Source organism: Sarcophilus harrisii, chromosome 6 (assembly GCF_902635505.1).
Source record: "Sarcophilus harrisii chromosome 6, mSarHar1.11, whole genome shotgun sequence".
NCBI classification, from domain to species: domain Eukaryota; kingdom Metazoa; phylum Chordata; class Mammalia; order Dasyuromorphia; family Dasyuridae; genus Sarcophilus; species Sarcophilus harrisii.
This window is the reverse complement of record NC_045431.1, coordinates 108854215-108926303: the sequence shown is the minus strand read 5'-3', so window position 1 is coordinate 108926303 and position 72089 is coordinate 108854215.

Here is a 72089-nt window from a genome sequence, read left to right as displayed (position 1 = left end):
AGTTTGGAGATATAATACTTTCCTGCCCTTCCTGTAAGAGTCAGCTAAGTATAAGAAGGCTTTTTGAATCCCCTTCATGCTAACTGAAAAGTGGTCAGTGTCTCCCTCCGTGTATCTGCCTGGGATGCCTCTGTTTGATATCAGCTAGACATTTACCACATTCTTTTTCATATTATGATTCAGGGGCATATGATTTCTTGTCATTCCATTCAAGAAATAGTTGTTACATTTATCCGAGGCAATTGGATGGCTAGAGTTACAGAACTAAGCCTAAAATCAGGAAAACCTGAGTTTAAATATAATTTCAGACACAGACAAGTTGTGTGACTCTGGGAAAATCATTTAATCTTGTGGCAGCTAAGAGACAGCTAGGTGACTCAGTGGATGGAGGGAAAACCTGAGCTGAAATGTGGCCTCCAATACTCATTAACAGTATGACCCTGGTCAAGTCACTTAACCTGTTTACAAACCACTCCAGTATCTTTGCCAAGAAAACTCCATAGACATTATGGTCTATGGGGTCACAGAAAATCAGACATAATTAAACAACAATAAATGGGCAAGGCATTATATTAAAAATGAAGGCTATTCAAAAATTAAAACTCTGCCTTCTAGGAACATACTAGTATGAAATAAATATCCTAACCAGATAAAGTTTGCTAAAGAAACTTGAGGAAAAAGGTTATTTTGGGTTGGGACAATTAGGGAAAGTTTTATGGATGAAGTGGAGCCTGCCCTAAGCCTTCAAGAAAGAAAAGATTCTTAACAGGTACACAGGGGAAAGAAAAGGGAACAAATTACAGGCATAGAAGAAGCCTGCATGGAAACAAATAAGAGCACCAGAGAAAATAGGAAAATGGTTCAATTGAAACAAAGACAACAAGGCACAGCATAAAGAATGCCAGAATCATAGGACCTGAGTTCAAATGACAGGATATTTACTGCTCAAGGTAACCAGGATTAAATCACTTAAGGTCTCTGGACCTCAGTTTCCCCATCTGTAAATCCACAAGTGATTAGATGGCTTTTAAGGTACCTGCCAGCTATAAAACTTCTATATAGGTTGAAGCCAGATTGTTAAGGGTCTTCAATGATGAGTCACAAAGTCTGTGTCTTATTCTAGGGGTACTAGGAAGATGCTAAAGGTGACTTCCTGAAGGCAGGTCTGTATAGTTTCAATTTTTGTTTGCCCCACTCTCAGCATAATGTCTTTTTCACAGTAAATGCTTAATCAGTTTTTACAGAGTTAATTTGAGTTGGATTAAAATGATGTCAATGGGACCAAAAGTCTAGGGGCACCTGGGGAAAGGTGTATAATAGGGAAATGTGGCAAGAGCCACATTATTTTCTTGGTCCAGGCCATTTCTGGCAGTTTAGGCTCAGGACTGGAATGAAATGAGTTATGTGTAGACCACCTAATATTTAACAAAGGTAAGTTTACTTAACAATAACATGGAAAAGCTATTAAGCAGAGAAATAGCTTTGATTCAGTTTTATGCACTTGCCCTCCTTAATTCACACATTGGCACACCTAACACTAAGAAGACCTGATCCCTCAGACACCAGAGTTTTGGACTTAAGCAAAGAAAGATTTATGATAATGGTTCAGGATTTAGTCTCTTGGACCAATTAAGTCTCAAGGATGATTTCATTGCATTTTAGATGAAAACTGGCCTAATTTACACTCCTAGAACCTAAGTAGATATCCCATCATGTGGGGGAAAAAAATTTAACATATTTATTCAGCACCTACAATGTCCAATAGATTATGCTACAGACTGTAGATGGGAAGGGTAAAAAACTAATAAGACCCAATCTTTACTATCCAAAGTATTTTATCTTAATAAGGGGAATTTTTATAATAAATATAAAATGGTGACAGTTAATGAAAAGGACAAAACACTATGAGAGTTCTTGGGAATGAAAAAGATTTTGGGATTTCTGAATGGATTGAACCAGGGGGAAGTGGCATTTTTCATTGAGTTTTGAAGAAAGAATAAAATTTCAAACATCAACCAGCATTTATTAAGTATTCTGTAAGTATTAGGCAGTGTGTTAAGCACTGGAAATTCAAATACAAGCAAATAAGGTAGGTCCTGTCTTCAAGTGGTTTATTTTTAACAGAAAGAAAACACATAAAAAGAAAGCTGAAAAGTGAGGGAGAAATGAAGAGAGGAAAAGAAAGGCAAGGTACCCATATTATAATGGCAAAGTCCAAGAAGTCAGGAGTAGGGTTGAAAAAAGTTAGTTGAACTGGGCACTTCCTCAAAATAGAGGTTCTGGGGAAAACTCATACATAGGAGCAAGAGGTCAAGAGGCAAAGGGATCTTCCAGAATGAAAGTGCAGTTGAACCACAGAGACAAAGTTATGAGTAGAGCAAAGAGAGGAAATATAAGGTAGAAATTTAATAGAAAAAGATGTAAAAAATATATTCTACTTATTGGGCTATATAGGGCATGAAAGGGACAAAGCATAAAGACAGAATACATTCATAGAATATTAAGTAGGCTAGGCTGGCTAGTAAGTAGGGCATGTAAGGGGAGGTATATAAAAATATCTTAGAAAGGTAAGTTAAAGCCAGGTTGTAGAGGGTTTTGAACAGTAATCTAAGAATTTTTTAAAAAAACATTTTTCATGGGGTAGTGAAGAAATATTAAGAGGCTTGTTTTAAGGGAGTAACATAACCTAGAATGTGCATGAGAAGAAGGCAGAATGGAGGAAGAAACAGAGAGAGAAAAGTTAATTAGGAAGTTTTCACAGTATAGTGCAGACAATGAATTAGGAGAGCCTGAACAAAAGTTGACTGTAAGACTACAGGACAGATGTGAGGGCTGTGACAGAGATGGGAAATACAGGATGTGAGAGAGGAGGGAGAAAGAGTAGCGACAGATGATTCTGAGGTTTCAATTGTGAGTGACTATCTCTATTAACAGAAATGGAGAAAACAGTAAAAAAAACAAAAAGAGCAAGTTTAGGGGGAAAGATAATGAGATCAATTTAGGAGATGTTGAGTGAGTGAGGTATTAGAGACATCCAGATGGAGATATCCAATTCAGTCAGAAATTTGAGATTGGAGCTCTGAGAGATTAAAGCAAAACTCATAGAAACACTATATGGATTAATAGAGTCCAGCTCTGAGTTATGAAGACCTGAGTTCAAGTTCTATTTCTGACACACAATGAAAATTGGACCATTTAACCCCTTGGTGTCCCAGACAAATCTCCTAAAGTAATGTACATTGGCAAATGAAGTTTCCCAATTGGGAATTCCCCATGACAGTGATATCACAGGTTCTGTCCCAACCCATAGTGTTAAAAACTATTTATGCAAAGGTAGAAACAAAGACCGAAATGAACAGACCTGAAAACTATGACTATATATTTAATGTGTGAGAGGAGAAAAAAGAACCAGAGATAAAGAAGAGGATAAATGGGTAAAAAAGGAGAATATAACAGAACAGTAGGAACAGTCAATCCATAAACAAGCATTTATGAAGTGATTATTAATTTGCCAAGAATTACTCTGATTTCTAGAAAAATGAAGACACAAACAAAATGGTGAACCTCAGAGAGCTTACATTCTAATGAAGTTTCAACATATGTGTACGTATGCACATTATTGTATGCACATGTGCACACATGTGTATTGTATGCATACATATGTGTATGTAGGTACATATAGCATATCTACCTCTTGAAATCCCTAGTTTCCTTAAGTCTCAGTTTAAGTAGTAACTTCTGAATTAAGTTCATCCTGGTTTTCCCACTTTGTTGGTACTTTCTCTTCCCAGATTACTTACACCTCTCTCTCTCTCTCTCTCTCTCTCTCTCTCTCTCTCTCCACACACACACATACACACACACACACACACACACACACACACACACACACACCTTCATATACACAGATTGGGAATTTGAAAATACTGAAGCAGATTTGGAATAGTCACTGCAGAGCATTCTATAGGGAGACAATAAGAGTTAAAATTATATAAAAGGAGAGATGAGGTGATTTAAAACAACTGCACAGTGAAATTAGGATTCTCAGAAGCATGAGACACTGGAGAATTCAAACCTTTTTGAAGTGTCCTACTGCTAATCTAGTTATGGAGTACCTCGGGCAAATTACTGATCACAGAGGGCTTTGAATAAAAGATGATATTTTTATTTAAAAAAAAAAACCTTAAAAGCCTCAATTTTCCAAAAGAGAATTCTAACCACCATTACTCTAATATATGAAATGAAAGGTTTGGGAAGGTTAGAAAAGATCTTTGGGAGTTTTTGCACTTCTTGTTTCCATAAGCAATATTAACAATATTTTCTCATAACTCTGGCTTCAAAACATTAGGAAACAAGGCCAGTATATTAAAAAGCAATGTACATTTCTGTTTACTTTTAAGCTCTACTTAGCACACTGGCAGAATTCTCTAGTCACTGAAAAATAGTTAAGATTCGAGTCTACAAATTGCATAAACGAAATGTGCCCTGTTGGTTTGATTTGTAAAATTAACTGATGATTTGTTGGTTGTCAGATTTATTACAAATCCAGATTGCCTCCACCACCCACATAAAAACAATTGCCCATTCTTTAGGCATTAAGCAATTTTGTTTAGGCAACCTGTGCTGTTTGATTATGGATATTTAAAACTAATACTTTCATCTTCATGATGGATGGAAACAAGGATATTGGAAATACCTCATCAACCCTAACCTTAAAAAAAAAGGAATCATGGTTATATTGCTTACATTCATAAGGCTTGTGAGCACCACTGATGGGAGTATAAAAATAATGAACTATACATCATAAGCATAATGGTCAGGAAGAACAATGAGAAAATGTAGTCTTTCTCATCCAAGGGATAGGTTTGCACATTTGTGTATGTATGTTTACATAAACCGGTGTGAGATTCACTCAACAAGACGAGATTCATCATGAGATTGTATTCTATCCATTGTTCTTTGATTTATTACAGCAATTTGGTTTTCAAGCTCATAGAATACTGACAGTTTACATGTATTTATGTCTGTCAGAGGCCACCAGTTCAATACTATGGTACTTGTGATACTGCAGTTCCTTACATTGGCTGCAGTCAGGGAGGATGTTGATATTCTACAAGGCACAGGGAATGATTTAAGACCTGAATTGAGCCATTACGCCATTTCTGGTACTCCAGCTGTCTCTCACAGCTTTATGGTTGGGACTATGCCTACAGTTTTTCTACCTTGGATTTAGCAGTGTTTTCAGAGTATAAATTAGAACATGACTCACCAGCATAACCATTCAAATAGATATGGTCGTTATTGCTACAAATTTTAATCTCAAAGATTTATATTTACTAAGAAAATTTAAATATAATAAAAATGGAAATGTTTACACCACCACCACCACCACCACCTCTCCATAGCATTAACTCTTTAGACGATATTTGCAAAGTTCATGACATTTAATAGATATTAGTAGAGGGAAATAGCTATTCCTCTCCACCCCCCAATCCTAATATTTCTCATTATTATTAATATGGCTCCAAAACCCATGGTTGCTTACTACTCATACCACGATTAAATCAACCTAAAAGTAGTAAGCAGGAAAGAATTAATATGAACTGCTCACAGGTGTGCCACATTGTACTAGACATGTGAGGCAGTATAAATGGGAAATTTAAGGCAGAGGAAGAATGAAGTCTACTTTTAGTAATAATAAACTGTCCGCTACTTTTTAGGTCTCATAGAAGATTCAGTTGCTTTTAGATAATTACTGTGATACAAGTGATCTAGGATTCAGGAAGAGAATCATCAAAATGTTAGGATTCCCTATGATGTTTCTTTATATAACTTCTCTGACGTACTGACCCTTGGAATAAGAGACAAAAGATCCACTTTCTTGGGTTCCTGATTTCTTTATTTTCCCCCAGTTATCTTTGGGTTGGCCTTGCTATAATTAGTACCATCCTATTGACTGGTAGAGACAGGAAACTTTTGGGATTCAGTTTTCTGATAGTCCATAAGAATAACACTTCTCTGGAACAGTATTAATTGAATTAAACATTTATTATGCTAGGCACTGGGAGATACCAAGAAAAAATGGAAACAGTGCCCTTAGGGAGTTTAATTTCTATTTGGTGAATGTGATATGTACAAAGATAGTAGAAGGGATTAATCATTTATATAGAACCTACTAAGTGCCAGACATTGTACCAAGTATTTTTTTTTAACATGTATTACATCATTTGACCCTTACAATAGTCCTCAGGATGAACATGGAAATGGGATTCACATTGTGATGTTTTAAATATCTGGCTAAGAATTTTTTTAATGCTAGTGACAATTGTTAGTCACTGAAGACTTTTGAGAAGGGAAACAATATGGTCAGACTAGGAATATGCTGGTAAATGTTTTACAGATAGGTCTGAGGAAAAGAAAAAGTATATGTATGACACACCCTTAAATTTATCTGTGTTAGTAACATTTTCTCCATCACAAGATAATCATTATAATAATAAATCAGTTCTTGATTTACAGCATTTCCTGATTTCTGAAATACAAATGCTCATACTAAAAATTTAACACTCAGTTTTTGCAAGACATTATGAGTGGAAGTGAAATTAGCAGAACCAAGAGATCATTATACACAGAAACAGAAAGATTATAGGATGATCAGTTCTGATCAGTGTGGCTCTCTTTCAACAATGAGATGGTTCAGGCCAGTTCCAATGATCTTATGATGAAAAGAGCCATCTGCAACTAGAGAGAGGACTGTGGGAACTGAGTGTGGATCACAGTATCGTATTTTCACTCTTTTTGAGGTTGTTTGCTTGCATTTTGTTTTCTTTCTCATTTTGTTCCTTTTGATCTTATTTTTCTTGTACAGCATGATATTTGTGGAAATATATATAGAAGAATTGTACATGTTTAACATATATTGGATTACTTGCCATATGGGAGAGAGGGAGAGAAAAATTTGGAATGCAAGGTTTTGCAAGGTTGAATATTGAAAATAATCCATCCATATGTTTTGAAATTTAAAAAAAAAGTGATTGATTGATTGATTGATTAATATTTCTTGAAGGAGGGAAAAAGACATTATAAGTTGGCTCCAGACCACTCTATTTTAGAATTGTCAATTGGGAATCTATATGGAGAATGATTTCAAAATGGAAAAAAAACAGATGCTAAGATTCAAATTAGGAGTCAGCTCCACTGTCCCCTCTACTGGCACTGGGGCCAGCTTCTCTGGACAAATCCTAATGTAATGTCTGTGTTCATATATTCATGTTTTAAGCAAGTTTTGTTTATATAAAATATAAACATATTTTATATTTGTATATATTTAGATAGCCAAACCTTCCTGGAAATGCAAGGGAATGAAGTGAAGCAGAATTTTTCTAATATTACTCACACAATTGTTGGCAAGACCAGATGTAACAAAATGTATGTATAAATCACTCTACTCTTCCACATCATTTCTTTTCCAGAAGCTAAAAAATTGAAAATAAATCATTTTGGGGTATTATTTGAATGTTAATAAACTAGCTCTCCCTCTCTCCCTCTCTTTCTTACTTCCTCTCCCCTTACCCCCCTAATCCCATCCTAGGCCTACTCAGGAAAATTTCTTCTCCTTTTGGATTATTTTCATTTCTCTCAATCTTAAAGAATATACTCAGGGTATGCTGAATCAAGAATCAAGGTAAATGCCCACATCATTTAATAGCAGTTTCACTAAGATACAAATGAGTATTCAGAGGAATTAGCCTTTCAAATGAATGCTGCAATGGTTAGAGTTTGCATGTTGTTTGTGTTGGGAATTTTTCTTTTGTTTTTTTGAGGGGTAAATATTTCACACATATACATGTATACTAGATGGATAGATGGATGTAGCAGATCAGACAGGAAAATGGAAACTCAAGTTCTGACTCTCCTGGACTGCTCCAGAGAAATGGGGAAAAAACAAAAAAGAGCTTGGGAAGTAGGATAGCATGTCTTACTAAGTATGTGTCTGATGTCTTGCCCTGATCTGTTCTTAGTTTTCCTAGTTTGTCCTAGTCCATTGGCATCTTGCTCTAGTTGGATCAACAGTCTAGAACTAGCCCCAGTTTCCTCTTCTCTATTGTCCTCTTGACCATAACTGCTAGACATTTTTCTACTCCCTTCTCAGTTGGCCAATATGGGATCCATTTCACCATCTGTCCACCTCTTTCAAGGTGAATGGAAATAAAAAAAAATTTAGAATTTCCAGTGCAGTGTCCTCTTATGTCTCACTTATATTGTCTTTAGAGATGGGATCACATATACATGTATGTGTATGTATATACACGTATTTATGTATAAATATACATATATATCTATAAATATAGGCTTTATCACAGAGGAGGGAGTTACTAAGAACAATAAGAAAATTAGTGACATTGAAAAAGTAATTTAACCTCTCAGTGTCCTAGGCAACTGATGGAAGATTATAAATTGCAGGAAAGATTCCAGTGCTTTGGTAGAAACCATTTCCTCATGGGAAGTTCACTATACTGATGAAATCATAGTACTAGTTGAAATATATAAAAGGAGCATGGCAAAAAGGAAGGTTTTCCCCAACACTACTGTAAATGGTCTCCCCAATAAATAACCCAAGCAATACCGTGTACCGTGTTGGTAGTAAAAGGATTTGAACTAGTGGGATTAGTCTTTTGACTATTATTATGGTAATGGCCTTTAAACTGTTTATACCAGTCTTAGAAGTAAAGACCTGAGAGATTTGGAAGAGGAGCAGGTGCAGAAGAAAATGGTCTCAGCTGTTAGCAAATAAATAGTAACTAAGATGCATAAATGGGAAAGGTAGCTGGAGCTACTTGAAACATCTCATAACTATTATGAAGTATTTAAAAATGCACAGCTTTAAGGTCTGTTTTGGGGTGGGTTTTTTTTTTTTTTAGAATTTGTCACTTTAAACATTGTCATAATTAATGACAACAATTGTCTCATGCTGATATTACATGCATGTGTACATATATTAACATATATCCTCCACATATATCTACCTAAGATTATACATATATGTTTACATAAAGATATATATTTGTGTAAAAATCTATGTGTGCATGGATATGTGTATAAGTGTAAATCTGTATACATGTGAATATAGATATTATGTGTGTATAATTGTATTTGCTTATGATGCTGCTCAGTCTTTTCAGTCATATCTGACTCTTCATATTCCCATTTGAATTTCTTGGAAATCTGAGGTGGTTTGCCATTTTCTTCTTCAACTCATTTTATAGACAAAGAAGGTTAAGTGACTTACCTAAGGTCGTACACCTAATAAGTTTCTGAGGCCAGATTTGAACTCAGTCTTACTAACTTTGGTCTGGTACTCCATTCACTATTTATACTTATATGTTATATATATACATGATGCATGCATACATACATACATATACCTAGAGAGCTAACTTGATATAATAGATAGAGAATGGGTCTTGGAATCCAGAAAGCTTGGTTCAAGCCCTGAATCTGAAAAACAGTTGAGAAATTACTCATCCTCTCAAATCCCATAAATTATGATGAATCAACAAGCATTCATTAAGCTCTTTCCCTGTGCCAGACACTTTGTTATGCATTGGGGATGCAAATTAGACTGGTTTAGATTAGAAGAATAAACAGAAAGGCAAAATCCTAAAAAGCAGCACAGTATTGCAATGTAATTTGTGTAAGCTGACAAGATTTTTCCACTTTTCTTACACCACAAAGTAGATAACAGTGTACTGTCAAAAAAAATTTCTTTCTCTCAATACGTCCTATATAAAATTTATCTTTTTGTCTGTGTGTGTGTGAACACACTTTAACTCTTACAAATGTACAATAAACCTTGAAGAATATATCTTGCAATCCTATAGGATTTGAAATTAGGCTTGATCTAGAGAAAAAAATTTTTTTTCCATATTATAGTGATTGATGAGTGATTACCAAGCTTCTCATCCTATTGGGATATATTTCCCATCCCTCAAGATGATGATAAATCTTTAGCCCCTTTCACTTTGGGGAAAGAAAATGTTATTAGTAAAGGTTTGAGATTATGTGGGCACCTTTCACAGCACATCTGAACAATTACTGAGTCACTTTTATCACCTTGACATTTCATACCTAGGTTTCTTTCATCTAGAATAGTCAATAATCTAATAGGTAATATGCTTATAAAGAGCTGAAATATATATGTACATCATTAGTGTAAAAGAAATGGGAAACGCATTGTTCAAAATATCTATTATAAAAATTCTCAAACAACAAAATTGGGAGATAATTTAATTGGGAGATTGATTTAGAATAGTCTTGGATGATTTGTTATTATATCACAAGTACTCTAAGAAAACTATGTGTCTCTAAGGAACTCCTGCCATCCTTCCTTCCTAAGAGATGAATAGACGGAAAGGAAAGCTGAAATTAACCATCACCTTAACCAAAAACATATTTGACCAAAAAAGTTTCAGTTGTGGTTTTTTGAGGTTTTTTTTTTACATCTGATAGAGACAGTGACTGAGGAGATTTTTATTAACTTCAAAAGGTGTCACTTTTCCCTAACAAAGACACCAGAACTCCCAATTAGTTCTTCCAAATATAGCTGATGGACTACCAAGGAGTTCTGTGTGTATGTAAGCAATGATGATGATAACCAGTGGGGGAGGTAGTTAGGAAGCCTACCTGGGAATACTTATCAAGGAGCTTCTTGACATTTGGGAGTTTAGAGCCAGATAACAAGGCTGATAGGACAGCAGATCATGGACTATAGATTATTTACTCAGCATGTGATCACATGCTTAAGCAAAGGAGGAAAATAAAGCAAAGGAGTTTGAATTTTAGCTAAAGTTTAGAAGGAAAAGTAGGCCAAAGGACTACTTATACCTACTGACCTATGCTTATACCTACTGACCAAAAAACAAAAAGACAAACCACAGAACCTGGTGCTGTCTCTAAACAAGAGTCTGTGCATAAAGAGAGCTTAAAGTTATGAAGGCTTTTGAAAAACATTAGTTCCAAAATCTGTTCCACACATGGAGTCAGTCAGGCAAGCACTGACATTAGGCTTTCTTCCAGGAAGGTGGAATTTCCACAACTTTTGGAGCCATTTAACAAGCAAAGAAATTTTGGCCAGGAATTGAGAGGAGTAAAATACAATACTTAAAGTTTAATAATAAGATTTATCACTTACAAAGTGTTTTGTGTTTTACAAATCTTTTTATGTTATCTCACTTGATCCTCACAACAATTCTGTAAGATAGATTCTATTATTAAATCCATTTTACAAATAAGGAAACTGAGGCTGGGAAAAGTTAAGATATTTAATAGTATTTCAGCCATTCATTCATGTCCAATTTTTTATGAGTTCTATATACCATAGCATGCCAGGCTTTTCTATCCACTCAAACTATGTCCAAGTTCATGTTCATTGTCACCAAAATGCTACCCATCCATCTCACTGATTATTTGACAAGAATCATAAAGCTAATTAATGTCTGAGGCAGGATTTGAAAAAAGCTTTTCTTTCTTCCAATCCATTACTATCCATAAGATCACCTAGAAGCTTCTGTACAAATATGGTTGTCAAATGTGAAGATGAAGAAAAAGAAAAAAATTTCTCTTTATTTAAAAACAACTATATGGGGATTTAATATATACTTGATTACTTGCCATTTAGGGGAGATGGTAGGAGAAGGAGGGAAATTGAAACACAAGGTTTTGCAAGGGTTAATGTTGAAAATTTATCCATGCATATGTTTTGAAAATTAAAAAAAGCTTTAGTAAAAAAAATTAAAAACCTATATGGATTGGGGAGAGTTTGTGTCACCAAAGATCTTTGTCCAAGCAAATAAAACTCTGGAGAAACATTAAGTTACTGAAAGGAGCATATTTGTGCTATCTCTGAAACACTGTTCAAAATTTTGCAACTGTGTTGGATAAGGCTTTCAATCTTTTTACAAGAAAGAATGGTGATATGTATATATTAGAACTTGCCTATAATGGAGTGAGAAGCTACATATCACAGCAAATAGAGCACTTGGCCAAGACCCGACTTCAAATCTGGCTTCAGAAACTTATTAGTTGAAGGACCCTGGGCAGATCACTTAACCCTATTTGCCTCAGTTTCCTCATTTATAAAATGAAATGGAGAAGAAAATGGCAAACCACTCCAGTATCTTTGCCAAGAAAAGTTAGGACTGAAAATGACCAAAAATAATGGAGTGAATGCAGATATGGGAAATAACACATTCACAGCAATAGTTATATCTGTGAACTTTCCAATTGTAGTCCCAATGCTATCTTTTTATAATACACAGGTACAGAGATGTCCACTAAGTCACTGTAGTGATATTATTAAATGTACATATTAAATGTACATTAAATGTATTTCCCTAGATTCCTCCCGTATTGTAGATCTAAAGGTCATGATAGTCCCTTGGATGCATAGTGATGGAATGCAACTGCTTTCTATGCAAAAGCAAAACTTGAGGGGAAAGAAAACTGAGGGGAGGCACCCCACAAAATTTTAAAGGAGAACAAGAAAAAAATTACTTTTTAAAAATTCGACTTTTATATTTGCTATCAAGATATTATATATATATATATATATATATATATGTTAATAGCCACTAATATTTTTCTCCACACCACAAATAGAAACTACTGTACTTTTTCTTCTTCCAATAAGAATTTAAGCATGATCCTATCAGTCACAGTACAAAGAAAAGCCTTTATTATATTCAACTAGGAATTTAAAAAAATCTAAGCCTTTTATGAAAGTATTAGGATTTTCTTTAGACACTCTAAAAAATATGGCAACTTAGTATTCTAAGTACCACAAAAATGAATGATATTGACATTATCCTACATTCTTAACTAAAATGGTATAGGCAAGACATTCTAGGAACATAAAATGCTGATTATGATCTCTCATATCATGCTATTTTAATTTCCAAACTAAATTTTACTGGCTTTTATACTGAGTTAGATGCATATCATCTCTGTCCTCTAATTTCATAGCTTAGCACACAACACAAAATGAAATTCTCCAGGATTGCAGAGTACATAATATAGGTTTTAGTCTAAATTAGAAACCTTTTCCTCTCCTCTCTGATTCACAAGTCCACTAATCTATTTGGAAAATATTTGAGCAGCTAAACTGAACTATTTGTGAATTATGGGCTCCTATCTATTCAGGCAATTTGATTAGAATACTAGAGGCATTGAATTATTTAAAACAAATACAAAGGAACTTGGGGAAGACAACACAAGCAAAGTTGGGACAATTTTGGGTCAATCTGTACTTTAACAGACTTATAAGGAAGAATCATTTTTTTTATCATTTAGTAAACTCCAGAAAATATATTTTCCTTATATTGTTGTAACTGCTCAAATAATATAATTCCATTTAACAACAACAACAACAAAACCTTTATTGGTACCTTTTTCATGTTCTGTACCAAACTCACCTACTTTCTCTGGATTCCAAGACTTTCTATGAGATCCTATAGATCCTTTTCAATTATTGCCTTGATTTTGAAGCACTTTTTCTTCTTGTCCATTCCAAGCAAATCTGATCAGCATTGTTTTGGTAAAAATCCATATTCCAAACTCTTTCTTATTTCATTCAAACGTCATGTGGGAATAATGTCATCAAAAACAAAAACTGTTCTCCAGCACAAAACCCCCAAACTTTGTATGCCAGTTTGTGTCTATGAATTCCTAGCTCCCTTAAAAGTTTAACTCAAGATTTGCCTGCCATATGGGGCCTTTCCTGATCCTCTTAGGCACAAGTGGCACTTTTTCCAAACTAGTTTGCTTTTATTTTATAATTTCAATTTATTAAAAATGTATGCATGTGCTTTCTGCCCCCCTCCCCAAAATGTAAACTCTTTGAAGGCAGAGATGATTTATTTTTCTATTCCTATTCAAATATTGTGCCTTGTACACAGTAGACACCTAATAAATGTTCATGGTAGTTATAAAGTACATATTTGTTGAAGTGATCTCAATTGAACTCAAAAGAGTTTAGCTTTTTTTTTCTACATATCATCAATTATTTTTCTCATTCTACTATCATTTTATATTATATTTCAAAATATAAATATCTTTTTAAAAAATAAAAAGAGAAAGATATATATATATACATTATATCATAAGTTGGTTCAGGTATATTTTCCACATTGCTTTTATAAACTGAGCTAGACATGTATAGGCTAAGAACAAAAAAATTGCTACAATCATGATCTGTAAAAGTTAACCAATGACTATAGTTCTTTTTATTTTTGTTTTTAATAACTTCCTGCTGAATTAGAGAGAAGGGGATAAAAAGAGGGGGAAAAGAACTTTACATGATAACTTTATTATATATTTAAAAGGAATAGCAAGTTACATATAATAGATTTGAAGTTTCATGTAAAATCATCTTTTATTATTATATGCTATGAAAATGCTTGTTTTATTTCATGAATTGAAAATAAAATAAAAATTGAGGAGGAAGAGAAAGGAAGAGTGTCAGAGTTGACATCAGAAGACCTCACTCCTAGTCACATTTCTGCCAGCCTAATCTTGGCTATTTGACCTTGGATAAATCTCTAAGCCTCCCAGAACCTCCTGTCTTTCATAAAATAGTAGGTACACCTAAGAAAAGGTGCACCTACTCTTTGCCCCTCATAGGATTGTTGGAAGGATCATTAGGATTATATATGGGTTTTGTAAGTAAGCAGCTTTATGTAAACGTGAGACTAATATTAAGTAACATCACTATTTAACTTGAGCTATTTACTGACTCTAGACCTTTGGAAAACATTTCAATCTAAAGTTGATTACAAACACGTTACAACAGAATAATAATATATAAACTGAAAGCATGTTTAAAAGGATTTAGGATTCCATTCCAATATTTAAGCCCTCTTCTATAAAGGCAGTAAATCTACTCCTCTAGGGAAATTAAAGTTCTTGAAAGCCTTTCAGAATGTATAGTTATAGGGATAACATTAATTCTACATCTCCATGTGTGGGGACAAAACAGATCCAGGGTAACTTTTGGTCAGTGGCATTCTCAAGAACAGAGGGATGGAGGCTAGATCTAAAGTGGGTGTTGGAGGCCAAATAATCTAACCTCCTTATTTTAAATAAAAAAGTGATATTTCTATATATCACATAGATTGTCAACAAAAATGTTACCCAAAAAACCCACATTTATTCAAATATATCTTGCTACTAAAAGATAGCATAGGAGATAGCATGTTTGATCTGGACTCAGGAAGATTGAAATCCTTTTTCCACATTTACTGTCCGACTCTTGACAAATAACTAACCCCTATTTACTTTAGGTAACAGGGAGAATACTCAGAGATCCACATATTGGTGAAATTTCAAATCCTTTGTGTGTTTATGTTCATATAATACTTCAGCCTTAGTAAACCCATCCATCTCTCTTTTTCACCAAGATTCACTGTTAGGGTTTATGAAAATAAACCAAATAACCTTGGCTCATAGGATGCAAGGAAAGTTTGGTGAAGGAGTCTCCATATTGACCAAATCAAGATCTTTCACTTATTTTTATATCTACAAATAATTACATTTGTGATATTTATATGTATAGACTATAGTATGAGTAAGATTTCATATTTTTTGTTTGTTCTCATTCAATTCATCTAGAATGATTATTGTTTCTCTGTTGGTTCAGTGCTATCCACTGCTCCGTGATCCCATTTGGAGTTTTCTACACAAAGATATTATAATGATTTGTCATTGCCTTCTCCAGCTCATTCTACAGATGAGGAAACTGAAGCAAACAGATTTAAGAAATTTGCTCAGGATTAAGTATCAGATTTGAACTCATGTATTCTTGACTTTAGGCCCAGAATTATATTCACTGTGCTACTTTGCTATCCCCAGTGATAAGTACCATAGAGCAATAGTACAGGCAACAAAATATTGGTGTTGGTGGATGGAATGGATAGGGCACTGAACTTGGAGTCTTCTTGACTCCAAGGTCAAGAAGGCCTGAATTTTAATCCCACCTGAGACACTAAGTATGTGACACTAAAGAAATCATTTCACATCACTATGTTTCAGTTCCTCATCTGCAGAATAAACAATGATTGCTAGGGTACCTTCCACCCCTACATCTGTCATCTGTGATAACAAGAGGCTTGAGAAGATGTAGATTTATAGCTTTTCTTTAACACTTAATAACTTATAACAATGTTGGTTGAGTCACTGCCCTTCCCCAATCAAAGATTTCTTCTTCTGCAAAATGAGAATAATAGCAGTAATTATGGGACCCAACTCACATATTCCATAAGAACCATAACTAGTTTGTGTGCCTGGGGAAATTCTTCCAAATAACATCCAGGAGAAATGATATGAGATGCTGTTTCATGTGAAGAGGAATGATAACATCCCACATTGTATGTGGGTCAAGAGGTGTATGCATGGGTGGTACTGCCACGGAACAGGGAAAGCAATCAAATCCCTCGGGCAAAGCTTTAGTAGCTCTGCTCTAGTTCTAACTCTAGAGTTTATATGACATCATAAATAGGTAAATCTTGAATTACTATAGAATTTGTTATTTAATATTAGTAATGCACTAGTTCTATTATTATTATCTTTAGGGGGGAAAGTGAGTAGTGGCTACATTAAATTGGGGGATGGGGATAGGGAAAAAAATCCCTATTTCCTTTGGGTCTTGATTTTGTGTCATTTTTATGTTTCCATGTTCTATTTCTATCAAATAATAGTGTTTTATATAAATGTTATTACAAGACTTACTTTACTTGATGTTTTCATTGATTTTCTATTTCCTCTTTGAAGCACCTGACTTACTTTACTTGTTGATGTTTTCATTGATTTTTCTATTTCTTTTTATAAGAAGGATATGGAGCTCAAACAGAAAGACTATTTCTATATAGATAAAATATCCTAAATCGTATAATTTTCTAGTAAATTTAATTGATTTTGGTTGGGAGAGGAGATGGTCTTAATTCCACTAATCCTTTTACTTCAGGAAATGTGACATAAAGGATAGAGTGAAGGACTTGGAACTTTAGCTCAGTGACCTAGGTCAAAATCTTTTTTTCCACTTAAATTTCATGATTTTTTTTTAAAAAGGATGATTATAATACTAACTTTTTTTGGTTTTATGAGAATCAAAAAAAAATAATATATCTAAACCATTTTCAAAGTTTTAAAATGTAGACTATATACAAACAAGAGCATCAATTAGGAGTAATTCCAAAGGAAAGTCACTAAAATTAAGAAAGACTTAGAAAGGTTTCCTTCAGTAAGAGAAGATTTTAGCTAAGACTTGAAGGAAGCCAGGAGGCAGAGGTAACAAGGAAGAATGTTCCAAGCATGGCAGAAAGTCAACAAAAATACTCAAACTAGAGAGCTGGAGTGTCATGTATAAGGAAGAGCAAGGGAACTGGTGTCATTGGATTACAAAGTACTTGGAGCAGGGCAGCTAGGTGGCACAGTGGATAGAGCATCAGCCATGAAGTCAGGAGGACTTGAGTTCAAATTTGGCCTCAGACACTAAGCATTTCCTAGCTGTGTGACCCTGGGCAAGTCACTTAACCCCAATTGCCTCAGCCAAAAAAAGATTTTAAAATTACTTGGAGGGGAGTAAAGTATAAAAAGCCTGGAAATATAATAAGGAAGATGGTTATAAAGGGCTTTAATGTAGTTGATCCTGAAGGTGATAGGGAGGTCTGTACCATAGTAATAAAAGTGTTAGAGGAGAGATGGAGATTTGTAGTAGATATATCATAAAGGTAAAAATGAGCACTTCTCAAGTGATTAACTATAAGGTATGAGAGAGTGAACAGCTGAAGATGGCACAGATTGTGAGCGTGAGTGTCTAGGAGGATGTTCATATGCTCAACTGTAACTGGGACATTAGGAAGAGGAGAGAGTTGGGATGGGGAAGGAAGAGAATGATTTGAGTTTGGAATATTTGAGTTTTAAATGTCTATGGGACAGGTTGAGATGTCGAACAGATAGTAGGAAATTTGCTGCTATAGATCAAGAGAAAGAGGTTAAGTCCTTATATATGCTTCTGATAAAGAGATAAAAGCTTTAATTAAAACATGGTCAAGGGAAGGTGAGATCAAGAAAAATAAAACTTCAATTTCAATAAGAAGATATTAATACTAAAAATTCCTGGGAACTTAGTGCTCTTTCCAGACCCACATATGTGCAAAGCTGGCCTTTTCACTTAGAGAAGGAAGCATTTTATCTAAGAGTTGTGGTTTGATCTAGGGCCAACTTGAAAACAATAATCCCACTATTTGTAATTCTATTATAAGTACATTCCTTTGTTTCTTGACATTCCATTCAGGAAAACATCCTATGTTTTTTTTCCAGTCTTCTTGTCCCCATGTTAAATGAAAACATTTTTGCAAATCTATCTATGAATATGGAAATATGCTTAGAAGAGTTGCACATGTTTAATTTATATCAGATTATTTACTGTTTTAGGGAGAAGGAAGGGAGAGAAAGAGGGAGAAACATTTGGAACACAAAGATGAATGTTAAAAACTATTTTTGCATGCGGAAAAATAAAATGCTATTACAGAGAGACAGAGAGAGAGAGAGAGAGAGAGAGAGAGAGAGAGAGAGAGAGAGAGAGAGAAGAGCCATACCTTAAGCTTTTACTATCTAACACCTTAACAAAAAATTCAGAAATAAGACATAGAATAAGTACCTGGGAAATGATGGGACCAGGAAGGAGGGCAGAAAAAAGAAAGAAAATGTCAGTAGAAAGAAAAAAAGACAAGTTTCTTAGGGCTGGTATTACTCATTTATAACTTATAATTTCTAGGATCACAGATATCTTCTGTCTCTTCCAACTCTGCATTTGTGATTCTAGAAATTATAAGTTATAAGTTAGTACTATTTAAACTGGAATTGTGAGAATGAAATATATTAAGCCTACTCTTTCTTCTCCAGGATAAGGAATTATAAGTCATATACCCACAAGACAATTCCTTTGTTATCTTTCCATAGGTTTAAGGGAAGTGAAAAATAATACTATTACTCACCTAATCAAAAAGACTGCATAGTGTCCCTTCATACTTGTGTGGTAGCAGAGACCCAGTCCTAAATACCATATTTTAATAATATAATAAAAGCTACATGCCAAATCTGAGCAATATCTTTTCTTCTCCCATAATGATCATGGGTATGCTTCCCAAAAGGATCATAACTTTAGAAATGCAACTCATTTTAAGATGAGAAAACTGAGGCTCCAAGAGTTTAAAAATCTTTCCCAGGGTCATATAATTAATAAGTACATGGAGCAGAATTTGAATTCACATCATCATGACTACAAGTTAAATGCTTTAAAAATAAACAGGTTAAGTAAAAAAGTTTAAAAAAATATCTCTAAGAACATTATCATATTTCCAATCTAATGACATTCAATTCTTACCACAAGAATGATATTTTCTTTGAGATGATTATGGCTTCTCAAGGGCTACATCAGCAAAATGCTATCTCTAGAAGGTTTCACCATTCTAGAAAGAATTTAAATAGCAGGTTTGTGACCAGATAATGAATAAGAGTAGTCAAAGAAATTCATGTATTATAACTGCTTTATATCTGATGGAAGCAGGTCTTTTGATATATGTGAGCTCATCTTCTGAACATTAGATTAACTGTACAAATTCATAAAGAACTTCCCCTTAGTTTCATTGTATTGAAATTTTCCAATGTTTTCTTACAATCAAACCATTAAATCTGAAATGGCCTTAAAGGTCCTTTAGACCAAAGTCTTAATTTAGGAGATTAAAAAAACTGAGGCTCAGAGATAAGTGACTTCAATACAGTTGCATGGATATTCACTGCTGGAGGTGGAACTTCTAGTCTAGTATCCTAACTCCAAAGTCAGTGCTTTTTCCACTATACCAAGTTAATCCCCCAGAATGACTTACTTCAGGTCTTCAGACAAGCTTCAGATCTAATTTTTTTCGGACAATGGGAGATGCTGATAAAGTTCCTCTGAGATAGATAGGCTAAGCCAACTGAAAGTGGGCTTCTTTTATTTACTACTTAAAGCCCTGCTTTTACACACGCTGAGGTTAGAACCTCAGAAGAATCCTTTTAAGAATCCACAGGAAACAAATTAGACAGATGGGATGGGGTGATACAATACAGGAGTGATATGATTGTGTGTTAATGTATTTTTCAGGTTAAATAATTTTGACAAGTCAAGTTTTTTCTTTCCCTCTGATGGTCTCTTTCCTTGCCAAGTTCCTTGAAAATGGAATGATGGAGAAGTGAAAGAAATGACTGAATTCCTTGATTATGCTACCTCCTAGTGGTCATATGAAAGAAAGAGCCATTGAAATCTGTCACAGATTTATATGTAATATATGTGTATGTGTGTGTATACATATATATAAATATATGTGTATATATGTATGTATTTTCCTCTCTTTGATAGAGTCACATTGAACTATGAGAACCATCCTGGTTCCATATATGAATCTGTGGTCATCTAATTCAATTAACATAGAAAATGTGACAATGTTCTTAGAGACATTGTTATTTTAACTCTTAACCTGTTTACTTTTAAGCAAATTTTATGGCATAGTGAATAGGTTATTTAACTTCGAGTCATGATAATGTGGATCCAAATTTGGCCTCCTGTACTTATTCGTAAAGTAAAATCTGAAATATCTGAAAAATTTATGTCAAGTACCAAGAGATAAGGTGATAGCAAGAAATTGAGCATTCACCTTATTTAGAAGTTATTTTGTTCTTAAATAGCAACAATAAAAAGGAGATCCATAATGTCTTTTCTTCATTTTGTCTACAATTGTTATTTAAAAATATACAAGATATTATAAAGAACCTTCTTGTTTCTATGACAACTAGTAAGCTCATTGAAAAAGTACAGTGGAATGGGAACCAATAGGCAAGAGTGTAAAACAGCTCTATCCCTGATTAACTCTGCAATCTCTGTCACTTCTCTACATATCTCAGTTTCCTCATCTGTAAAATGAGAGAGTAAAACTAAATGATCTCTAAAGTTTCTTCTAATTTGAAAGTTTTATGGTTCAAAACGAAAAGATGATTACAAAATAACATATACTTAGAAAATCCATCCATTTTTTAGGGAAGCACAAAAAATCATACTCAAATGAAAATACTGACTATTGTCTTTATTTCTGGCTTTCATTCTTCAAGTCAAATAAGAAAAGAATCCCTTGCCTGTACAGAAATAGCTATCTGTAGTAATAGCTCCTATGGTCTTTATTAATTTTCCACTACTGGGGATAAATGAAGCTCCAAATTCTTTTGACATTTACAATAAAGTCTGAGATTATAAACACAATACTGAACCATATTAAAACTCATTAGCATATTATAACTTATTAGGTGTTCCCCATGCACAAAGGCTGTTCATTCTGTGACCTTCTTTGGGAAGCAACATCTCAGAGCCAGCAGTGCAATAATCTCAAATCACAGAAATGTCTTTAAAAAGCATGTCCTGGGCATTGTAGAGATAATTTAGGGGGGAAATATGGATAATAAAAAAGGTAAATATTCCACTGAAGTCAGTCTATTCATCAGTCTTAAGCTACAGAGTAAGCCTGGCTAAATTAGCTCCATAGGAAGGTTCAAGACCCACTGGAGTATCTGTACAGAGGGGATGGCAGAGCACCAGTAATTTTTATGATATATGTTCATGTATGTTTTTCTCTGGCAAATATAGTACTAATGGGCTATTTGTTCTTCTCTTAATAAAGAGATAGATAACCGCAATGGACAGATAAATAATTTAGCCTTTTGGTGTAAATGGAATTTAGAGTACATGTGGATATTCTACTAGTGCATATATATATATTTCAATATTTTAAGGATTTATAATTTCGTGACATATTCTTTTTTTTTTTTTTTTTTTTTTTTTTTATTTAATAGCCTTTAATTTACAGGATATATATACATGGGTAACTTTACAGCATTAACAATTGCCAAACCTCTTGTTCCAATTTTTCACCTCTTACCCCACCCCCCCACCCCCTCCCCTAAATGGCAGGATGACCAGTAGATGTTAAATATATTAAAATATAACTTAGATACACAATAAGTATACATGACCACAACATTATTTTGCTGTACAAAAAGAATCAGACTCTGAATTATTGTACAATTAGCTTGTGAAGGAAATCAAAGATGCAGGTGTGCATAAATATAGGGACTGGGAATTCAATGTAGTGGTTTTTAGTCATCTCCCAGAGTTCTTTTTCTGGGTATAGCTAGTTCAGTTCATTACTGCTCCATTAGAAATGATTTGGTTGATCTCCTTGCTGAGGATGGCCTGATCCATCAGGACTGGTCATCATCTAGTATTGTTGTTGAAGTATATAATGATCTCCTGGTCCTGCTCATTTCACTTAGCATCAGTTCGTGTAAGTCTCTCCAGGCCTTTCTGAAATCATCCTGTTGGTCATTTCTTACAGAACAGTAATATTCCATAATTTTCATATACCACAATTTATTCAGCCATTCTCCAACTGATGGACATCCATTCAGTTTCCAGTTTCTAGCCACTACAAAAAGGGCTGCCACAAACATTCGTGCACATACAGGTCCCTTTCCCTTCTTTATAAAAGGATTTATAATTTCACCAGTCTGGATATATCTTCCACCAATACAGAGAATACTTTCTTGTTAATTTAAAAGATGATTTTTAAAAATTATTTCATATGTTGTTAAACAATATTGTCCAATTACTGTAAAAAAAATTTTAGCAATCGTTTAAGAAGATTTTTGATTTTCAAATCCTCTCTCTCCCATTCTCCCTTTCCCACATTTGAGAAGGTGAGCACTTTGATTTCAGTTATAATACATGTTGTCATGGAATACATTTCCATTAATCATGTTGCAAGAGAAAACACATACACAAATAAAACAAGAAAAATAAGAAAAAATTTAAAATATCCTTTATTATTCTGCAGAGTTCATCAGTTCTCTCTTTAGAGGTGGATAACATTTTTCATCACATATCCTTTGGAAATGACTTGGATCATTGTCTTGATCAGAGTATGCTAATATCATTGCTATTACTAAGTACAGTCTTCTCCTGGTTCTGCTCACTTGGCTTTGCATGAGATTATATAAGTCTGCCCAAGTTTTTCTGACATACCATTTTCATTGTTCCTTATAAAACAGCAGATTTGCATTGCATCAAATACCACAGTTTGTTCAACTATTTCCCAACTGATAGACATCCCTTGGATATCCAATTCTATGCCATTAGAAAAAGAAGTGCTGTTATTATTATTTTACAAATTGATTCTTGTCCCTTTTTTTAAATCCCTTTGGGAAACAGACCTATGGTAGTGGTATTAATAGGTAAAGGGGAATGCAGTTTTAAAGCCTTTCAGGCATAGTTTCAAATTGTTCTCCAGAATGATGGGCCTAGTTTACAACTCCACCAACAATACAATAGTGTTCCAATTTTTCTATAACCCTTCTAACATTTATCATTTTCCTTTTCAGTTTTGTTAGTCAATCTGATAGTTGTGAGGTAGTATCTGCATTTCTCCAATCAGTTCTGAATGAAAAGTGATTTACAGCATTTGTTCATGTGACTATAGTTTTTTTTTTTTCCTTATGAAAATCTTTTGAACATTTATCAACTGGGGAAGAGCTCTTATTTTTATGAATTTGGCTCAATTCTCTACATATTTGAGAAATGATGCCTTTATCAGAGAAACTTTCTGCAAAAAAAAAATTCCCCCAGTTTTCTGTTTTTCTTTTAATTTTGACTGCATGGATTTTATTTGTACAAAAACTTCTTAATTTCACATAATTATCATTATCTATTTTACTTCCCATAATTCCCACTATCTCTTGCTTGGTAATAGTGTTCCATTATCCATAGCTATGAGAGGTAAAATATACCATGATCTCCTAATTTATTTAAATAATTTTTTAGATCTAAGTCATGTACAATTTTGGTTTATGCATAGTTTTTGCCAAACTTCTTTTCAATTTTACAAGCAGATTTGTCAAATATTGAGTCCTCACTTACAAATGTTGATAATCATTTACTACTTTATATTATTGTATACCTAATCTATTCAACTGATAAGAGTGTTTTCATGATCATCACTTTGTAATTTAGTTTGAAATTTGGGAACTACAAAGCCATTTTCTTTCACAATTATAAAACTTGATTCCTTTGATATTCTTGACCTTTTGTTGTTCCTGATTAATTTTGTTATTATTTTTATAGTGCTATAAAATAATTCTTAAGTCATTTTATTGGTGGGTCATTGAATAAGTAAATTAATTTAGGTAATATTGTCATTTTTATTATATTGGCTTGGTCTTCCTATAAGCAATTGATATTTCTACAATTCTTTAGATCTGTCCTTATTTGTATGTAAAGGTTTTTGTAACTCTATTCACATAATCCCTGGGTTTCTCTTCCAAGTAGATTCTGCAATTATTTTAAATGGAATTTTTGTTTCTATCTCTTCGTGCTAGATCTTATTGATAGTACATAGAAATGTTAATAATTTATGTGAGTTTATTTTACAACCTGCAACTTTGCTGAAGGTATTCATTTTTTCAACTATTTTTAGTTGCTTTTCTAGGATTCTATAAGTATTTTATCATCAACAAAGAAAGAGTGATAGTTTTGTTTCCTTATTGCCTATTTTTATTCTTTCAATTTCTTTTTCTTGTCTTACTACTCTAGCTAGCATATCTAGTACCATATAAATAATAGTACAATATAAATAGTAGTGAATGGACAACTTTGGTTCACACCTGATCTTCCTGGGATACTTCCAGTTTATTTCCATTATCAAAATGTTTTCTGTTGGTTTTAGATATATGCTACTTATCATTGTAAGAGAGAGCAGCAGCTATGTGGTGCAGTGAATAGGTCCAGGCCTAAAGTCAGAAAGACATCTTCCTAAGTTCACATCTGGCCTGTTTGATTCTCAGCAAGTCAATTAACCCTGTTTCCTCATCTGTAAAATGAATTAAAGAAGGAAATGGCAAACAATCCAGTATTTTGGCAAGAAAATGCCAAAAGGCATCACAAAGACTTATATCACTGAAACGACTGAACAACAACAACAAATTACCTTAAGTTTATATGGGAAATTTATATTTTTTTGTAAATATTCATCCATGTCACTTGGGTTGTAAAAACTGTTTTAATTTAATCTTCATTGGTAGTGCATTTACCCTTTTCATTTTTGACACAAATACTTTGGTTTTCTTTCTTTCTTTTTTTTAATCAATTTAACCCATGGTTCATCTATTTTATTGTGTGTTTTTTTCCCTAAAGCCAGCTCCTAGTTTAATTTAACACTTCAATTATTTATTTTTAGTTTCAATTTTATTTATCTCCTTTGATTTTTCAAGATTTCCATTTTAGTTTTAATTGGGTTATTTTTAATTTGTATTTTTCTAGGGTATTGCTTTGTTTTGTTTTTAATTTTATGTCCAGTTTCTATAATTTGTTCTTTGATTTACTCATTCTTTAACATTATTTAGTTTTCAATTGGCTAATATTTTAAGAATCTTATTATATATCATTTTGCTGTACTGTGGTCTAAAATATATATTTAATAATTCTGCTTTTCTGCATTTGTGAAATTTTTATATCTTAATATGTTTTGGGGAAGGTGAAAAATACAATTGAGAAAAAAAAAGTATACTCCTTTCTATTCATATGCATTTTTCTCCAGAAGTATAGTACAGATAACTTTTTCAAAATTCTATTAACACCCTTGACTTATTTTTTAATTATTTTAGAATTACATTTATCTGGCTCTAGAGAGACAGAAAATTTAAGGTTCCCCACCAATTTAGTGTCTATTTCCTTCTGCAATTCATTTGACTTTTCCTTTAATAATCTGAATGTTATACTATTTGGTGTATATATGTTTAGTACTGATATTACTTCATTTTCTATGGTTCCTTTTATCAAGATGTCATTTCCCTGCTTATCTCTTTTAATCAGTTATATTTTTACTTTTATTTTGCCTGAGCTTATGAACATTACCACTTTTTTTTTCCCACTGTAGCTGGAGTATAATAGACTGCTCCAGTTCCTCATTTTAACTCTGTGTGTTTCTCTCTATTTCAAGTAGTTTCTTGTAAACAACATATTATTGCTTGAGTTTCAAATCTATTCTACAGTCTGCTTCCATTTTATGAATGAGTTCATTCTATTTATAGTTATGATTACTAACTGTCCATTTCCCTCAATTCTATTTTCTTCTTTTTATCCTTCTCTTTCTCTCTTTTGCTGTCTTTCTTGTAAAGTCTTTTTTTACTTTTGACTACTATTTTCTTATTTGCCCTCAATTTTATCATTCTCTCTTCTTTTTCTTGTCCTACATTCTTCCAACTCTTCTGTTGGATAAGATAAATTCTGATTACTAATGGAATGTATACACACACACACACACACACACACACACACACACACACACACCTTTCTCCTTCCCTCCCATATATTTATTTATCTATTTTATTAGAGAAGCTGAGATTTCAGCTGGAGTTAAAGGAACCAAGGAAATTAGAAGATGAGCTAAGCAAGGGGAACATTCCTGTATGTAGGGCCCTCAGAGGAAACAGCTAGGAACAACAGATGGAGTGTCTTGCTGAGAGAGCAGCCTGGAGATCCATGTCCCTGGATCAAAAAGTATGAGCAATGCTAGAAGCCTGGAAAGGTGGAAGCTAAGTCATGAAAGGCTTTGAAGGTTAACAGAGAATTTTGTATTTGGTCCTGGAAGTGTTAAGTAGCAATTGGAGCTCTTGGGCAGAGGGAAGTAGATCATATGTCAGGAATAGCTCTTTAGGAAATTATACTGATGGCAGAGTGAAGGATGACGTGGGATGGGCTGAGATTTGTGGCAGGTATACAAACCATAAGGCTATTGCAAATAGTCCAAGCATGAGGAGAGAGAGTCTGTTGGACAAGGGTCGTGACTATATAAAAGGAGAAAAAAGGGTCTATTTGAATTGAAGTTGATTTAATTTGGAAGGTGAGAGATAGTGATGAGTCAAAGTGGGCATAGGAGACTTTTTTTTTTTGAGATCACTGCAACTCTCCCAAAGTCATCTTCTGATTTTCCATGATGATAATGTAGAAAATCACTCAGTCGAGCTCGTCCAACATTCTGTTTCAAACAACTTTAAAATAATGTCTCAAATAGAATTCTGCAGTGGCAGAGCCAAGGAAAGATCAGAATGATATATCCTTTCAGTTCAAGACAATAAAGAATTTTGAAAAAGAGATTCATAGGATGAGGGAGGAGGATGACCTAGAACCCAAGTGGATGAAACACCAGTGGTAGAAGTAGTCATTATTAACAGAAGCAGTAGCAGCTTTGGGAGCTCTCAAGTTAGTCAGGAGACCTGACAGAAAGAGATTACTGGATGTGGGATGCGAGAACAAATACTGCTTAGCAACTCCATTATCTATATCTCCTTCTGAGATGTAGTTCAAGGGCAGAAAGGAACACTGTCAATGAAGAGGGAGTGGGAGCCCTGAAAAACAGGTGTTTCATAATTCTGTTGTTTATATCCATTTCTTGGTCATAATTCAGGGGCAGAGAAGACTACTTTTGGTTAAGAGGGAATGGAAACCTTGAGAGGCAGTAACACTTTTGGTCCCAAGGGATCAGAGAAACAATATCATCTCCAGTCCCAAAGGAGGAGGGACCTTAAGGAGAAGATTGATTGTAATCCCAAAAAATGAGAGGCCCTTCCTGGAAAAGGAGCAAAGTGAACATCAAAAGAGTTGTGACTACCCCCTCTCCCCAGAATATACTACCTTGAAAGCATTGAAAACTTCCAAAGTCCCAGATGCAGATCTGAGAACAGCAGTGAGTAAAAGTCTGAAGCTAGAAACAGAGCTTCTCACAACCCCTATACTGAGAACAGAGCCTAACGTTAACATAAAGTTCCAAATCAAGAAAGGGGAAAAAATGAACTTGACTATAATACATTACTGTGATGACAGGAAAGATCAAGACATAAACAACTCAGAAGGAAACAAGGAAGTCAAAACAGCTCTAAATAAAGCCTGCAAGAATAAAAATGTGAATTGGATACGAGTCCAATAAGAATTTTTGGAAGAACAAAAAATAATTTTCAAAATATAACAAGAGTAATAGAAGTAAAGCAATGAAAGCAAAGGAAGAAAATTGTGACTATACCTCTTCCCAGAACATAATACCTTGAAAGCAAAAAATTAGAACTTAGCAAGTGGAAGTTAAGTATTCCATGAGGAGGAGGAAGAGGAGGAAGAGGAGGAGAAGGAGGAAGAGGGGAAGGAGGAGTTGGCAGTGATCAAAAAAACCTCGTATGTCCATAACCTTAGTGTTATCTTTGACTCCTTTAAAGAAAGAAGAAAAGAAGGAGAAAGAGGAGGAGGAAGAGGAGGAGGAGGAGGTAGAAGAAGAGCAGAAGGAAGAGAAAATGTAAATTTATATAATTTTAATAGAGCCTTTGTTTCATCAGTCCAGGAAACTTCTAACAAGGAAATCCCTCTTACCAATAGTACTAACACCTTCTTTGCAACTTTTAGATTTATGGAATTGGCTGAAGACAATGAAAAGTTAAGTGACTAACCCAGAATCATCCCGTCAGCATGTTAGAAGAAAAATTTGAGTCTGGGGCTTCCCAATTCCAAAGACAGTTTTCTATCCACTATGCTGCCTCCTTTGTGTATGTATGTATTTGTGTGTGTATTGTGTGTGTGTGTGTGTGTGTGTGTGTGTGTGTGTGTGGTGTGTGTGTGTGTATGAATGTGTGTAGATATATGTAATTTAGCTTATTTAGTTATTAATTCAGGTGTTTACTGATTCACAAGATGATAGTATTGAGAGCTTGGAGGGAACTTGGAAATGCTTTAGTCCATCCTCTTCATTTTGCAGAAACAAATTAAATTGCCAACGAGGTAGAGCAGCCTCACCAAGATGACAGCATTTCAATTCAGGTCTTTTGACATTAAATCCAATGATCAAGATTCTATATATCATTGCTTCATTCATTTATTTATAAACCAGCATAGAACATCATTAGGTTTGCCAGAGATAACAAAACTTCAAGAACCCTAAGTAGTCATCAAGTCCAACATAAATCCAAAAAGAAATCCTAACTACAAATCACTTGGCAAAGAGTCAGCCAACTTTTCCTCTTTCTGATATAGTGGATCACACCTTCTCCCAAAGCAGCTTGTTCCAATTGTGATTTTTCAGTGTTGTTTTTTTCCTGACATGAAGCCTAAATCTGTCTCATTGCTCCTACCCCAACCTTTTGAGGACAAATCATCCACGTGACAGTTTTTCAAATACTAAGTATCAAAAGACTAGTTTAAATTCAAGAACTAATGCAATGATTAATCACAGTGAGTTGTGATTCTGGGTATAATCATTTCACCTCTATGATACGCAGTTTTCTGCATTTTTACATTGGGAATAAAGTTTCAAGCACTATATACATGTGTGTGATTATAATTTCTATAATCTTAATTACTAAGATAATAATAATTAAGAGCAAACATACTTTATGCACAAAGTACTGGATTAGATGCTTTTTCTCCTAAGAGAAATCACAATCTAAGAAAGGGAGATGTATATTTAGAAGGCAAATAGACACAACTTCATGACCTAGGCTTTGTTTTTAATTAGCAATATTAGAATCTTAGATAAGGCTCATTGGCTATGACACTGCCTCTGAACAAAGATCGAAAGAAACTTAGCCTTTAAGAAAATCACATTGTCTCTTCTTAATTGATTACCAGTTATTTACTGAGCACTTACCATTTGCCAGGCACTAATCTATGCCCTGGGAATACAAAGACAAAAATGAACTACCTCCTGCCCTCAAAAAGCCTACCTTAAGTGACTAAGTAAACAAATATTAGACCAGGAGTTGGTTATTTCAAGCATTTCCTCAAATATTTAGTAAATGTGTGACCCTGAGCAAGTTATATAATCTCTATTAACTTCAGTTTCCTTATCTGTATAATGGGGATGAAAATATTACTTACCCCTCAGGGTTGCTGTGAGGATCAACTGAGATTATTTGTCAAGTGTTTCACATATGTTAAACTGCTATATAAATAGACATATTGTTATTAGAGAAATTTATACATATATACTTATGCATAAACATACAAAATAAATGCAAGGCAGTTTGAAGATAATGAGAGGTAACAAAATAAAATATATCTTTTCCATAAATTACTTTTTTTGTTAATTTCCATTGGGATTTGTGTATAAGGGGAATAGAAGTTGTTTACGATACATCACTCATTGTCTCTCCTTGTCAAGTAAAGCTTTGAAGACCCTGAGTTATAATGTAACCCCTTCATTTTGCAGGAGAACAATCATAGTGAGATGATTCTTATGTGTCTTCAGAATGCATGGCTGCTTCTTAGACATTGGGGTACAAATTTACAGAAAACAGATAAGAATACCCTAATTCATTCAACTGATATTTCCTTTATTCTGTGCAATATCTTCCACAAGAAACTTAAGGGGCTACAAAGAATGAAAAAACAGTGTATATAATCAAGGAGCTTAAGGTCTTACTGAAGAGATTTTCTCTTACAAAGAACTAATTAATAATATAAAAAATCAAGAACATTAAAGTCAAAAAGGAACTTAGAACTAATTTGGCCCAACCCTCATCATTTTGCAGAAGGAACTGAGCCACCAAATAATTTAAAGGATTTACTGAACAGCAAACAGAGAGTAAGATGTATATATAAAGAATTTGGGCACACAATGACCACCTTATCAACTTTGCATAATGAAGTTCATAACCAGAATGTTAGCAGCCAGGTAATATTTTTTTTTTGCCACAAGTCATTATAATTATCTGATAAAATGCAGCAGGATTGAGATATAATATAGTGAGGAGGTACCCACATGGATAAAATAATAAATCACATTATAATCTGTTTATATCTATGCATTACATGGATATGTATTATAGGTATACATATATGTAAAAGTATTGTATTTGTATATATGTATAATTGTATTACATAAACATACAGTATCAGTATATAATATATTTAATATGAATTTATGGATACAATCATTATTTTACATATATGCATGTGTCTATTCATGTATTTATTATATAAATATATGTGCCTGTAATTATATGTATGCATTATATGTGTGTGCATTTAATGTGAGATATATATATGTGTGTGTGTGTGTGTGTATGTAGATATATACATATATGTGTGGGTTTTTTAAACCATTTAACCACAGAGCTCATGTGACATTTATTGACCATACTGTCAGATTTCCATTTTTAAACTGAATGGGACTATAGAAAATACTGAGGATAATTTTACAGTTAGTAAAATTATTTTCATCATTTTTTATAATTTCAAGCTGAACTAGCTATATTTCATTTTAAATATCAGAAGAGATGGCAATTGCTAGCTTACAATGTATTGAGAAGTAGCTTAGGGATGAAATACAGTAGCTAAGACCTGAGCTCTCATTTATCCCTTCTGGACACCAAATGTCTTCCAATATGTTTGCTCCATCTTTGCTTTAAAATAAATTTGGTGCTTGTGAAGGAGGACAGATTTATAACATTCAAGGCTAGAATTGTAGAGCTATACATTGTCTACCAGACTCCAACTTCTAACCTTGTGCCTTTATCCTAAGGTTCTAAAGAGTGTTTTATGGAGAGTTTGGCCCTCATGCCATCACAATTTCATCCCTGAGTTACAAAGTGCCAGCCTAGTTCTAATTGTCTCCATTCTCCCCACTAAGCATAAAATGATTCTGGATTAATCTTTTTAAAGCAAAAGTTATCCATTCAATAGTCAATATTTATTTGAAATTTTACAATTATAGAGTCCTTCACATACATGATCATCTCTGATCTACGCAAGTCTGAAATACATATATTATAGGTATTGTTCTTCATCTGTAAAAGATGTTCCAAAAGTCTTAGTGAAACTGCACTGAGATTTTTTCTTTTCTGGATCAATCAATCAGTCAACCAGCATTCATTCAGTGACGCTTATATACCAGAGACTCTGATAAAAACTGAAGATAGAATTACAAAATCAAAACAGGCCCTGCCAATAAAAAAACTATTGTCTTTGTTGTTATTAGTCACATATACATATATATACACATACCAATTATGAGGTTTTTAGAAGAGTGAAGGTAAAGGTGAATCTGGCATGAGTAAAGAGAAGGGGGTGGATAAGAGAGATTCTGAGGAGGCAGAAATGATAAGACTTTGTAAGTTACTGGATTTCCAAAGTATTTTATTTTTTAAGAGAATAGAGCAAAATGAGACAGTTTCTGGGACATTTATACCTTTCAGAGCTTCCTTGGGGGTCATGCTAGTTCATCTTCCCTCATAACAGAAGAAATTATAAGAGGATAACAGATGTGATTTAGAATAGAACTTTCAGGATGAGTAAGGGTGGCAATCAGGATGGCCAGGAGGGAGAAATAACAAATGCTTGGCTGAGATTGGCCTCAGGGGGAAAGGATGCAAGATTAATAGTCACCCAAAGCTTACTAAAAAAAAATTACCAACAACTGTGATGATTCTAACCATTGGTTAGACTCAGACTGGAAAAAGCATGAAAGTCTCTGCTCATCTACCCATATTTTCCTTGGGGAACAATTTGAAAGCGTTTAGCATAAATTTTAAAAAACCTTAGGAAATTTCGACCACAGAAGAATGAGTGAGAGAAAGAAGGAGGGGTGGGGAAGGAGAGATGTCTATCTCTCATGGATTGATTTGTAGGTATAAGAATAAATAAGTGAATTTGTTTTACTTTCATTTACAATCAAATTAAATTAAAGTTATATATATATGTTGGTTTGGAGATTATAACAAGGGAAAAATGATACTACTTTTGTAATCCAAGGGAAATGGGGGCTGAGCCAATATAATCAAAGTCATTATTAGTTTAGTATTTCACTAATCCTTTCTCAGATGTTGAACTCAGGAAACAGCAGTGAGTAAAAGAAAGAAAGCCACTTTACATCCCCCAAAAAGCAGTTAAGTGTTTAGCCCCCACCCCACCCCCACCCCTTAATGGATACAGATTAAATTTTGAATACCCTCTAATGACCACAGTAGTTATTGCAGCCTACTAAAAGGTTTTTGTTGCCATACTCTTGGTAACCCTTGCCAAAGACACTGGAGGGGGTTGCCATTTCCTTCTCATTTTATAAAAGAGTAAACTGAGGTACACAGAGTTAAGTAACTTGCCCAGAGTCACACAGTTAAGTCTCTGAGGCCAGATTTGAACTCAGTATGAGTCTGACTCCAGACCCAATGCTCTATCCACCGTGCCACTGAGCTGGTCACAAATCCAACTTATATTAGATTCTACAGGTTTAGGATCCTGCATATGTGCAAATTAGTAGATCAACACATATATTTGATTATTATTTGGTTGATGTTAAAAGATGCAGAATAACAGGCAGATTTCAGTTAATGTTGCATAATTACTCTGACTTGATGATTTGGCAAATTGTCTTCAACTGTTCAGCTATGCTTGATCTCAGCCAAAAGACCTAGAGGCAATCATACTCAGGAAATCCATCTGTCTGGATTTTAACCTATATTAAATTCAACATATTTAAATGAGAACTCGTTACTCCCCTCTTCCCAACTTCCCTCTCCCCTGGGTAGGCTCATAAGCCAGTGACACTTCTCTCTAACTTATCTAATAAGTTTTCAAGTCTTACTGTTTATTCCTTCACAATATCTCTCATGTGGCTCAAACTCAGTTTCAATTGATCAATGATGGACAGAAGCAGCTACACCCAAAGATAGAACACTGGGAAATGAATGTAAACTGTTTACGTTTTTGTTTTTCTTCCCAGGTTATTTATACCTTCTGAATCCAATTCTTCCTGTGCAACAAGAGAACTGTTCGGTTCTGCAACATATATTGTACCTAGGGTATATTGTGACCTATTTAACATGAAAAGGACTGCTTGCCATCTGGGGGAGGGGTGGAGGGAGGGAGGGAGGGGAAAAGTCGGAACAGAAGTGAGTGCAAGAGATAATGTTGTAAAAAATTACCTAGGCATGGGTTCTGTCAATAAAAAGTTATAATTATGAAAAAATAATATCTTTCATGTGCACCTCATAGATAGATAGATAGATAGATGAGATAGAGATATATTTTTCATTCCTCTCACATAGCCTTCACCCTGATGGAAATCCTCATCACCTCTCTACACTATTATAACCTGGTTATGATCTCTGCCTCAAGTTTTTCCCTACTCCAACACATTCTCCACTCACCTGTCAAAATTATATACTAAATACAACTCTGATCATGTCATTCTCCCTACTCAATAAACTTTTTGGATCAAAAAAAATCCACTGTTCAGCCTTAAAACCTTTCACACTTGGCCCCTTTCCTACCTTTCCAAGCTTCTTATACCTTATGCATCTTCAGGGACTCTATAACACTAACCTTCATGTTGTCTCTGCCACATGACCTGCATCTTCCTGTTCCATTCCTTTTCATTTAATGTTCTTCAGGCCTGGAATATTCTCCTTGCTCACCTCTATAATTTAGTTCCCTTCAAGACTCACCTCAAATTCTACTTTCTGCAATAAGTATTTTCCCATTATTCTAGTACCTTTCTTTTGAGATTGCTCCCCATCTTTATAGCAAGTATATCCATGGTTGTTTGAATGTTGGTTCCCCATTAGAACATGCATTCCTTGAAGAGAGGCATTGTCTTTTTGCCTTTATCCAGCAAAATGCCCAGCATGTAATATGAATTTAATGAATTTTTATTGATTGAATACAAAAGATAACTCTTGGTATTATAAAGGAAACATTAAACCATGTGTACCACCAGAAATGTCCTTCTGTTGGCCATGTCCCTTCAAGGATGAGGTCAGATTCCTTTCTTTGGTAAAGTCTTCCTTCACTGTCACACCCTTCATTAAAATTCTGTTCTCTCTGATCATCTATAGCACTTATGGTATAAATTGAGAAAAAAATTGTTAATGATTATAAACAGAATTCCATTTCCAGCCCTTAGATTACTCTAAGGATTTCACCTAAATAGTGTAGTTCTTAAAAATAAAATTTGAATTTAAAAATCCAATTTCCAAAGTGTTTTATATTTAGCTCTAGTTTTCACATGAGATGTCTAGGTACCACAGGGGATGGAGTAGTGGCTCAAGAATAAGGAAAAACAGAGTTCAAATATAGCCTTAGAAACCAATGATGTGATCCTGGACAAGTCATTTAACCAGTCTGCCTCAGTTTTCTCATCTATAAAATGGGGATAATAATGCTACCAAGGCTCCCAGGGTTACTTTGAGGATTAAATGTGATACTTGTCTATTGTTTTGCAAGTCTTAAGATGCTGTATAATTGGTAACTATACTATTAATAGTAATCCTGCGAGAAAATTTATTTATATTTATATCTTCTAAAAAACGATGAAAAAGTATGTGTATGCCAAAAATATTCACTATATATGACAATTTTCAATATTAAAATAGGTTTGCTTTCCTCAAAAAAATATCCCCAAATGGCTTGTATTCTAAGAATAGTCTACATTGCTAGGCTTTCTGCACCAGCATTTTACAGGCTCTGTCAATATATTTCAGATCCAGAATTGTATTGTGGCTGAACTGAAAGGTGAAACATTAGTCTAAATGATTCTTTCATTATAAAATCAATGTTATATTATAATGATAAATCCTTTTGATATCAATTCCACTGATAACTTTTACATAAATAAAAGTCCATGAAAATAAGTACATTTTATTGACTCTGATGTTAAATTGCAACATAAACAAAATAGCAACAAAGAAAGTCCCTTAATGAGACATAGCATCATTTGTAGATTTCCTTTTGGTATGACGATGATGAATGGTATACAATTGTCCAAGGCTCAGAAGTAGTCAGAATAATCACATAGGATATACTGAGGTAACAGAAAGAACAATTAAAGAGAAGTAATATGCTCCCACAATGTTCAATCCTGCTCTTAACAGTAATCTGGTGTTTAGCTTGGGTGCCTTGGGAAATCAGCAACAGCATTGCAGGCACATGTGCCACAACTGAATTTCCAAGAACCCAGCAGCAGTGTGTGCCACTTTATTTGAGCTCTCAAAGTTATTTGTGTATTGTTGTTGTTTAAATGAACTGAGCATGAGCCCAGGAGACCTGGTCTTCTGTCAGCTCTCTCCAAATGACTACACTTCTGTGACAACACCAGAAAAAATAAAATAGAATAAAGCTTTTTGGGCCTGAAAATATCCCCTTGTGTAGGTAAAAATCAATCATGCCATCTTTCGAGCTACTCATCTATAAGAATGAAGTACCAGTGGGATCTTCCACCAGTGATGTCCAGATTCTATCTCCCCAGATATAGACATTTCTCCATGTTCTCCTTGCTGGAATCCAATGTTCATCCTAACTCTCTGGAATATGGCATGCAAAAAGGCAACAAATAATTCAGTTTGGTTGAATGTGTGAAGCAGAGTGATGTGTAGTAAATCTAAATGGATAGTTAGGAGTCAGATTGCAAAGGGACTTCAATGCTCAGCAAAAGACTGTATTATGTGTGTTCCCTATGATCCATCAAGGCCACTACAGGGTCTGTATCCCAAAGAGAAAAGGACCCACGTGTGCAAAAGTATTTGTAGCAGCTCTTTTTGTGGTGGCAAAGATTTGGAAATTAAGAGGATGTCCATCAATTGGGGAATAGCTGGACAAGTTGTGGTATATGAATGAGTATTAGAGTGCTATAAGAAATGCTATAAGAGATTTCAGAAAAACCTGCAAAAACTTACATGAATTGATGCTGAGTAAAGTGAACAAGACCAGGAGAACATTATATATAGTAATAGCAAGATTGTGTGATAATCAACCATGATAAGACTTGGCTCTGCTCAGCAATGCAGTAATCCAAGACAATTCCAATAGACTGGGATAAAAAATGGGAACTAAATGCAGACTGAAGCATGCTATTTTCAGATTTTTCTTTTTCTTTTTCATTCTTGGGTTTTTCCATTTTGTCCTGAGTTTTCTTTCACAACATGACTAAAATGGAAATATGTTTTAAAATATGTATAACATATCAGATTGCTTGATGTCTTGGGGAAGGGAAGGTAAAGAAGGGAGGTGGAAAATTGAAATTCAACATCTTACAAAAATGAATGTTGAGGGGCAGCTCAGTGGCACAGTGGATAGAGTACCAGTCCTGAAGTCAGAAAGACCTGAGTTCAAATCTGACCTCAGACATTTAACACTTCCTAGGATAAAATCAGCTCATTTTTCTTTCTTTTTCTTTTCTTTTTTTATTTTTGATTAAGCCAAATATTTTTTCCCTAGCTATGGTTGACATAATTGAGATAACTGAGAGATTACTAGTGAGGGATTTGAATCCAGGTTCCCTGAACCCAAAAACAATGATCTTTTCATTACACTATGCTGCCTTTTTTAACAACTGGTCCAAGTAAATAGGGATTTTAACTGGTATGATCACATACACTCTTGTCCACTTCCTTACACCATCCTCTTCTCCTTTGTAGTCCTCTTCTCTATTTCTCTTTTATTTCTCCTTCTCATCTTCTCTTTGTTTCCTTCTTTTACTCCTCGCCCTTCTTTCCATCTCTACTATTGAAGGTTAAGCATATATTTTTCAACTAGCATTTTCTCAAATGCTGTCCTATTCACCGGAATTATAGAATGTTTAACACTGTATTGACCCAAGGAAATGAAGTTTCTGTTTCAATTTGACCACTTGGCATTTTGCATTTGTCTATCTGTCTATTTCTTTGTTCCAGGGTAAACTTCTAAGATGCTGACTGAGCAATTGAATTTGGTACAATACAAAAGGGTATACTCCTTAGGTCTAATTTGTGATTCAGGCTACCATTTCAAAACAAAATGGCAGGCCAGAGATTTTTTTCCCTCTATTTAGAGAGATATATTTGACATTTTAATGGCTTTCAATGAAATCAGATTAATAAATAGATATTACAGAAATAAGAGATTGAAATAGTAGACTATTATTCACAAAACACTAATATAACACATTTTGGCAATATTTACCCAATAATACCTAGAGAAGTGTTACTTTTTCTAATGTCAGCAGGAGAAATGAAGTCAGCTGTTTGCCTCACAGCTCTTTCCATAAACAACTCTAGTTCTGACAGTGAACAGATGTTGCCACAACCCGCACAACTACACATCCCAGCTACAGGGGCAGTTTATCAAACTGTAAGCAGCCTGCACTAATATTCTGTGCAGGGGCAACACCCACAATTAAAACTATAAGGAGAGATATCCAGCACACAATCCAACTGGAAGATAGATTGCCCATAGACTGGAAGGTCCTCCAGATGCTCCTGCTTACATATGACATTAAAAAAAAAAACTTCATCAAATGCAAAGCATCCTACATTAAATATGTAAGTATTCAAAAAATGTTAGTCTAACTATTCAAAAATACCATGCATGAAGAATTTCTGTTCTTCAAAATGCAGTTGAGTGAAGAGATCACTTGGGCTAATACATTGTTTTGTTTCATTTTTCAAATTAAAAAAAACTGTTTCATTTATCAAATACTTAATCTATTTATCTTGGACAGATACAAAGCTGGACAATGAACTTGTCTCAAAACTGAATAGAAACAAAAGAAAAAGATGGATTGCATTTAAAAAATTGCACAATGTTTTTAATAGCTCCATGCTTCTTGAACAAGACCCATTTTTAACACTAATATTCCTCTAGTGTTTTTCTATGTCTGCGGATCATGTAATACCAGAGTCTACAAAATAATTAAAGTCTCAGGTCATAGAAAGGTAAATAGAAATACACATTGTGAGTAGGTTTGCAATATATTGCCAATAAAGATTTGGATAGAAGTGAATGCTTTCTCCCTCTAGTATACAGAGGGAGAAAGTTGGGTTAATCATGTAGCAAAAACTGTGTGATAAACAGTGTGCTCCAATGCTGTCCAATAAATTTTAGTGGGCCTAGTCACAATAGTTTCATGATTTATAGTAATTAATGTTTCCCTAATAAGCATAACTTGCACTTTCTTTCCTCTACATTTTATTTACATTGTTCACTATCTGTCTCCCCTAGCATCCAATGGATATAAGCAATTCTTATACTTTTTTTCAACAATTGTAGAGTGCTCATCATTCTTCTCTCTCTATCCCCTAAGCTGGTCCTAAAATAGGTCCTAAATTAGGCAGATTGCCTAATATAGGCAGAATTATTAGAAAGAGATTTAATGGATATCAAAATAAGGTCATCTTTGCCATCATACTCTCTTCTATTTAGTCCTATATTTCCATTCTTCAAGTTTCTGCTATGTGTAAAACACCTGGTTAAATTCCTGGTGTCCTTTCCTGAAGGCTACCATTCAAATGTACATATTTTTTCAAACTCTTCAAGCAGTTGATTCTTCATCATTAAATGTACTTAAGCAATATTTGAATAACTATTTGTTAATAATGTTACAATGGGGATTTGGGGTAGAATCTTATAATAAATTATTTCAAAGTCTCTTAGAGATGTCCAAGAGTCTATAACTCAAAGGATGAAATTAGAGGAATTCTATATTTAGATTATTCATTCATTCATTCAATCAGCAAGAATTCATTAAGTATCCATAATGAACAAAGCACTAGATGCTAAGAAGAATACAAAAATTAATAAATCTTGGCCCATGCCTTAAATCTAGTAGAGAGAGAAAAGGTACATATATTGGTAAATACAATATTAATTATCTTAACAGGTTAGCTAATTGTCATTTTGCTAGGCATAGAAATAGATTTCTTCAAAAAACCCTTCTCATAGATGATAACTTAGTTCGGTTACTTTTTATATTAGGGCTTTAGCAGAATCTAATAATTGCAGATCATATATACCTGGAAAAGGAATATTACATAATGTGAATAAAGGCTGGAAATTCTGAGAAAAGGAGTAAAAAGTCTACTATAAAAATTAACTCTTATTTACAAGTCCCTGGCAAGAATCCCAGAATAGCAAACAACCAGTTCACTATAGCAATAAGCAGTGTGAATTAGCTGAATGAGTTAAACAAGAAACTGGGATCCTAATTTCATCAGATATAGAAGATTAGAGGAATATTCCAAGTTATTTGTAAAAATAGTTCTATACTTGTTTTTCTTCCAAGACCCATTAACAAATACAGGTATATTAAATGCAAGTTAGTTTTACTGCTGTAGGAAGAAGAAAGCAAAAGGAATGTCTTTCACTTTGGTTAATCTCTTCATCTGATGGTAATTAAAGCTGTCCCTGGATCACAACTATGTCCTTTATTTTAAAGGAGGGGGATGAGAGGGAATGGAGGTGGGAAGGTCAGAGAGAGAAAGAGATAGGTATAGAAACAGTCAGACAACATAGATCAAGGTAGAAATTAGAGTAAAGAAAGTGAAAAAGAAAGATATGAGAGATACTGAGTTATACTGTTGGTATTATCATATCCTTCTAGAAAATTAGACATGTTAAAAATGACATGGCATCAGAAACTTTTTTTAGCAGCTATTATCCCTTAATTACAATGAAAAGAAGAACAAAAAGTAAGATAAGAGTATAATTAGTATAATAAGTGATGAGGAGGAAATAGAGCCTAAAAACCTGATTTATTCCTTTCTATGCTTTGCTCCTGAATTTCATTGACATCCCCACTATTTTTCAGTGACCTTGGAAAATGCTTCCACCCTTTGGCCCTTTACTTCTTATTGATGGAACATCTATTTTAAGGAAATTCCCAGGTCAGTCATGGTCACTTATTGCCTAAATGACTTAACCAAGATCACAAAGTTAATAAGTATGGTAAGATTGGAACTTGAGTGTTCCCTAACCCAAGTCTGCCTGAGTGTGGGAGTTTACACATCATATAAATCAGAAGAACCATGTACTAATGAAATTCCAGATCTGTGTGACTGTGTGTATATATATACACACACACATTTATTTATTAGTATTTATATATGCATATGTCTATACACATATATATTTATCAGTATCTATAAATGTATATATATAAATATGCACACACATTTATATATTTATTCAAAACCAAGCACTGGATATACTACTACTAAAATTGAACTGTCTCATATGTTGAAGAATTATTCCTAAACATGTAGTTAAAAGCCATGCAATCTTTGCTGCTGCTATAACTGGCAAATTATGCAAATTTACATGTCATAATGCTCTTCTTTTTCTCCATCACTTCTCCTACTAATTATTTTCTAATTTTTCTTCCCAGCCTTTAAAGGAAAGAAAAAACACAGAATCTCAAACTCCTGTCCATGGCTGTCTATGTTTCTGGATTTTATTCTACCAAAACTTCATTTTCCTGAACAAAACCTAGAGTTTTGATCCTAATTGTGGATGGTGCCATATTAACAATGAAATAAGTTTAACTGAACAGCACATTTTAAATGTGCTATGAGAGCAGTTCTATGGCAATCCAAGAGCTACTCTTTAAGAACCCCAAATTCTTTCAAATTTACATCCTACTTAGAACCAATTTTTTTTCCTGATTCCCTACTTATTTCTTTTTCCCCTTTTTTCCTTCCTTTGCATAATAGATTCTAGAACGAACAGAGAACTCAAGAAATCATGTAGTCAAAGTTCCTTATTTTACATTTAAACAAACTAAGATTCAGGGAAGTCAAGGAATTTATTCATGCAACGTCTCCCCTCTTACATTCAGATCTTTCCAAGCATAGAACCCTCTCTACTTCAAATAACACTGATGTAAAATAATGTCCACTTACCAGAAAGTTTCATGACAATGGTCATCTCAGAAAGAGCTAGTTCTGTCAAAAACCCTAGAATTCTGTTCAGATCCTCAGGATCCATTTTCTTCTCAAGTTCCAGCAGTAAGAAGATGATGGAGGCAGATGGAGCTCATAATTTAGAGCAGGGATTCTTCACTAGTTTTTGTAGTATGATCCTTCTAGCAGTCTGGGAAAGTCTATGGTCATATGCTCTCAAAATATTTGTAAATGCTTTAAAATATGCAATGGATTACAAATGAAACTGATTATATTGAAATATAATAATATGTGTATATATGCATGTATATATGTGTGTGTGTGTGTGTGTGTGGATACAAATCTATAATTTTAAAAAGAAGTTCACACATATCAAATTAAGAAACTCAAGTTTCAAGCAGATATCACAGCAGGTGTTCCTTGAGTAGAAATAGCTTAGTCTATGAGTCAAGGAATAAAGAATTTGATGGAAGGTTGATACAGAAGATCAGTTTACAAGCACTTGCTAAATAAAGTATCAATAAAATCACTTACCTCCTATAAAAATATGAACTCATTAAGTGATTACATTGTGCATTAATATGAAATATTTTTATTAAAAAGTGATGGAAAGAAAAAACTAATTTGAGTTTTAGGACATTGGGAAAATTTAGTACAAGGCAAGAGTTGCAATTCTAAAACAAAAATCAATTTTGTAATTGAGACCAAAGTAACAATAAACCAGGAACTGCAGCAATATGAGCCAACCAAATTTTGGAAGACCAAAGAAAGTTTTGGATTGAGCTAAATGGCCTACAGCATTGAAATATTAAAAAGGGAGAAATGGAAAACATTAAAGGAAAATTAATATATGCCCAAGACTCATCTTGCAATGGATAGTTAGGGATAGGGACCGGACCCAAGATTTTCTTGTTATAGCTAATTCCCAGGAGGAAACTCTCCCTGTACCAATGAAAGTTGGCATCTTCTGCTAACTTCTAGTCTTAGGGTATTGTCTATAGCAGATATGTCAAATAGAGGTACTGCAACACTCGTGAGGAGGGGCTGAACCAGATTAAAAAGTAAATTAAATGTGATTAACTAAAATAAATAAATAAATAAAAGTTTACTATATTGAAGAAAATGTAAATCTGTGGTTAAACTTACATGCAATCCCACAGGTTTAAGCTTAAGTACTGGTCAGTGACCTGTTCTATTTGAGACTGATACCACTGATTTAGAGAACTGAGAGGTTAGATGGCTTGAAATGAATACAATAAGTAAAAATGGAACAATGTGTATGAAGAAGGAAGCAAGTAATCAAGAGTGAGGAAGAGGAAATGGAGAAAGTTGGAGAGAATCTACAAAAGAGAGTTTAAAAGTGTGCAAATAAATCTTTTGAAAATACAAGTTTAGAAGCAAGAGGGAGATTGCACCAGAGTTTAAAATACATGTTAAAGTAAGAAATTCATCACCACAAAAAGAAAGAGTACATTTCTCATATATATATATACGCATAGCTAAGTGCCCCTTTTATTTTCCCAGAGCTGAATATGGGAATTCAGCTTACAAAGTGGGGTACTTGGGAATCTCATTTATATTCTACTGTAGGACCAGAGTCCAACTGCCAGAATACATGATCTATCTACAATGAAAGAAATTGCAAAATATTAGATAAAAAACAGCTGATGGTGCAAAACTGGGTGCCAGTCAAACAAAGAAGGAGTGCAATAAAACTCAGCTTCCCATAAATAAATGAGGTTCAGAGGTTACTAGCAAAGGATTATGGCAGTTCCAAGTAATCTGGGAAGTAAAAGTTTAACACTGAAATTGAGACCAATCTAGTTATTCACAGTATGTAAGAGCAATCATTACTGGAAGGAATTTGTAACTTAACTCAGCAAATCTTCAGGGAGATGGAGGCAGAAGAAAAGAAAGAAAATGCCTAATTTTTCCAATCCAGAGCAATTTACGATTCAAGAGTTTAGAAGAAAATAAATATCTAATCTGGAGTACAGTCTTTGAGGTTGAACATCCTGTGTCAAAGCATATCAAACACTAGCTAAAGTGAAGCAGGACAGAGCATTAGGTCCAGCTTCAGCATGGCATAGACAGTCTGGGTTACCCTTATTAGGAGACAGGTCACAGTCCCCAGCATGACACCTGACACCAGTTGTTTGCAGGATGTGGACCTGCTCTTTCCATTATTAATTTTGCACCTCAGGGCACATGGAAAGAAGCCTCACTTTAGTGTCTGCTTCCTGCTGCCTCTTCAACTGTCAGAGCCGGCAGGAGTCAGCAATGAAAGGGGCCTCCTTAAAGCTGGCCTGGGTCAGTGTCATTGCAAAAAACTGATAGCTTTGGGCAAGAAGTTAGGGGAGAAGGTGATTGCCACTTGCACCTCCCACTTCCTTTCAGACAAAAAAAAATATTTACTGACATTAGGGTGGGGGTGGCAAGAGAGAAACTAGCAAATGGTCACCTATTTCATTTGTTAGTATGAATTTCATTTGTTAGTATGGGGTTAGAAATGGTCCTAAACTATATTCCCTTACAATGGAGGGGGATGAAATAGATTTTTCTGTCTGAACTTAATGTAGCAAACCGCTTGAGGATGTGAGATGGCCAGGATGATGAAGCAACTTAGAGAACCTTAGTTAATCAAAAAAGGAAGAAAAACCATTAGTTTCTGCAGTCTATAGAAATGTAGTCATTAAGCAGAGATAGCTGTGAGGGAGCCTTAACTCCTTGGCACGTAGTGGACAGCTGCTCCAAGGCTAATTGTGATCGTGTCAAATAAAAAATAAATTTAAAAATAAATGTTAAAACCTCCCCAGACATCAAGATTCAACATTAAGAAGAGACTAAAGGGACACTTCTAGCCTCAGAGCACATGTTAATATTTTTTAAAAGTGGCAAAAGTGTAATGGTTGGGATAATGGGAGAAGTTTGGGGACATATAAGTTTTGTGAGATATATCTACTAATTAAAAGGAAAGACCAAGATGGATGTTCTTCCTCCTTTACTCCAGCAGAAAGCTAGTATTACAGAATACATCTTTTGAAAAATAAAGAAGCCAGATTAAAATAATTATCTTATTTGCATTATGAAATATAAAGTAATTTGTCTATAGAACAGCCAAGAGTAGCAGACAAGGGACACATATAATCTCAATTGACTGGTACACTACTTGCCCACTGCTTTCTATAAAAGGGGACTGGAATCAAGTACCTATTTGGAGGAGATGAGAATGGAGAACACCATCAACAACATGTGAAACATTCTTGGTGGAAATTTATTTGGATTAAAAAGAGAAGAGAGTATTAAAGAAAGTCTCCTCTTCCTTGCACAACTGTATAAAAAGAGGACTGCCAACAAGCATTTATGAAGTACCTACCAGGCAATGCAGTGGAAAATGTTAGTTTTAGAATCAAGAAGACCTGAGTTCACATATTGCCTCAGATGCTTTCTAATTATGTGAGTCAGGGTAAGTCATTAAACTCTTTCAGTCTCTGCTTTTTCATCTGTAAAAATGGGGATAATAATAGAACCTATGTCATAGAGTTGTTATATATCAAATGAGATACAATTTGTAAAGTATTTTGCAAACCTGAAATTACATATTAAGTGTGTATATATATACATATGTGTGTTTGTTAGATGTTATTTTTATTGGATTCTTGGTACAGAAGGAAGGTACAAATTCAAAAAGAGAACAAGTAAAATGATTCCTCCCTTTAAAGAGCTCACATTCTATGGCAAGAGAAGATTAAGAAAAAAAAAAAGACTCCATATTCTTAGTAAGGATGATATATAAAAGTGGCAGTTGTCACCAGGTGACTAGTGGTCCCTGTTTTGGACAGTATAAACCCAGAATTCAGAAATCAGTAATGGATAACTAGGAAAATAAATCATAAATGTCATTTTGACTGCTATAATAAAATGTTTTATTTTACCCTAATAACTCTTTTAAATAAATAAGTCAGATGTATATGTTTGTATATACATATAAATATATATACATGTACAAACATATGTATCTGACATATATAACCTGATCTATTTACATATATATTTATTTTACATTGAGAAATTACAGATATAGATATCAATATCAAGAGATATATGTGTAGATAACACACACATACACAGACATCAAGGCAAAGAGGGTTGAGTAATTCCCAAAATTATATAACTACTAAGTATTTGAGACTACCTTTGAACTCAGGAAAATAAGTCTTCCTGATTTCAAGTTAGATATTCCATCCACTGTGCCACCTATCTGTCCCTGTTAGAACAATAGTTAAAAGCAAAAAATATATTTCAAGGGAAACCTGAGTATACTTATCGCTACTGACAAGCTCCACTTCTCTAAACACTTGTATAGAGAAGTATTTATCTTTCTTTCCTTCACTCTCAGGCATTTTTGGTGTGGGGTTGGAGGAGAAATTCTAAAAATAAAGGTTCTAATTACCTCCTGAGTACTTCTGTATTACTCTTTTGTTCATTTGCAGCTATGTCAATCTTCCCTACCTAGAAGGGATGGCTCTAACTTTGTCCAGACTGAGCTATTCTCAGCAGTATGTCAGAGTTCTTCCTCCATTTCTGTTTTACTTTCCTCAAGGCAAGTAACCACTGCTACTCAAAACAGATGAATATTTGAGATTGTGCTACCTCCCAATGTTTGTCCTTCCTCTTAGCAGCAGGTCTTCCTGTAGGGACGGTGAGACAGACAGCTACACCTTTGTCCATGTTGTTTTTTCCTGCATTTTAAAAACCATTCAATGAAGTGTCTTTATTTAGGAGTTTCTGTACATTGTCGACAATATTTTTTTTATTTTGAGTTATAATGAGATCACATTAATTTATTTTTTGTAATTTATAAAGCATTTTACATATATTATCTTCTTTGTGATCTCAAAATATTCCTGTGAGGTAAGTGCAAGCCATTTTATAAGTGAGAAAAGTGTCTCAGACAAACAAGTCGGGTATCTTGCCTACAGTATAGCTTCTGTTATTGAGCTGAGTCATTTTCAATAGTGTCTGACTCTATGACCCAATTTTGGGGATTTTCTTGGCAAATATGCTAGAGTGATTTGCCATTTCCTTCTCCAACTCATTTTATAGATGAGGAAACTGAGGTAGAGTTAGATGATTCCAAGGTCATACAACTAGCAAATATCTGAGGCTATATTTGAACTCAGGTGTCCCTGACTTCCCACCTGGTATTCTATCCACTGTGCTACCTACCTACCCACAATTGCAGAGCTAATAATGGCAAAAACTGAGCATGGAATGAAGAATTGATTTCAATTCTAATCCATTTTTGCTATATTAATTCACCTTACGGTATTAGTAACTAAGGAACAATTTCTGTATAGTGCAATTAAATTCAGCTTACTTTTATAATAACATTATCCTCAGGGTCTATATTACAGGTAAGAATACATTTTAGGTATTATTTGTTCAACAAACATTTATTAAATATCTGCTGTGGATGTCATTCATGATGCAAAATGATAGGCATACAGATATCAGATACTGCTCTCAAGTAGCTAGCAAATTAGTAGGAAAAACTACACAAATCAAGATAATCAAGGGCATTCTGATAAATGTTTTAGTTATGGCCCAAAGACTTTAAATGTCTTTGCAAAGACAACCCTGGTAGAATTTGAACCTAGGTCCTCTGACTCCAGAGCCAGTACTGCTCTTTCCACTTTCCTACATGATCTCATCTAAAGAAAACAAATGAGAACAGATTATAGAATATGGGAGGAAAAAAGGAGGGCAGAAGTTGTTTAATTTAACTGAATGATAGAGTACAGATAGGAGAGGGTTACTCAGTTGTTTTTTTCAGTTGTGTCTGACACTTCTTGGCTCCATTGTAGGAGTTTTCTTGCCAAAGATTCTGGAGTAATTTTGCCCCTTCCTTCAGTTCACTTTATGGATTAGGAAACTGAGACAAATGGGGTCAAGTAACTTGTCCAGGGTGTCATAGCTAGTTAAATGCCTGAGATCACATTTCAACTCAGGTCTTCCCAACTCTATACCCAGTGCTCTAGTCACTGTACCACCCAGCTCCCAAATCAGGGGTTTAAACTTTATTATGAACAATGTGGAGCTACTGGAGGCTCTTAAGAAAAAGAGATACAACAAGTTATAAAGCCATAATTGGATGGCATAGGGATGATTCTATTAGACTATCAAATACCCTATCCAGTGAGCCACTGGTAGTCATATAGCCAAGGACTGGTGAAAACTGTTGTACTAAGAATCCAAGAACCGCCCAGCAGAAATCTTCTTTTTGAAGGAGGTGATAAAGTTAAATAGTCCATAGTTGAGTTAAGTGCCTACATCCACAAGTACAATAAGAAGATTGGCTGGCCTCCGGCAGTAGAGAAAATAAATAAGGTCCAACAGCAATCTGAATGTCTTCTGTAGAATATTAACATATTTATAAAAGCTGACTATAAAAATAAAGATAAAATGATATGTCAATTTAGAATTCAATGGAGTTCTACTGTTTGACCCAAAAATTCTATTAGAAATCTATCCCCAAAAGTTCCTTAAAGGAAGAGAAAAGAAGATATATCTGTCCAAAAATACACAAAGCTGTTCTATTAGTAGTAACAAAAAGTTGGAAACAATCTTTGTCATCTAACATTTGGACAATAGCTAAAGAAATTATAGTGTATTTATTTAGTATTTAGTGTAATTACATATCATGTTTCTATAAACTGACAAATACAAAGTAATGCATGGAAAGACCTACATGAAGTGATTCAGTGAACAGAATCAGAAATAGTATGTACACTTATAATTAAATGTGTGTGTGTGTGTGTTTAAAGGCAGAGAGGGAGGAAGAAAAATGGAAGGAAGGAAGGAAGGAAGGAAGGAAGGAAGGAAGGAAGGAAGGAAGGAAGGAAGGAAGGAAGGAAGGAAGGAAGGAAAGAGAGAGGGAGAGATGAAGGAAGGAAAGAAGGAGAGAGGGAGGGAAGGAAAACAGAATCCAAAACAGCTGGCCTATAAGGAAGCCTGCTTTTTTTTTCCTGTTAACATAATTTTGGTTCTGCCTTGAGACTAGGGGCTCAGAGTAAGATTTTGTACTTTGTTTTTAATTTTTATTCAACTGTCAGCTTTAATAGTGGTTGCTAAATTTAAAATAAAAATGTATTTAAAATTATCTGATGGCTTTATACTATATTGTTAGAAATAAGGGCAGTACAACTAACTGTAAAGATGCAAGGGAAAGCAGAATTTGGTATACTTCTCAAACCATCAACCACAGACGCTGCCTTCCCTACTCCCTTCAGACAGACAGACACAGAGGCCTAAAGACACAGACAGAAAGAGAGACAAATAGAAACACAAAGAGAAAAAGACAGACAGATAGAGAAACAAGGAGAAACAGCATTTGTGAAACTGATCCTAACTATATGACTTGCGCTTTACAGAATGTGATCTTGCAGATGAGAAAGCAGGACAGATGGGGTTTTGATAGTACAGCAGCATGTTGATAAGGGGTGGTTGTCCTTGAATACCCACTTTTGGTATCAGTATCTTGTTGTATCTCTTTTTCTTAAGAGCCTCCAGTAGCTCCACATTGTCCATAATAAAGTTTAAACCCCTGATTTGGGAGCTGGGTGGTACAGTGACTAGAGCACTGGGTATAGAGTTGGGAAGACCTGAGTTGAAATGTGATCTCAGGCATTTAACTAGCTATGTCACCCTGGACAAGTCACTTGACCCCATTTGTCTCAGTTTCCTAATCCATAAAGTGAACTGATATTTTTGAGTACTTCATGCCCACTGGTATATTCCCAATCTGCTTGGATGTTGCATTGGCAAAGCCCTGACACTACCTCACATCTGGAAGAATACAAATTCTTCCAAAAGACTTATCTGGATGATGATTATATGTCACAAGTTTGGCAAAGATGGTGTCTTTGGTCATATCTTTTGAGCTATTCTGCTCTTGTAAAGAGCATCAGGATTAATTGACAGAGTACTTGGGGCAATAAAAGCCACACAAATGGATAAATTTGTATGAATTATGATATCAGTGATATCAGACTCCAGGTTGGACCAGCCATTGTGTGGCAATTCATTATATTGTTGCAGCCTTTAATCCTCCAGACTCTTTACTGATCTTATATTGATGCCTCCTATAACATATCTTTACTGAAACAAGTTTTGTCTCAGTTTCAAGAAACTCTTTTCTCTAGCTCACAGTGTCTGCCTCTGCTCTCTGGGTTGTTCAATGATCTTTCATCTAGGACTATAATTCACTGCTTGACTTTAATCTCAAATTTCCTTATCGACCCTGCCTCTTAACTCAGATTCATAACTAACAGGTTTTATACCTAGAGCAAATAGAACAAACAAATTCATGGCAAATTATATGAAACAAACTCTAAGGATGTTCCCTATACGGTGTGTGTGTGTGTGTGTGTGTGTGTGTGTGTATTTGTATGTATGTATGTCTCTGTGTTAAAGGGTGTCAGCTAAGGAATGAGGTGGGTTGAAACCAAGGAGAAATTCATCTAGATTGTTATCAGCCACAGGGAAAAAGTATGAATTATTTGCTAGCATCCTTCTTAATTCTTACTAACTTTGTGCTAATCTCTGATGTTTCTAAACTGTTGAAGCACTGTAAATTGTCAGCACCCTCTAAATTTGACCTTCCAGCGACAAAACCCTGAGCTCCCCACCTTAGTTATGTCTCTAAATGGCCCTGCTCAGACTAACTTCTGATTAATAACTGAGTTTTCGCTTAGTTTAGACTTACTGCTCTGGCTCTCAGCAATGACTTTTTTCCAGCATTCTTCTTTATTCTGGACTGTCGACTTGACAAGACCTTGAACTTTATTCTCCATTTCTGCTTTGGCTCTGTTGGTCCTGGCTTCCAGCCCTGCATTGTCCATCAACAATTGCCCACGGCTCAGACTGACAGATCCAATGTCTGTTGAGCATGTGCAGAAAATGTAACAATTGAGGGCATATTTGTTTCATGATTCCTCAAAGATTTAAATATAGATTACTTAGAATTTGCAGTCAGACTGCACGATGGAGATAAGTTGTCCAAACCCTGATCCATCATACATTATAAGCCTCATAACTGACAAGATGCAATCAATTTTGTCTGTATTCCCTTTTGGCTTTCACAAGTGCCATCCTCTAACTTTGAGTTTTTTCAAGAAAGTATTCATCACATATATTTGCTGTTTCTACAAATGCTATAAGCCTGTCTCCTTTTTGCTCTCTGCTTCTGCCCTTAAAAGAAACAAAAAGGAACAATAAACTATTTTTCTTCAACCCTTTTTTCCAATTTTCTCATTTAGATCATCCAAAAGGATACTCTACAACAAACTGTTTGTTCTTATTGGTTTTTCCTTCTTCACGTTGCTGAAATGATAATAAGAAATAGGTGAGCTCCACACCAAGTCAATCAGACAGCAGAGTTCAAAAGTGGGTGAAGGTGACAGATAGAGAGATAGCAAGGACTTCACAGCCCAAATTCTTCACTGGACAGATAAGGAAATTGAGGCCCAAGGTAGTCAGTAATTTGAACCCAGGCATCTGACTTTAGGGTCTGTATTCTTCTCACTTTATCCTGTGACTCTCAGAGCCTCAAGAAGCAAGAAACCCCCAATTTTAAAGGAATCCTAAAGCCCCCAAAGTGATTATAATAAAGTAAAGCTCCAATCATATTATTCCACCCCTATTCAATAAACTCCAGTGACTCCCTCCAGGACCAAATACAAAATTCTGTTTTCACTGAAAACTCTTCATAATCCAGCTCCCTGCTATGTTTCCAGTCTTTTTATACTTTATTCCCTTCTATATACTCTTTGATCCAGTGAAGCTGGCCAGATGACTGTTCCATAAACAAAACACTCCATCTCTCAGCTCCAGGTATTCTCTATGACTATTTTCTATTCCTAAATGTTCTCCCTTTTCAATTTCACCTACTGACTTCCTAGCTTTCTTCAATTCCCAATTAACACCCCATTTATTTTGCAAGAAACCTTCCCCAACTTCTCTTAATTCTAGCGGCTTCCTCTGTAGATTATTTTCTGTTAGTTTCTCTCCTCCATTTCAATTTAGTCAGTCAGTCATTTAATAAACATTTATTCGGTATTTAGTATATGTCAGGCATTGTGCTAAATGCCAGGATACAAAGAAAAACAAAAGAAATACTCTGCTTTCAAAAAGCTCACAGGCAACATGCAAATGATTTAAGTACAAACTATAGCTATACACAGGACAAAAATACAAATTTCTACAAAATAGAAATAATCAATAAAGGAAAGGGATTAACATTTTTAAAAAGCTCCAGAAAAGCTTCCAAATTTGATTGGAAAAGTGAAAGATTATGTGGGAAATTAGCATACCCACTGGAGAATGAAAAATGAGAAAATCAACTTATGAGACTTACATGTTCAAATAAGATATTTTTAAAAGATATTCTTTAAAACCAGCTGAACATAGCAGACATGCTATAGTCCTCCATGTCTGCATCTAAATTCAAATAATGGAATAATAATTCCCAATGTAGTTTACAAACTTTTCCTTTTTTGTACAGAAAAAGGTCTATCTATATCATATGTTAGGGATGATGTTTTTTCACAACTTCCAAGCTAGTTATTGATAAGATATTATCTGGCGAAGTTACCCTTCCAGATCTATGCTTTAGGATTTTTTAAGTATTGTATTTCAATATTGTATTCAGTATTGTAATTTGTTGAGAAAATGAATGAATTTGAATGAGAAAATGAAGGGAGAAAGGAACATGGAGAAAAAATCTGACCATGCCATGGCCTTTACTCTTTGACTTAAGAGCAATATCCTCTATACAAGTGGTCATAAATTCTCATTGAAGAAAACACCAAAGTTTGTCCATGGCCTATATTTCTGATAAAAATCAGAGTTCTGAACCAGTGCATTTGTGTAGGGCTGTCATTATTTAAGGAAAGCATAATTATTCAGTGCTGTATGCCTGAATGAAGGATCACGATGGGTAGAGTTTGAGAGAAGAAACTCCTTGCTTCCAACTTTGAGAAAATACAGAACTCCTTCATAGAGAAATACGGAAAGAAAACAGACTTTGAAGGCATATGTGTAGAAGAAAGACAGGTCCAAATATGTCCCAGATTTCTAATTTGCCTCTCTAAAGACTTTTGAGACTTTCCCAGTAGGTGAGGTCAATAACTGTCAGTCAAGTTGACATATCTCACTCCCAAAGGGAAAGCTCATTCATTCTATGGATCGTTTTTTGTAGTCTCATCTATAAAATTTCTCTGATTTCTGGTGACTTTCTGATTGAATAAAAGGTTTTATTTGTTATTCACTAATTGTGATGGTTTCTATATAACTAATATTTGGTGATAAAGGGAATCCTACCTTTCAGATATGTGTTTCATTCCTTCTGCTTTAAGGGATGGTGATCAGGAAAGTATCTTGAATTTGAAAACAAAAACATTTTCCATAGACTAACAATATAATGGGCAGATATAATTTTAGATTAGTACCCACTCTTTGAGGAGAGCAGAGGGACCAGCCTAGAAGTTCCAATTTCCTGTTCCCTTCCAGGCAGAATCCAAATTCTCCCTTGGAGCAGAGTGGGCCAGATTCCAGGGCTATTCACACCTCCCTTGTGAGCTTCATTTAGACAACCAATTGTGAACATCCATAATCTACATAGGCAACATACACACAGACACATATGCACACCTTTCACACTAATTTAACCCATAATTTTCCTGAGCTAGCCTCCATATTATAAAGCACGCTATTTACGCACAATGGCCAGATCAACTCTCACTCAGTTCTTCATATTGAAGTATCTTGCATCTGCAAAAATGAGCCAGATGGCAATTATCTAAGTTTAAAGGGGATCCTCAAAAAAGGCATCAAGTTCAACTTATCTAAGTAGAGTTTCTTACACTTTTTCTTTTTCTAGTAAATTTATTTACTTTTAATACACAATGCTTTGTGATTCATGTTGGGAGAGAAAAAAATCAGAGCAAAAGGGAAAAAAACATGGGAGAGATAAAAAGAAAAAATAACAGAAAAAAGAAGTGATTTACATTCAATCTCTTTAGTTCTTCTTCTGGGTGCAGATGGCATTTTCTGTCCAAAGTTTCCTGGGACTTCTTTGGATCACTGAACCACTGAGAATAACCAAGCCTTTCATAGTCAATCAGTACATATTCTTGTTATTATTATGTACAATATATTCCTGGTTCTGCTTGCTTTGCTCAGCATCAGTCCATGTAAATTTTTCCAGGCCTTTTTAAAATCAGCTTGTTCATCATTTTTTAAGGAACAATAATATTCCATTACCTTCATATAACACAACTTATTCAGCCATTCCTCAATTGATGGACATCTATTCCTTTTCCAATTCTTTGCTACCACAAACACTTTATTTTAGAGGGGGAGAGGAGGTTAGTCCATGTTTTTTTTTTCCACAAAATGACTTACATCAAAGTATGTTTTGCTTGAGCACACATGGATAACATGTCAAATGGTGTACCTTCTCAATGCGGGGGAGAAAAAAAAGAGGGTTTGGAACTCAAATTTTTAAAAAGTGTTACAATAGTTTTTACATATAATTGTGGAAAAATAAAATATTAAATAAGAAAAAAGGAGAGCTGATCCCCAACCAAAATAATAATATGACTTCATCTCCAATTCTAACTTTTCTATTTCTATTAAAGGACTCACTATTTTCCCAACCACCTTTAATTACAAACTACTCTCTCTGACTCAAGCAAGTCTCTCTTCTCTCCAATTTATCCTCCATACAGCTGCCAATCAAATATTCTTGCAATATAGAACAACTCATTCCTCTGCTCAAGAAATTTCGGAAACTTTCTCTTGTTGATGGGATAAAATAGAATTTTTCTTTTTAACATTTAAAGCTCTTCACAATGTGATTCCAACATATCTCTGCTTCTAGACACTTCTTTACTACTTCCTGACACATAGATTTATGTTCCAAACTGGCTTATTCCTTGTTCTCCTTGTATGACATTCCATGTCCTGTCTCCATGCCTGCTTCTCATGCCTAGAATGCTTTCTCAGCTCTGCTTGGAATCCCTAACTCCTTTCAAGGCTTAATTGAATTCCACCTCTTCTATGACACCATTTCTAAAATCCCAAATGTTGGTGGGTTCTCCAATCTCCAAAATTATTTGTTTACTATTTACATATGTTGCCTATGCTCCATCTCCCAACAAGTAGGCAATAAATGCCTTGAAGGCAGCCAACATTCTAGTTTTGTCTTTCTACCCCCAGCACTTTTAATATTGCTTGGCACTTCTTAGAAAACTAATAAATGCTTTTTCAATTGAACTGAACTGAACTGAATAGAATTACTGGCATCTTGACCTCTTTCTACTATCTACTAACTGTTGTTATAATTTCTCTTCTTTTGACTCTCCCAGTAGTCACAGAACTGATTATTCTACTACAGCTCTTACAATGCTTTCTTTGTCTTCCCAGCTGGCTACTTTTCTTCCTCTCACATAATAGTAACAATAAGAAAAAAAACAAGAACAAGAAAATGAAGAAAACTGAGAAAGAAGTAGGTGAAAATTAATAGTAATAGTTAAAATTTTCTAAGATACTTCTAAGTTTATAAAATACTTTATGAATATTCTTTTATTTGATTCCCACAGTAAACCAGTCCTATGCTTTTCTTCATATATCTTCTCAAAAATGCTAATGACTCCCATGGCTTCAACTATTACATCTATCCAATGAAATTTATGCAGATGACTCAACAACAAATACATATATGTGTGTGTGTGTGTGTATCCATCCCTGACCTCTAACATAATCCCTAGTACCATATTTTTAATTAAATGTTGAACATATATACAGATATACCTAACTAATACCTCCAAATTAACATGTCTAAACAGGAACTCATCATATCCTCCCTATCCCCCAAACCAGTTTACTTTATTTTCCTATACTTTTGACAAAGGTACCATCATTATTTTCTTAGCTACCCAGACTGGAAACCTCAGAAATATTTTTAATTTTTCCTTTTTCCTTGTCCACAATACTACTATCACTACTGATACCACCAGCACTGCTGTTACTGCTACTGAAGCTCCTCATCCTCATCTTTACCCTCATCTTCATTTTCATCATCCCATTTCTATGGCACTTTAATAAGATTTGCAAATTTCTTTATATTTTTTCATTTTATCTTCAAAATTACCCTGTGATCAACAGTGAGGTGATTTAGGCCAGTTCCAATGGTCTTCTGATGCCATCTGCACTCTGAAAGAGGACTGAGTGGATCACAATGTAATATTTTCACTCTTTTTGTTGTTCTTTGCTTGCCTTTTGTTTTCTTTTTCACTTTTTTTCTTTTTGATCTAATTTTTTTGTGTGCAACATTATAACTATGTAAATATATATAGAAGAATTGCAATGTTTAACATATTTGATTCTTTCCATTTGGGGGAGAGTGGAAAGAAAGGAAGGAAAAAACATTTGGAGCACAGGGTAAATATTAAGAATTATATATGCATGAGTTTTGAAAATAAGCAGCTTTAATAAAAAAGGAATAAAAATAAAAAATTAGAATGCTATAAAAAATTACCCTGTGAGATAAATGCTATTTTACACATAAAGGCATTGAAAATCAGAGAAGTGAATTGATTTATCAAAGTTGCATAATTAGCAAAAGACTGAGGTAGAATTCCAACCCTGGTCCTCCTGATTCCAAAGCTAACATTGCCAATGTCAATCTGATTCCCAATCATTCATCAAGATTCTACCATCAAGACTCTAGGTCACCTTAATCTAAAATAAGCAAGTTCAGTTCATTAACTTAGGAGTTACTATATATAGCTGAAATATCATACATATACAGGGTCACATCAACTAATTTCCTTCTGTTTTTTAAATATTGATGATATGACCATATGGAAGCTACTTAGGCTCCATCTGTAATATGTAAGTTCTGGCCATTTTGTGCTCTGTGAACTATCAAGGAATGCTCTAGTTAAAGCAAACTTCCTGCTTAACAACTCACTTCTCTGCTTGGCTTCTGTGTCCCTTTAGAACTCACAGGATAACTTATAGAACTCACATATATGCCCCATCTGACTTAATGTCTGACATCTTCCCAGAGCACTTTACAGGTCCTATGGTTTAGACCATGACTGTGAATCAAAGGCTATGTGAGAGTGCCTTTAACATTTTGTGATTTGCTGGGGTTCTTTGCTAGCATTCCAACCAGAAACTACATCCATTAATTACAATTAGCAGAGTAGTAGCTAGTAATGAAATAAAATTTTTACACTCACCATAATAATTTAGTGGTTGTCTACAAAAAAAGTTCTAAAAGGACTTTAACATAAGACATATGAAGGAAAAGTCCTTTATCTAATGTCATTGATAGCCAGAATGTTCTAACAGACTTCAAATTGGTCCTTGTTCAATTGTACTGCTTTTCATTATTCTATTGTTTTATGTAGTGACAGCATGAATCCTTAGTAGCAAACTACAGTAAATTCAAGAGCTTTGTTCTCTGGGTCCTTGACTGCTGAAGCCCTAGCTGATTATTTTAAATCTTCAGATGTTTCTGATACTGTGTCTTCATTGTACCATTCTTCTACTCCTCTTTGTTCCTGAAAACCTCTAGTGATCTCTTCATGATATTTTTTTTCTTTTTTCTTTCCTTTTTGCTGAGCGATCATAATTTGCCAACTATTTTGATAGAAACAAGTGGAATATGTATTGTAGGAAATAATCCTTGGTGGGGTATTTTCTAATTAATACTCATATGACTTAGCTTCAATGTAAGAATCATAATTCTATATACTACTACAAATATGATAAATCTTTTTTTCAAATAAATTTCCATTATAATTTTAAGTAATAATAGTGAGACTTAAATCTCACAACAAATCCAGTGATTTTTCCCACTAATGCATACTTATCTATTAGGAAGAAGAATAACTTGGAAAATTCCTGATGCAGGGGAGTAAAGGGTCATCAGGTAAAGATTTTGTGGTCAGAAAACTGCATCAAATTAAATATCTCAGAGATAATGTGGAACCTTTAAATAATAAGATACAGAGTATAGTACTCCTAAGTCATGGTTATAATGAATTAACAATGGAAATTTTCAAATTCATGAAGGTTGAGAAACTCCTAAATCTGAAGCTATAGATGTTAAAATAATAAATGATTATGAATTTTAATGCTAAAGTCACAGAAAAAGGTGAAAATCATACTATGTAAGGTAGAAGATGACTGTAAGAGTTTTCTTAAAAGGATGGAATGAATTATGATGTAATGTAACACAGACTAAGGTTCTATAGAATGAAGATTTATTGAAGGGTCACTGTGCATTAATCCAGAAGTAACTATCTCTGGTTTCAAGGTAGTTCTTGATAGTATGGTCTTAGCTGGCAGTCATAATTAGAGCTGCAAGAATATAATTTCACCAAGACTAAAAGATAGCATTCTGGTTTAGCAATAATATTACTTGAAATTGTAGACAGTTTTATGTGTCTTAATGATGCAACAAATATTGATTAGGCACTTACTACATGCAAGATCCTATCCTAGGCATCAAATTAAACTATTTCAACAATTGAGTGTGGTGAGTAAGCAGAATATATTTGTCATTTACCTATCTATATTTGCAACTTTCTTAGTACACTCATTTCCTGAGCAGTTGTTATTCTAAATTAGAAGAGAAAGTTTCCTCACAAGGAAATCCTTCTCATTTGAAAATGAAAACTACAGTAGACCAAAATAAAAAGAAAGAAAGAAAAGGAAGGAAAGACAGAAGGAAAAAAGGAAGGAAAGAAGGGAGGAAGGGAAGAAGGGAGGGGGAGAAAGAGAGAGAGAAAGGAAAGAAAGAGAAAGAAAGAAAGAAAAAAGGAAAAGAAAGAAAGAAAGAAAGAAAGAAAGAAAGAAAGAAAGAAAGAAAGAAAGAAAGAAAGAAAGAAAGAAAGAAAGAAAGGAGGAAGGGAGGGAGGGGGGAAAAATGGAAAGGAAAAAAAGAAACCAGAATCTATGTGCAACCTATCACTACAATACAGGTTACAATATTTTACTTCCCATTCAACTAATATCTGAGCATGCAGTATCCAGTTGACAAATTACACAGACCTTCAGTAGGGTTAAAGAGAGATTCTTTAGTCCAAAGACTTGGATCAAAGAAAGTTGCCCATCTGGGATTGTTGTGACCAAAATTCACTTTAGGGGAGATTTGTGTGTAAAAATGTCCTTGAATCATTTCCTTAAAAAAAAAAATGCAGTAGAAAAGGATGAAGGGAAAATAAAGATGCATTTATTAAGAGCCTCCTGTGTGATATTGTAAGAATATTCAATTCTGAAAGATTTAGCTACTCTGATCAAAACAATGATTCAAGACAATTCCAAAGAATCCATGATTTTAAAAATGCTATCTACTTCCAGTGAGAGAAGAGATAAATTCTAAGTACAGATTGAAGCATGTTTTAAACTTTATTTTACCTTTTTGTCGATTATGTTTTCCTTTGGATCACGGATAATTTGAAATATGTTTGACACTTCATGTGTATAATCAATATTATATTGCTTGCCTTCTCAATGGGGAGGAGAGAGATAAGGAGGAGAATGGGAAAGATTTAGAACTTTTTTAAAAATGAATGTCACTTTCTTACAGGTAATTGAGAAATATTTCAATAAATTTTTAAAGAGCCTACTATGTGCCAAAACATTTAAATCTTTACAAATTTTATCTCATTTGATCCTCACAACTCTTCAACGATAACTGCTATTATCCTCTTTTATAGTTGAGGAAATTGAGACAACAGGCAAGATATGAATTAAGGTGTTTCTGACTCTGGGCCTGGCACACTATCCACTGCAACATTTAGCCTCCCAATCAGCTTTTTGTAATCCAAGGTTGTCAGAAACTGGAAACAAAGTGGGTCCCCATTAGTTGGGGACTAGCTAAACAAATCATGATAAATGGATGTAATGGAATATAATTGCGCTATGAGATTTGAACTTAATAAATAAATAATAATAATTTCATAAATAAATACTGAATTTAAACAGAAGCAATATATAGGAACTACTATGAGACAAAATGAAAACTCTTCATAATGAGAACATTCTGTGACAAATAATATTAATGAAGGTAATTTTGAAAGATTCTAATCAGAAAGAGAGAGAGAGAAAGGAAAAGATTCTGATCAGTGACCAGTGATCAGTTATAACTTCAGACAACTGATGATGAAGGATATATTTCCTTCTTCCTGTTGGATAGGTGATCCTCTAGAGAGGCAGAATGAAATATGCATTCACATTCTACTACAGCCATTTGTTTTGTTCCACTATTTTTTTTAAACAAGAAAAGACTTATATTAACGGATACAGTGATATAGGTGACTAGCTGGTTGTTGTCCTTTGCTCTCGAATAGAATCAAAATATCATCACTATGTTAGATAGGTGAACTAGTAAGTAGCAGTGGAGATTTCTTAGTAGTATTTTATTTTTCCAAATAAAGATGTAAAGATAGTTTTCAAGATTCATTTTTGTAAGACTTTGTATTCCACATTTCTCTCCCTCCTTCGCTTACCTTTCCCTTCCCCAAGACAGCAAGCAATCTGATTTAGGTTAAATATGAGCAATTCTTTTTAACCATATTTCCATATTTGTCATGTCCTGCAAGAAAAATCAGACCAAAAGCAAAAAAAAACAAAACAAAACAATAAAGAAAACAAACAAAAAAGATAAAAATAATGTGCTTTAATATACTTTCAGTCTCCATAGTAATCTTTCTGGATGCAGATGGCATTTTCCATCAAAAGTCTATTGAAATTGCCTTGAATCACTGCATTGTTGAGAAAAACCAAGTCCATTGCCATTGATTATTACATAATATTGTTATTACTATGTACAATGGTTCTGTTTGTTTCCCTCATCATTAGTTCATTTAAGTCTTTCCAGGCTTTTCTGCCCACTCATCATTTCTTATAGAACAATAATATTCCATTACATTCATATACCATAACTTATTCAGCAATTTCCCAACTGAAGGGTATTCATTCAGTTTCCAGTTCCTTGTGACTACAAAAAAGGGCTGCTACAAACATTTTTTAATATATCATAAGGAAATCATAAAGGAGAAAAAAGGACCCATATGTGCAAAAAAAAAATGTTTGCAGCAGCTACAAAGAATTGGAAAATAAGTGGATGTCCATCAAGGGGGGAATGGCTGAATAAGCTGTGGTATATGAATGTTATGAAATATTCTGTAAGAAACAACCAACAGGATGATTTCAGAGAGGCCTGAAGAAACCTACATGAACTGATGCAAAGTGAAGTGAATAGAACCAAGAGAATATCGAACATAGCAACAAGATCATGTGATGAGCAACTCTGATGGATATGGCTCTTTTCAGAAATAGACTTGTGATTGAAAAAGCCATTCAGCATTTAGAGAGAACTGTGGCAACTGAATGTGGATCACAGCATAGTATTTTCACCTCTTTTGTTGTTGTTTACTTGCTTTATTCTTTCTCATTTTTTTTTCCTTTTTGATCTGATTTTTCTTGTGCATAATGGTAAATATGGAAATATATATAAGGATTGCACATGTTTAACATAGATTATTTGTTGTCTAGGGGAGAGGGTAGGTTTTGCAAGGGTGAATGTTGAAAACTATCTTTGCATGTATTCTTTAATTAAATAAATAAATAAATAAAAATAAGGAAGTTAGAAAGAAGAAAAGGATTAGATGGAGAAATACTTAATTCAGTTTTGAACATGTTGAATATAAGATGTTTATGGAGCATTAGTTTCAAGACATTTGATAGATCATTGGAAATGTAAAATTAGAAATGAGCAGAGTGGTTGGGGCTTCCTCTATTCTACCACATTATATCTATTGTAATATAATATATACATTATGATATCTATTACATGACCATGTACTCCAAAAAGCTCTCAATCAATCAAATTTTTTCTTTAAAAATAAAAAAAGAAATTCTCTTCATAGGATGCCAAAAAAAAGAGATTGGTGTATTATTTAATGTAGACTTCCTAATAGAGAAGTGAAAGTTTCAAGATGTCAAGTAGACATCTACTAATAGATAAAAGGTGCTTAAGAAGTGAGATAATCACTCAATCACTATAGCCACAAAGGGAAGTACTAGAACTAATTTCGTTTTCAGAGAACGCAATGAAATAGGGTTGATGATCCCAACTTGAACCTTGGTAAGCTTTTCTTGCCAAGGAGTAATTATGGTAGATCCGTAAATGTGATCTCTGCTCCGGAGAAGCCTGCATCCTCCACAAGAGAGTGGTAAAATCAAGTGTAAAGTGGAAGGGCAAATTTGTATGTGAAAACTGATGATGCACCATGGCATAGCTGCCAAATACTGGTACTTTCATAAACTGGAAAAAAGTTTAAATTCAGTATTCATTCAGCTATTAGGCTATAACTGAAAATACAAGGCAACCTCTTAAGCAGAGCTTTATAGAGACTGTAAGAGATGGCATAATAAATATAAATTTTTCATAGCAGCTATAATTTTTTAAAAATTATATAGAAACCAGCAGGAACTTATTGATCCTTCCTTTTTTAAAATTTGGCTACTTTTAAGGAGTAGAGGAGAGCAACTTTTTAATATTACCAAGGCTAATACTCACTTAGGGATATTATGAGGGAATAAAGAATATCTCAAAAGTCTTAATGAAGTTTTAAGATATTAAGGCTCAGAATGGTTTTCAATAGAGAGTCTCTTCCCAGATATCTCCATAAGTACAATCCTAAAAATAATAATAGACAGCAAAGATATGCTATCATAAGATTCACTGGGCCTAGCTATCCTGGCTGAATTCCCATTGGATTAATTTATTTTTGTCTCCTTCAAATCTTTGTAGATATTATACAAGATGTCCCAAAAGGGACATTAAAACCAAAAGGTTTTAATCCCAATAGTTTCAAGCTATTAAGGAACTAGTTATATTTTGTCTCTTTATGTGTCTTGACTATATGTAGTTGTTATAAGAAAAAGCTTATATCAGTGAAGAGAGGGACTGGGTGAACTAGTAGATATCAGGAAAGACATAGAAAAAAACACAAATAAAACATTTAAAAATATATAGAACAAAAAAGTTCAGGAAAGGACAATTAAACAGAGGAATTTTATTGTTTCAGTACTACATTTAATATATACTTTTAAAAACCAAACTATATCACCAGAGATTGATAATTTCAAATACAATACTTGTTTTTCTTCTTTGTATGCTAAAATGTTCATCTTTTATGTCTAAGTTTATGATTAAAAATATTTTAAAATAACATCAAATTTCCAAAAGTAAAATTATAGCTATAACTAGGGTGGGATGACTGAACTTTTGCCCCAGAGTGTCAGAACTTAAAGCTGTAGTTTTAAATCTTAATAGCTTCAAAGATGCATTAAGATCTTTGGACTCCTGCACAGTATCCAGAAGGATTTTAAGGAGGCAAAATATAATTAACCAAGTTCAAATTTTTTAGGACAGTACAGCTAATCCCAGTAAGTCATATGACAGCAACTGTTCCATAGTTGTCCATTTTAATTTTTAGACCTAGAATTTATATCAATGATCTCGGGAGCTCTTTGTGAAGAAACTGGATTGCAGTTAAACAGAATGAATTTTAAACTTCTGTTTTAGGGAGTTAACCAGGGAATAGAGAAATAATATGACTTGTCCAGACTCACACAGTTTGTATGTGCCAAATGCAGGACTAAAATCCAGGTCTTACAGACTCCTTTCTATTCACTGTACCAATGGTGTTAGACTCAAATATAATGAGGGATCATTAATGCATACAAAAAGGTTCCTTTGACTTAGAAAAACATTTATTAATGCTATCTCTGTTTTGTTGGGTTTTCTAATTATTTTGTTAAATATTTACCAATTGCATTTTAATATGATGGGTATATTCAAGAGTTCTGTGGACTGCATGGTTGATATTCCTTCACTACACTATGTTGCTTCTCATAATCAGAGATAATTTCTGTTAAATCTAAATGAAAAAAGGTAGCTAGTAGCAAGGAATTCATTAATGCCTAAACCAGGACTTATTTGTTAGCAGAATAATGGAGCCTAAGCAAGTCTGGTATAGTCTCCCAATCTTATCAGCAAAACAACTATAACTTGGATTTAATTATGTTCATTTGAGCCTCACATTATCCTCATTTTACATATGGGGAAACTAAGGCTCAGAGAGGTAGTGACTTGCTTCCCAATACAGCTAATAGCCTTGAAAGCAGGATTTAAGTCTAGTACTTCACAATTCCCAGTGCATCACCAAACTGCATCTCAAAAACAAAAAAAATAAGAGCTACTGACTACTGTATTAACTTCAAAAGTAGGGTTCACTAGCTCCATCCTGCTTGTGACAGGACAATAGTTTCTCCCTCTCCTTTACAATATAATTTAGAAAAAAAACAAAGTCAATCAAGAAACATTTATTAAACAACTACTATGTGTCAGGTCCTATGCTAAAAGCATTGGAGATACTTAAAAAAAAATAAAAAAAGATCTCACAGCCTAAGTTATGACTTTATTAGCCCTACAGCAGGCTTATGGCTCCCTAGAAACAGTTTCCTGGTGGCCTCTGGCTTCCTGGTTATCTAGAGGTTTCCACCTGTGCAGGTGGAAGCTCCTCCAATTTGGTGGATAACTGAAGATCAGCTGAGACATCACTCCTCACTGTTGAATGGACACTCTTCCATACATAGATCAAGGAGAACTGTAGAAGTGAAATGTGGCTGTACTCTTGCTGTTTTAGGGCCAAGTAAATCTTTATTTTGGTTAACTATTCAGTGGCTTATAATTACCTTATTTCATCCCAACATCAGAGCTGAATTAAAAAGGTGATGGTGTTAGTCCTGCCTTTTTTATAACAGTCTTCAGGTTTGCCCCTTTAGGTATTGATGTGAATGGGATAAAGAGGTGGTACAAATTCATTCATAACTTTAAAGATACTCCAAAAGGGAGTTGAGTTGTAGCCACCTCTGGCTCACTTACTCAGATACCCTTTTATGGTTCCCATAATAACCCAGCCCCTTTACTACAGGCATCCTTTCCCCTGCCTTAGCTTTGTGTAGGAATCTAGCCCCCATTTTTGAGATCATTAACCAACACCCCGTCTACTTCTGCTTCTGTGAGACTGACTTGGTATCAGGCTCTGTCTATACCTTATTCCCTTGCCTAAGATTCTGGGGGGGGAAAAAGAGATTGCATCTTATTTTAGATCTCATATAAATCCTCCTTATGGCCAAATCTCTGACTCCACTTTCCTCTTGAGGATGATCCATCTTGATGGAATCCCTTTTCCTGCTCAAACAGTGTCATCATGAGTATGTGCTGAATAAACCTTACTTTACTCACTTCCTAACTGCACAGTTGTTGATGGTTCCCAAGCACCTGGCATGCCTGAACTCTGGTACTATGTCAGGTAGTTCACCTTCCCCCTGCCCTCATGAGTAGAGTCATCAGGAGAAGAATGTGAGTCTGATTCAACAGTATTTATTTTACATAGAATAATTTTTTTTTTATTTTTTTTAAATCATGAAATGTTTTTCTTTCAAAATAGATTTATTATAAATCAATATTTGAAAGGGTTTTTTAAAATTATTTTAATGAATCAACCCTGATACTACATAGTATAAATGCAGAAAATGATAGAGTGAACTCCATGCTTTAGGGTCAAGAATCAGGAAAACCAGATTCAAATATGAGCTTAGAAATCTCCTAGCTATGAATCCATAGGCAAAATACTTGAAAGTCTTGTAAAGAGATATCTCTATACAAGACTTTAAAATAGAGATAAATCTCACAAAGTTACTGTGAAGAAAATTCTAGGAAAAGTTTTAAGTGACTATAAATATGAGTGTTTAGGTATATGTAAATGTGAATATAGATATACAAGTAAAGATGAGACATTTTGGAGGAGTGCACAGAGAGCAGAGCTTGGAGCTAAATTCAAGCCCTGCCTCTGATATATAGGGAAGGTGAACTTGGTCAAGTCACTTAAATAGTTTTTTGGATTGTAAAGAAGGTGAAAGAAAATAGCAATCTAAAATTAAAACTTGGTACCAGATTGTGAAGGACTTTTAATCTCTAAGAGAGGATTCTGTGTTTTACCATAACTTCACTAAGGAACCATGGAAGTTTCTTGAGAAGAGAAGTGACAAGGTCAAAACTAAACTATAAAAATATGGATTTTGTAGCTGTGTAGAAGATAGAATTGGAAAGTGGAAAGAATGTAGGCAGGGAGACAAATTACGAGGCTATTGCAGTAGTCTATGAATTTTATAGATGATGTGGGCCTGAACTCAGAGGGATGGAGGCGGTGGGGAAAATGTAAGAGGAAAAAAGGATGAATCTGACAGATTGAGAGCTGTTGCTAAGGTAAAATCAACAAGATTTGAGAAGTGATTGGATATTGAAAGTGAAGGATCAAATATAAATTCAAGGTTGTGATCCTAAGTTACTTGAAAGAATAGTGGACCCCTCAAGAGAAACAGCAAAGTTAGCTTGCGTGATAGAATTTAGAAGGAAGACAGTTTCATTTTGGACAACCTGAGCCCAGGATGCCTTTGGGATTTACAAGTAAAGCTGTACAGCAAAAGCTGGAGGGGTGTGTGTGTGTGTAATAGTATTATACCTCAAGTGCAGCAAGGCTGGATACATAGGTTTGGAAGTCATATTTACTGAGATAACTCGATGGAAAGAGAGATAACAAGAAAGAAGCAGACCTGGTATATCCAAATTAGGTCATGGGACATAGATGATGATCCAGCAAGGATGAGGACTAAAGGAGAACAGTATCTCAGAAGCCAAGGGAAAAGAGAATGTTCATTCAAACAAAAGGATTGGTCAGCAAAAGTTGTGAAAAGGGTAAATAGGATGAGAGCAAAGAAAAGGCCATTGGGTTTAGCAATTAAGATATCTTCGGTAATGTCACAATGACAAGCATGCACAAAACATTTTGAACATTTGGAAAAATTACTAAGATACCAAAATTTTGATAACAAATAAAAATTATGACAAAATCCATATCTGTGTTTTAAAATGGTGTTTTATAAGCAAATGGTATAGTCCTTTGTCTGTAAAATATAGAAAAAGAGATGTAAGCACATCACCAACAAAGTAATTTTTTTCTAGTTGATAAAGCCTAAAAACCTTTTTGCTTAAGGCATGGCTGTTGTGCTATACCTTAGGGTAAAAAAATTTTTTTTTCAAAAACAAGGTGGGGAGAAAAAGTAAGTTGATACACAGTTCAGTTGCTGTCTTCCAACATCTGAAAGCCACAGAGAAACAAAGACAACATTGTCGATGTTTTATGATTTTTTAACTCAGTTGGGAAGCTTCTCTGGTAAGTTTCAACTGCAGGGATGCATTTGATGAAAATCTTAAAAGCAATTGACTGGTATAAACTGTTGACTTTTATCCATCCCTATCACCAGTCATTTCTTCTTTGAAGGATCTTTACCTGGGAAGCTTTCAACTTCCATCGTTATGCTAAGCCTCCTGTAACCAGAGATTTTAAAAAAATTAACTTTTCAAGGACATGGTGGTCTGTAAAGGGAAAAGTTACCTCGAAGCTTCAGTTTCAAGAATCTTCCAGGACCCGCTGAACTTAAATTGTTGTGGTCGATTTTTTTTTCTCCCTTCTGCTTTGCAACCACACATATGTGACCTTATACATCTATTTTCTTCACACCAGATAATATGAGCTATTTCATCCTGGAATTATCTTGCACATTTATTTTCAAAACAGTTCTTGTCCAGTTCAATGTCAGGGCTGAAAGACAAGGGTGAACAAATAGAACAGCTTTTTCCAAAGGTGCATGATTTGGGGGTTTGGGGATTCTTTGTTACTGTCAACAGACAAATACACCAGCTACATTTTGTGTCTGCTTCCTTCTTCTTGGAGAACTTTACTTATCTTAAAAAGAATAATGGGATTACCAATTTAGAGCTTCCAATCTTGGAGCTATGATTTCATGACCAGTATCTCTGTTTCCTTGTTCATACCAGCCAATCCCTAACCCTGAGAGAATCTTTCTACCCTCTTGCCTCTTGAAACCCTAGTCCAGGACTCTTTCCACTGCTCCATGCTGTCCTTCTCTGGACAAAGGAAATTAGCATTTGCTACAGCTTTCTTCACTACTGGGCAAGCAACCCACTGAAGGGATGGATCAGAGAGTGCTTCAAAGACAACCAACTCAGTTTGGTTCAACATTACAGGGTCTTTTTAAAAACTGTCTCCAAACATGTTCAAAAATCAACTTCTTTCGTCTTTCCCTGCCCTTCACTCTTTCCTCTGACCTATGCCAGCAATAAGGCCCAGAATAAGTCCCAATTAATCAGTTTGGGCCCTGACTCAGAGTGAAAGTAAATAACAATTGTTCCTATTTTGGCCAAAAACCCTGAGGGTCTGACCCTTTCCAGATAAGATTTTTTTTTGACTAGGTTAGAGAGGTTGTTTTTTGCCTCAACTTTTACTCAGCCATAATCACTGAATGGGCATCTTCAGTCAAATTGAGACTTGTTTAGCTTTAAAAGGCCAAGGCTCCCACAGCATTCAGAGCCATCTCCAATCATCCTGATCTCTATCTTGCCACTGGACTCAGATGGCTCTGGAGGAGAAATTGAGGCTCATGACTTTTTATAGCCCACACTCATTTAAATCCAATTCACTCTCAGGCCTTAGCTTCACCTCCCTGAAATTCTGGTCCTCTTCAAAAATAAACAAACAAAAAGCAGCAATCTTACTAACCTGATTGGAGTTATTTCTCATCATGAGGGAATCTTCAGACCAAATTCCCTTATAGAGAGGCAAGTTTTCATGGCGCTGGTGAATTCTGTCTATTTATGGGCCTTGAGATTAAGCTTTAGATAGTTCTCAGATGATCAGAATACAATGTTTACCAAGTGTTTTGATCTATTTCTTGCAAAGACTAAAATCCCCCAATCCTATACAAAAATCATAGTTGAGACAAACCAAGGAACACTTTGTAGTTTAATAACTACGTAAATTTGAACACTAATGAAAAGTCAACATTCTAAATGGATTGTGACCTTAATATTAAAGATCATATTATAAAAAAATTATGAGAGAAGGCAGGTTTTTCCTTTCATATCCCAAAGCTGACATAGATAACAAAAGATGAGAATAGTTAATGTTGGAGGGGTAAGATAGACACACTAATGCATTGCAGATGGAGTTGTGAATTAGTACCATCACTTTGGAAAACATTTTGGAATAATGTCAATAATCCAGAGATTAGAGTACTAGACTCATATGCCAAAAAGGTCACTGATGAGAAGAAAATCCTCATATGCAACAAAATATTTATATCAATTTTTTTGATAGCAAAGAATTAGAAATAAAGTAAACATTCATCTTTCATTATGGTTTAGGGTAATGTCTTGACTTGTATATGAATTGGATTTAAGTAAGACAGAGTTATCAACTTCATTCTTTCATCAAGGTCCAGTGGCAAGAAAACAGTCAAGATGATCAGCAATAGCTCTGAATGCAGTCTGAGTGATCCACAGCATCTGCTTCATGTCCATTGGAACACCTCTAGGGTGAGGGCTTGCCAAGCCTTTTTTCAGGGCTGTTCATCCACCTTTAGGGTCCATCTGCCACCAATCTCTCGTCTGTGACTCTAAGAAGCTATAACATGAAATGGCCACACTCAGGTAAAACTGTTTAGCAAATATACTAAACAGGTTGCATGTAACCAACAGGCCTCAAATTTATCAATGAGTTAGGGAGGATGTCTACCTCAAGCAAGTGGAGATTAGGAAAAAACCCCAGAGATTCAGATAAAGTGCTCAGAGACAAAATGCTCAGAAAACAACATTGACTGGCCAGTCTTCAGTATGTTAATTATGGAGGCCATTGTTGCATTTGAGGAAAGTCACAAAACAACCTGAGAAGTGAAAAAGGTACAGCTGCAAATGGCACCAGGCTCTGCAAAGAGAAGTCACGGGCACAAACCAAATAATAGTCATTGTGTACACACAAGGAGGAAGATAGTGCTGATCATGCATTGATCTTTTCAGTCCAACTTACACACAAGGATAATACTATCAGAAGCATCATCTTTGTATACAGAAAACAATGATAGCATGTCTCTTTGTTTTTCACCAAGGTCCTATCAATATCAAGTAACTATATACAAAAAAAAGAACATTATATAATGTATAGAGGGCATTTATATTAGGGTTTAATAGTTTTGTTTTAACTAAAATAAGGGAACTGGTTTAATTTAGGAATACTTTTTATTCTGCATTATAACTCAAAAAAAAACAATACCCTTGGAACTAAGGAAAATAAAGTGTGTCTGCATCAAGCAATGAATAGGAATAGTCATAGGGAGAGATTAGAGGAAAATGGGTAGGCAGAAGGAGAGAGCTTGAGGTTTTTTTCTTGCACTGGGGATGTTGTATTAAAAGATGAGACAAATATAGAGCTTCTTCCTCACCTAGTATGAAAAACTGACAGACTATGTGGATGTTCTAGGGAGCTATGAGGAATATTAAGAAGTTGAAATGAAGGAGAGACAAGTTGAGAACTCTATTTACCCTATTTCCTTTGAGTAGTGAGGACAAGTAAACCTGCATAGAACTTGTATGTATTTTGAGGGAGTAGAACATCATGAGGAAATTGAGGGAAATGAAGGGATAGGAGCTCCAAGTTGTTAATGGCAGAATTGGGTAAATAACAAATTCTAGAGCTCAATTCCCTTTCTATTCAATTATGGATCTAGTCCAATTTCTGTCTTGTGAGAAAACATTATTCAGTTGTGGAAACTGGGAGAAAACCCTATTATATTGTTTGAAACTAGCCCTTTATGACTAGGAAACTGGACTCTGCTACCTGCTGTTTAGACCTTTACCTAAGGACCTAAATTAGGCTGACCATAAACTCAATCAGATCCAAAGACTGATTCAAGGAGTTTTCTCGTAATTATACATCTCAAGTAATCTTATCTAAAAATTGGCTCCATACTGATCAATCAATTATTGTTTCCATGTTCCTTTGATTGTTTACAGATACTCTGAGGAAGTGGATACCTCCTTTTCCAATTTCAGGGAATTATAGCTGTTTACACTCCCCCTCCCAACTTGGAACCTCTCTAATCATTTATCCAGTTAGATATCAGATCCTAATATTGTATTATTTCCTTTTAATCAATTGGTCTTATTTGATTATTTGATTTTTATATAAAAGTCTGTCTACCCTTATATTCAGGGTCCAGCCCTAAGCTGGGGAAGGGATTTAGTCCCAATTTACCAGTTGACACATTTTTCTTAATAAATCTAAATTCTAGAAAGCTCAAACCTTTGTAATCTTAGTCATTTCATATTTCACCCACCACAACTGTCAGAGGGATCTTATATTTGGAACTATTCAAGTCAAAAGAATTGTACATATATCTTTGGGACTGAAGGTAGTTCATTCACTGGTTTCTGCTTTGTTTTGAATTCCTTCTTTTAATAAAACTTTCTTTTTTAATATTGTGAACTGGATGCATAAAAGTACATACTATTTCACTCTTTTCCTGAATAATGACCAGCATAACCACAATTAAAATGTATATAACACAAATGCTTTACATATGTAATAGGGACTTGAGAACTGATTAGCATATGGGGATTTATAGTTTAGAGAAGTGGTTCTCAAACTTTTGTTCTCAGTATTATTATTATTCTGTTTTTAGAATAGTATTACTATATTTGTTCTCAGTATTATAGTATTAAAAATTATGGAGGTTTTGTCCAAAGAGTGGATTATATTCATAGATATTTACAATTTTAGAAATAGAAACTAATTTTGAATTTTCATACTCTCTGAAAAGATTTCAGAAACTACCAGAATTCTCTGCTCCACACTTTGAGAACCACTAGTTTAAAGGAATAAACATTCCCTCTTTGCCCTGAGAACCATGTGGGACTACTCTGATCTTTGAGCAGGAATTCAGATTTGAGTGCCTTCCAGGAATGCTTAAAAGATATGCAAGACATAGAATATAAGGAAGGAGTAGGGACTTCAAAAGCTGAGCAGCAACAGCAACAGGGAACAGCATCTCTTGACCCACATAGGGCCTAATATGCTGAGGTTGAAAGTATCAAAGACATAGGAGCAACAGGAAGAAAAAGAAACTGAAAGAAGATAGAGAATTGAATTATAGCAACGAAGGGCAAGACTGAGGAGGACCATTGGAATCTACAAGTAGGAGGC